Source organism: Nerophis ophidion, linkage group LG08, assembly GCF_033978795.1.
Source record: "Nerophis ophidion isolate RoL-2023_Sa linkage group LG08, RoL_Noph_v1.0, whole genome shotgun sequence".
NCBI lineage: Eukaryota > Metazoa > Chordata > Actinopteri > Syngnathiformes > Syngnathidae > Nerophis > Nerophis ophidion.
Genome location: NC_084618.1, coordinates 42,171,087 through 42,232,034, shown reverse-complemented (window position 1 = coordinate 42,232,034; position 60,948 = coordinate 42,171,087). Strand labels below are relative to the sequence as shown.

The window sequence follows — 60,948 nt, the reverse complement described above, 5'->3', positions numbered from 1 at the left end:
AATATGGTCAGCCTAATAATACAAGGCTTTGTGGCTATATTGTCATCAGATAGAAAGTTATAAATTAGCAAAAGAGAAGGTTAGGTTGGTAGTGAAATATATTTCAGGATTGCACTAGAACACGGAGGATACAAACCTGTACATACATAAAAATAAAATAAAAATAGGGTTAAATAAAGAGTAGGGTTCTATCTCGGTCTACACTTCACATCAAAAGATGGCGGTAATGCGTACTATAAGGTTGCTTGCCAACCGCCATTAAACCAAAGAAGAAGAAGAACAATCATTCGCTGAATAGGCTTGTGTGACGTGTATATGTCACGTGAGGTTCCCAAAAGTGGGTACACAGTTGTTAGCTTCGCCGCAGTGTATGCTGTAAAATGTCGCTGCCGTTACTGTTAACGTGTTTTGAAAGTACTTTAGGGAAACAAAAATGTTAAATACTCTGGTTGTCTCCGTAAATAAGTAGTACGGTCATGGCCAGTGACTGAATACTTCGTCAATGAATCACAGTAAGTTAACTTGTCAGCTAACGACATGCTATGCTAGTCATTCCACCTACATAGTTTGTATCTTATATGTAACCCTCACAGGTGGTGTATCTTACATATAACCCTCACAGGTGGTGTATCTTACAGTGGGGCAAAAAAGTATTTAGTCAGCCACCGATTGTGCAAGTTCTCCCACTTAAGATGATGACAGAGGTCTGTAATTTTCATCATAGGTACACTTCAACTGTGAGAGACAGAATGTGAAAAAAAATCCAGGAATTCACATTGTAGGAATTTTAAATAATTTATTTGTAAATTATGGTGGAAAATAAGTATCTGGTCACTTCAATCAAGGAAGATCTCTGGCTCTCACAGACCTGTAACTTCTTCTTTAAGAAGCTCTTCTGTCCTCCACTCGTTACCTGTATTAATGGAACCTGTTTGAACTTGTTATCTGTATAAAAGACACCTGTCCACAGCCTCAAACAGTCAGACTCCAAACTCCACTATGGCCAAGACCAAAGAGCTGTCAAAGGAAACCAGAAAAGGAATTGTAGACCGGCACCATACTGGGAAGAGTGAATTTACAATAGATAAGTAGCTTGGTGTGTAAAAATCAACTGTGGGAGCAATTATCAGAAAATGGAAGACATACAAGACCACTGATAATCTCCCTCGATCTGGGGCTCCACATAAGATCTCATCCCGTAGGTCAAAATGATCATGAGAACGGTAAGCTAAAATCCCAGAACCACACGGGGGGACCTGGTGAATGACCTGCAGAGAGCTGGGACCAAAGTAACAAAGGTTACCATAAGTAACACACTACGCCGACAGGGAGTCAAATCCTGCAGTGCCAGACGTGTCCCCCTTCTTAAGCCAGTGCATGTCCAGGCCTGTCTGAAGTTTGCCAGAGAGCACATGGATGATACAGCAGAAAATTGGGAGAATGTCATGTGATCAGATGAAACCAAAATAGAACATTTTGGTATAAACTCAACTCGTCGTGTTTGGAGAAAGAAGAATACTGAGTTGCATCCCAAGAACACCACACCTACTGTGAAGCATGGGGATGGAAACATCATGCTTTAAGGCTGTTTTTCTGCTAAGAGGACAGGGCGACTGATCCGTGTTAAGGAAAGAATGAATGGGGCCATGTATCGTGAGATTTTGAGCCAAAACCTCCTTCCATCAGTGAGAGCTTTGAAGATGAAACGTGGCTGGGTCTTCCAGCATGACAATGATCCCGAACACACCGCCCGGGCAACAAAGGAGTTGCTCCGTAAGAATCATTTGAAAGTCCTGGAGTGGCCTAGCCAGTCTCCAGACCTCAACCCCATAGAAAATCTGTGGAGGGAGTTGAAAGTTTGTGTTGCTCGGCGACCGCCCCAAAACATCACTGCTCTCAGGAAAATCTGCATAGAGGAATCGGCAAAAATACCAGCTACTGTGTGTGCAAACCTGGTAAAGACCTATAGTAATTGTTTGACCTCTGTTTTTGCCAACAAAGGTTATATTACAAAGTATTGAGTTGAATTTTTGTTATTGACCAAATACTTATTTTCCCCCATAATTTACAAATAACTTCTTTAAAATTCATACAATGTGAACTCCTGGATTATTTTTTCACATTCTGTCTCTCACATTTAAAGTGTACCTATGATGAAAATTACAGACATCTGTCATCATTTTAAGTGGGAGAACTTGCACAATCGGTGGCTGACTAAATACTTTTTTGCCCCACTGTATATTTACCCTCACATTTTCACACATTTTGGGTCAAGCAAGATTAACAAAATCATTTGACATTTTGCTTTTCTCCTTTCATGTCATTTATCCTGAGCCCAAGTCATAATCTTAAAAGAATTTCAAAATGTATCCATCCATTTTCTACCATTTGTCTCTTTTGGAGTCGCGGGGGATGCTGGAGCCTATCTCAGCTGCATTCAAGCGGAAGGCGGTGTACACCCTGCACATGTCTCCCCCTCATCGCAGGGCCAACACAGATAGACAGACAACATTCACACTCACATTCACACACTAGTGCCAATTCAGTGTTGCCAATCAACCTATCACCAGGTGCATGTTTTTGGAGGTGCGAGGAAGCCGTAGTACCCAGAAGGAACCCACACAGTCACGGGAAGAACATGCAAACTCCACACAGGAAGATCCTCTACTGATCAGAAATACTAACCCAAACATTATATCAATAATTGTTTAATGTGTGGCATATGCTTACAGTTTAAAATGCAATAACACTCAGTGAATAGTAAATCTAGAGTATGCAGTGTTTGGCCAGTCATTATTGTGAAGGGCAATCTTTGACAGGAAGACCAAGCTAATATTATTGTATTTCCTATCTATCACAACATAGGTAAATAAGGTTAATATCAAACAGATCTATTCATTATTTTCTTTTACTAAACAGACTAAATCCTATTTACATAGCAGCATGCCATTTCTATGACAATTTGAACAAAATAAATAAAAACAAGCAAAAACCTCAAAAGGGACAAGCGGTAGAAAATGGATAGATGAAAGAAGAAACAATGATTAAAAAAGTAGATCGAAAATAATACAACTTTTTTTGGCTTGTTCTTTTTACAGCTTTCTACTCGTGGAAGTACAATGCCAGACACAGTGATGCTAGAGTCTGTGGTTGATTACCACACACGCTTTCAGGCTGCTGTGGATGTCATTCATAATCTCCCCAAAAATGGTATGTTTCAAGTAGGTATGCTTTGGGCCTGATCTACTAAAGGTTTGCATGTTTTAAAATACATGCAAACTTGATAGCACACACAAAGCTGACCCACTAAACTGGTGCAGAGTAATGCGTCTCTTTAGTGAGCCAAATTAGCGCAATCTGTTTATCTTGTCTTTATAAAATTACAGAATATATGCTACTGCTGATCATCTGAAAGGCCACAATTAGGGCTGCGAATCTTTGGGTGTCCCACGATTCAATTCAATATTGATTCTTGGGGTCACGATTAGATTCAAAATATATATTTTTTTTTCAATTCAACACGATTCTCGATTCAAAAACAATTTTTTTCCCGATTTAAAAGGATTCTCTATTCATTTAATACATAGGATTTCAGCAGGAATAACCCCCGTCTGCTGACATGCAAGCAGAGTAGTAGATTTTTGTAAAAAGCTATTATAACTGTAAAGGACAATGTTTGATCAACTGATTGCAATGATGTAAATATGTTTTAACTATTAAACAAACTAAAAATATGACTTATTTTATCTTTGTGAAAACATTGGACACAGTGTGTTGTCAAGCTTAGGGGATGCGATGCAAGTGTAAGCCGCTGTGACACTATTGTTTTTTTTATTTTTATTTTTTATAAATGTCTAGTGATAATGTCAATGAGGGATTTTTAATCACTGCTATGCTGAAATTATAACTAATATTGATGCTTTTGTTGATAGTATTCATTTTTGTTTCACTACTTATGTGGGCCTACCGAGGATGATGTAGTGGTTTGTGTTGTGGTTTGTGCAGCCCTTTGAGACACTAGTGATTTAGGGCTATATAAATGAACATTGATTGATTGATTGATACTTTTGGTTTGTTCTGTGTCGTGTTTGTGTCTTCTCTCAATTGCTCTGTTTATTGCAGTTCTGAGTGTTGCTGGGTCAGGGTTGGTTTTGGAATTGGATTGCACTGTTATGGTATTGCTGTGTATTGTTTTGTTGGATTGATAAAAAAAAAATCCCCCAAAAAATCGATTAAAAAAAAAATGAGAATCAATTCTAAATCGCACAACGTGAGAATCGCGATTCAAATTCTAATCGATTTTTTCCAACACCCTTAACCACAATGCTGGGAGGAAAATATATAAATACAACTATTCAACACGTGTAATGTGATTTATCAAGGCTAAAACTGCTTTCTGGGCAGTATTTTGCGTCTTTTATTTGGCAAGTCTGAAAAGTGTGTGCGCAAACTGACACTGGGCTGTCTAAAAGGAGGGGATCATGCTGCAAAGACAATGGACAGCAAATCCTCTGTCCCACATGTGTCAACATATATTGACTGTCTTAAAAATAAGAATATTAACCATGTCGTGTATTCAGAAATATAATTTTCTAGTTTTTTACTGCTTGATGACTTAAGGGGCTGATTAAAACAAATTCCATTGATGCATTTTGGTTAATGACATTTTTTTTACATAGACGTTACATTAACATCTCCTATATGGAAAAAAAAGTCTATCTTTTTTTCTTGTGTCTGGAACATTCCAGGGCACGCTCGCAGACAGTGCCAGCATATACATGAGCGCACCTTCGGCGTCGTAAAAAAGTGAGTTCCATTGTAGATGCTGCAGGACTGCTTCTAAAATGCCCATAAACGTGGTACATGATGGTCTGCTGCATGTTTTAAAACACAGCAAAACCCAACAGGTAGCATGTCTCCATGGCCACAGCAGCGTACCAGTGCGTGCAAAAACCTCATTTATATAAGGCAATCTCCACCAGTAATCACTTGCACATGCATGTGATCTTAGCAGATCACATGCAACATACCCACTAAATAGTACATTTTTAAAGTTTGCTCATGCTGTTTAGCGCGTGGTATTTGGATCTTTGTAGATTAGGCCTTATGTCTGCTTTTACTATCGTAACTTTGATATTTTAGAGCACTGCAGCACTATTTAATGTTTTGCAGATGAATGATTTAATACCCCACAAGAAATAATGAAAATACCCTGATTGGGTATTTCATTATTTCTTTCAATATTTTTTCAATATTTCAGTGTTTTTGGTAGGTTAAAAATTGGAGAGTAATATTTAAACAATCATTCTGTGCAAGCAGGATCCTATCGGCCATCGTATGAGGTGATGCTACGCTTTTACAGTTTATACAAACAGGCTGTGTGTGGACCCTGTGCAATGTCCCGCCCTGGCTTCTGGGATCCAGTAGGCCGCTACAAATGGTTTGTATGAAATGTGTATTGTTCTTTTTCAGAGTCCACACAATTGCTTTTTCATGACAAAATTCTTTAAAATACTTTCATTGTGCAATTCTTTATCATAGTCAAATCTTCTTTATTAGGCATACAATAATTGTGCAACATTAAATGTTTGTATTCAGTGTAAAACAAAACCATATTCAACAAACAAAGCAATAGTCTGCATGGGTTAGAGAGGAAGTTTGTATCTAATACAGGCTTGTTTAAGACTTATTAGATTTCTTGTGGTTTAGACGTGCCTCTAATTGTACTTAGCAAACACTAATGAGTTACTTACTGTATAGGAACGTTACTTACTGTATAGTAAATGTTCCGCCAAGACCCTGACTGTAAATGTGTATCATTTAGGGACGCTTGGAGCCGACTTGGAGACATGAGCACTGCTAATGCCATGGCAGCATATGTGGATGAGCTGAAGAAGGTAGCCCAAGAGGTACATGACATTTCTTCATGTTTGGCAATGCCAGCCCATGTGATATTCAAATGCCCTGCACAGTGTGAGTTTTAGGGGTGTAACGATTTGTTTTAAAAAACATTCAATTCAGAATTTGTGGTTGTCGATATGATTTAGGAAATGTGTATTATTTTTATTGAACGATATGATCCGAAGCGATTTTGGCATGTTGAAATCCATGATGTCCAATATTTAACCAGTTTGATTGTGAAAAATTACTGGATATTGGACACTATAGGAGAAATCTCCTATATTCTTATTTCTTGTAAGGGAATTATGTATACATTAATTATGGATATAAACAAGCTAGTGAACAACAATTAATGGCCAAATATTGTTGTCATCAACATCTTTTTTTAATTAAGTGCAATCAACATTTTAGCTTGAATTACCAAGAGAAAACGCTTTCTGGTCTCATTTTCAATATTCAAAAAATGTTCAATAAAAGTACAGGAACCAACTTTTTAACTGAAGATTTACCTGTTACTTCTGCTTAAGGTTTTCAACATAAAATAATACAATAATAATATCAAAAATAAAGATGAAGTGCAACCAACATTTCTTCAGATGGAATTAATAGGTTTACTTACTACTTATACTGTTGTTTTTTGACCTAGACATAATAAAAATACAAAATAAATTTGTGTAAAAAAATAAGTGCAACCAAAGCTTTTCAGAGCACTGGTTTGAGCTGTTACTACTAATTTTAATAAACAGCTACGATAGCAGAGAAATGCCACATCAAAACATGAAGCCATAACACAACAATACAAAGATGGAACGGAAGTGACAACGAACACGTTTCAGCGACTCATTAACTTCCTGAGACGGAAAGTGGAAAACGGTGTAATGAACGAAGTTGGAATAGTAAAGGAATTTCAATACACTTTGTTCAGGAAGTCAGTCCGACACTGTAACTTGCTCCGCTGTCACTTCCGTCGTGACCGCCACGTCATTTGTAGCTTGAAGTTGTGTTGCAGCTTTATATTATTGTTGTGGTGTATTTATTTGTTGTGGCTTTTGCAATCCTGCTGCAGCTGAAAGTTGTTGTGTCGTAATTAATGAAGTTGTCTTATTGCGTTTACATTTTGTGTGACATTTCTCAGCCACTGTGACTATCCGCCATTCTTGTTTTACAGACAGATAGCAATTACGCTACAGACGGGCAAACAGACTCAATTAACATGTAACGTCTTTGTCATTAAATGTGTTAAACTACATGTAAAGTCTGCTGCGCTTAAATCCAATGTTTTCCTTTTTCTAGTGTCAATAAAATGGACCGATTTACTTTTTAAAACAATTTTGGATCGATGCCTATCTTCCTCAAGGCAAACTTGTCAAGCACAGATTGATGTAGTTGAATCTAATGAAAATAAATCGATACATCAATTAATCGTTACACTCCTAATGAACTTGTTTTCATTGTAATTGGTAGTGTAGATTAAGTATTTTGTTGTCACTACAGGTCATTGACACAATGCCAATGAATGAGAAGACTGCCTCACTCTTTCACCATTTTGAGCCTCTGTACGTGGTTATTGACGACATGCCGCGGCCCCCACAGTCGCTGCTCAGGCTCAGAGAAGGTTAGTTAACTACTTTTAGAAGAAAATCTTTGCATCCGTTCTCTGTAATGTGGTCATTGACATATAGATAAATGTGGAGAGAGTTGGAGACTTTTCAAACACATTTTACAACACTTTTGGTATTTTCATGAATTGGGTAAATCTTCAGAGTGCCTAGTTCTGATCTGTGATGCAAAAAAAAAAACAAAAAAACATCCAGCATTGACAACTAGGAAATAAAAAATAATACATTAAATTAGAAAAACATAAATGTTAAATAAATACCATTTAGTTGGCCTTGACTTACTCCCCGTAATCTTCTCATAAGTTTGATTACTTGATTAAGCTTAACTTCTGCATTAGTCTGCACTTGATGGTCCGTGCACCTCTAATGTACCATATTCAAATCATATTTAAGTTTTTGGTCACACTCAATTTTTATGTTTTGCAACAGTACATTTTCGTTTGAACAGCAGGTGGCAGTAGTGGAAATAGGCTGACTAGGTGGTAGGGCTCTAGATTAATATCTATACATGATTTGGTCATTCAATAGAGCAAAGGATTATTTCAGGGCTGTACATATTACAATATTGGTAGGTGGAGACTATAAGAGTGTTATTTGGAGAGCTAAACATTGTATTCTTTATTTTAATACATTTGAACAATATCTTAGTGTTATGTTTGTAGTATTTTTGAATCTATTATAAATTCACCACAATGTTTTAAAGCTATGGACTACTGTGAACAGATGTTATAAGATTCCAAGGTTGACGATGGAGCAAAAGGCAATGTTGGGTGAATTAAATGAAAACACAGGCAGAGATAATGAGTTCAAATACCATGTATTTAAAGAAAACAAATTGCATAATACATTTAAATGACAAGTTAGGCCAAAATAATATGACTGTTAACTTTAAGGTCAAATGTAAAATGTATAATAAGTTTGTTGACTGTGCTTCCCCAATTAGAACGCTGGTTTAAAGTAAGTAAATCGACTTTTAGTACTGTTTTCACAGGTTCATTGATCAATAGTAATCACACTCAATTACATTTCATAAGCAGCCATACGATAGCATAAAAAAGTAAGAGAAATTCAGTAAAATAGTCGAAAAGTCAGTATTTTGCAGGGCTTTACATATTTTATCGAAATGGGCAACAAAGAAGCAAACTTTAAAATATAGCTAAACATAGAGTAGGAGGCAACTGGACAGAACGTCACATGCAACCCAGCAATTTCTATTTGTTTCACCTCGGGTAAAATCCGGCTTTGGAATGACTGCATGTGTTTTCTGGGAAACAGATACTAACACGGGTACGATCACTATCACCAAAGGTTACTTTTTTAGCAACCATGAGCCAACTTTAAGTGGTCAGAAACACACTACCTTATGAGATGAACATGCACATACATATGTATTTTACGGCAAGCAGAAGCTTACATTCGTAAAAAAAAAAAGTGCGCAAAATGTTTTCAATATTTGTGCTTGTGAGCCTTTTCAGTGATCATTAGGACATATCAATGCTCTGTATTGACCCATATGTCATTTTGACATGTACGATAAATCATTTCTGCTCTTGAAGGCTCACGACAAAGTGAGGGTTTGGTGTTGAACAACGACTCTGAGAACGAGATTTTCTGTGACTCTGTAGATTCTGTGGAGCAACTCAGTAACCTAAAGGTATGAAACACTCACATTATTTGAAGACACAATGACAAAGTTCATAATTAGTTCCGACGTCTGCAGTTTAAAGTATACAGTGTATATTTATTTGTACTATTCCAAGTAAGAGTGAGACATTTTTTTTTTTTACAACAGATACCACTTGTCAAGTCTAACGGGTTTCAGAATGGCCATGAGGTCTTGGAGTCATCCCTTCTTGAAAGCCCAAAACTCGAAAACCAGTATGAGAGCAGACAGGTGGGGGCAGGTCACGGTGGAGAGGGGGGGAAGGATGCAAAGGATCGGGATACAAACAGAAGTCGAGCCTCTGGACAGGAAGGTTCCTACCACAACAGGAGAGAAAGTAAGCTTAACCATTAAATAAATTTGATTCTGTCCACTTTGGCCACATTCGGTAAAATGTATAAATGTCAACTCTGAGGCGATACAATAGTTTTTCCATAATGTAAATTTTATGTACAATGTCAATCCATTCAATCACCACATTTGCTTCCTTTTCCCATTTTTGTTTGATATAGTCAGTGTTCTCAGGCCTAGATAATATTATCCCTTTGTACAGTTTTGAAACAATTTTGTGGCAGGACCCGGATGCCAACAACATTGTAATCACTTGTAACTATTCTTAGTCCCGTCCTCCCATATTGTCTTTAAAATTGTAATTGATTTGTAGGTACCTGTAAAAGTAATCCTTTTCCAGAGCGTGTTTTACCCTCAGAGGTTCAAAGCTCATGGACAAATGGGCTATATATCGTCAGGCCCTTTTGTGAGCCATTTTTTAAATCTAACATTCTTAGTGGGTGTAAAATCCGAATCGTTCGTACCACTTCAGTATCTTCAGAGAGTCCCCTCTATTTTATTTACCTCATGCCATATTTTCTAAAAGTGGTTCGTCATGGAATCGTCAGGTATGCCCAGTTCACTTTTCACTCTGCGCTAGCCCTACCTGCTACATGCACGGCAATGTTCACAGCTTGATTATATTAAGACTGAAATACATTTTAAAAACTGATCACCTATTAATGTGATTTAGCTGAAAAATTAACATCAATAATGAGTTATGATTAAAAAAAAATAAAATAACTCCTGATATACAAAAACAAATTTAAATTTTTCATTTGGGAAAAACTAATTTGTTTTAAAACAGTGATTAGAATTTATTTGTTAGCTTGTTTAATTGTTTGTACAGTTATATCCTTAAATACTAAAATACCCTCTCTCATCTAAAGGTGGTGTTCCACCAAGCAGAAGAAGGCGTGGTGTGACTGGTGGTGCTAGTGGGGATGAGAGAGCGGGAGGAAATGGTTCTGATGATGTTCCAGAGAGTGGGCATGAGACACATCTTCAGCACCAAATCATTCTGGCTTTAAGGAAGCTCAAATATGACATGAGGAGTGTGATGGCAAGGTTGGAGGTGGTGGAGAGGCTCACAACTTCACATGTAAGCATGTTCTGTAAATGTCAAATATTCCTGATAGGCTTTAAGTAGAAAAAAGTTTAAAAGCTGAACTTTCATCATTGGCTTGCTTTCTAAAAGGCTTCTGGCTCAGAGTGGAGACCCTGTCTGCAATGTGCCAGTGTGGCCTCTCCACATCAGGTAAACATCTTTAACTTTTACACTATACAGTAGTACATCAACTAATGAGCTCAATTGGTTTCATGACTGAGCTCCTAACTGAAAACACATATCTAAAGACATCAATATATTCCGCTATCTCCCACTATTTTAGTATGTAAAATGCTTTTTAAGAAGATGCACATTTTTAGATAAGAAATATTGTTTAAAAAACCATACAGTAGAATTTACTAAAAACAACTACTGTAGTTTTATTAAGTAATATAATTAATAATGTAAAGCATACCTTACCTAGCAGACTGAAGAGGATTTCAAAATCCTTTTCGGTCTGTTCTGATCGTCATCTTTTCTCATTAGATTCAACACATACAATGAGCCCAGTTAGGGAAGCGGGAAGGCAGGAGCATTTTGGTTTTTGGGTTGCAGACAGTAATGGTGTTGTACAAGCGGGTATTCTTAGTTATGCTATCTCCCAAAATCGGAGTAGTATGGGAAAAGAGTGAACACCAGTAATATGTAGCGCAGTAGAGCTACAGACTGCCTGGACACCGCATTTGGAGCAGCTTCAGGCGTTAGTATGAAACAGAGCCGTGAGTGGAGGAGCAAGCTTCAACGGAGGATGACGCTGACTTTGGTGGGAAGGCTGTAGAAGCTATAGACTGTTACTAATGGTTTTCAATGGTGGGAAACCAAAGTTACCGTATTTCCTTGAATTGCCGGAGGGCATATAGTATGGGCCTGCCTTGAATTACTGCCGGGTCAAACTCGCTTTGCAAAATAATTAACCCATGCTTTGTGATACCGCCTGGTCAAACTTGTGACGTCACGAGTGACACTTCCCCTGTCATCATTTTGAAAATGGAGGAGGCTGATTTCAATACCGGTAATTTGAAATCGCATAAAGGGAAGAAGTTTAAGAGCTATTCAGTAGGATTTAAGGTCCAAGCTTACATCACACTCAAATTTTTACTGCATGCCTTTGGTAAGTGCCAGAGTGAGAAGAGGTTTTAATACTTTTACCGCATGCCTTTGGTAAGCGCAGGAGTGAGAAGAGGTTTTAAATTAATTAGCGCCCCGGCGGCAATTCAAGGAAATATGGTATTTTCATCTGTAGCTATAAGCTAACGCCAGCAAATAAGACCGGATGTTTTTGGGCGGACCTTATAGGGTTTACTGTAGCATACGCTACGCAAGCTCGACGAGCTAGGGAGGCTCGGTAACTTAAATTTATGCTCGCAACTTAAAGCATAACAAAAAACCGACAGCTCGTATCTCAAAATACTGGTAAGTTGGGGTAGTCGTAAGTTGAGGTGCCACTGTATCATGAGTTTTATTTCCTTGAATGCAATGCAAATAAGTGTTCCTGTATTACCACTACATCAATAAACATTTATCATAAATGTAATCGAGTAACAGTTATAGCTGCATGTCTTGAAGTTGAGTACCTCTTGCAGGAGGGAGAGGAAAAAAGGAGAAAAATGTTAAGATGGCTTGATGCGTCAGAGACTGACCGGATCTAGCAGTTGAAGGTTTAAAGGGTTTAGCTGGGGCCTTAATGAGTTGACAGTCCTAACTCTAAAACATGTATTGTGCTCATTGGGACTTTCATAGCTGCAGAAATGTTTTTGACAACTCTTTTGACTTGGTTTGTCAACTCTTTTGACTTGGTTTGTCAACTGTATGCTCGGCGATAGAGGGGCCTTAGTCTTTTCAGGTTATCCATTTCATTACATAAAGGCACACTCTAATCAAGGCATCAAACCAACACAATGATGATGAGTGAAAACTAAATGTTGAGTTCAAACATAAACAACATGTGGAAAAAGTATTTAATGCAAGTTAGTGGGACTGTGTATATTTTATGAACTGACCAATCTATCATTTTACCTGCAGGAGAAGAAGTGGTGGCCATTTGACCTGTCTTGTCAGACAGTTCTTCTGTTTATGCTGTGGCCTTTTGCTGCTCAAGGTATGATTCATCTACTCAAAAAGATCCAGAGGAGAAGTCAATTGTCTTCATGACGTCAAGAAATTCCCCACGTCACAGAAATCTATTCATGTGGAATGTGTCCTATGACTGAAGAACGTTATTCAGAAGATCTTTCCCAGAGAAAAAATAGTAAAGTTGATGGACTTGGAACTGGATTCTAAAGCTTCATTATGCTACAGTGTAGTCTCTATGCGGGTTGCAGGTCTACAGCTCTATAATCTGGACCTGCAAATACATGCAGAAACAATGCGAAATGACAAAGGAAATGGATACATACACTTTTAACATCACATTTACCCTATTTCAGTGGTTCTTAAACTTTATTCACCAAGTACTATCTTAGAAAACTTGGCTCTTCAAGTACCAATATTAAAATACATTAGCGTATTTGACCTAAATATTGATAAAATCAAGGCATAGGTTTTATTTAAAAAGTATATTTGATATTTTGGGCCACTGTAACATTACACATATTTTGAACAGTAACTGTGTTTTGATATCAGAAAACACGACACTATACTTTAATCAGATGATTATTTGGCGTACCACCAGATCAGTGGTCCCCAACCACTGGGCTCGATTGGTACCGGGCCGCAGAAGAATTTTTTATTAATTTTTTTTTTTTTTTAATTAAAAAAAAAAAATATATATATATATATATATATTTTTTTTTTAAATTAAATCAACATAAAAAAACACAAGATACACTTCCAATTAGTGCACCAACCCCAAAAAACTAAATTTTTCATGACAAAAACCACCCTTTTTCATGACAAAAAAAAAAACAAGAAAAAAATCGTGATTGCATTGGGACGGATTCCGATGTTTTTAGACACATTTACTAGGTTAATTGTGTTGCTAGAGTTTTAGTGAGTTTAATATTACCTGATAGTCGGAAGAGTGTCTCCACGGGTGTGTTGACGCGCAGTGTCTCAGGGGAGTCGACGGCAGCTATGGACGGCACAAGCTCAGCTTTTCTCCGGTAAGAACTGACTTTTTAACCACAATTTTCTCACCGAAACCTGCTGGTTGACATATGGTCAGGATCCATGTTGTCTTGACGGCGCTCTGATCCATAGGAAAGTTTCACCTCCAGGAATTTTAAACAAGGAATCACTGTGTGTTTGTGTGGCTAAAGGCTAAAGCTTCCCAACTCCATCTTTCTACTGTGACTTCTCCAATATTAATTGAAGAAATTGCAAAACATTCAGCAACACAGATGTCCAAAAAACTGTATAATTATGCCATTAAAGCAGACGACATTTAGCTGTGTGTGTGCGCAGCGCTCATACTTAAAACCTGTGACGTCTTGCGTACACGTCATCATTACACGACGTTTCGAAGATGAAACTCCCGGGAAATTTAAAATTTTAATTTAGTAAACTAAAAAGGCCGTATTGGCATGTGTTGCAATGTTAATATTTCATCATTGATATATAAACTATCAGACTGCGTGGTGGGTAGTAGTGGATTTCACTAGGCCTTTAATTTTATTAGCATGATGGACAAGCGGAGAAAATGTAAGGATGGATGGACTGTTTGATGGCTCCAATCATGCCATCTTCTTATATACAGTGTTAATAACATTGGTCAATGACCATGAGTTATCTTTTGAAGTTTAATGAGCATAGCATCAATTTATATGACACAATCCGAACAACAATTCCAGCTCACTATGCAACTAAACCATAACCAACAAAGAGAGTCAACACTCATGGTCCCACATAACACTCAACCATCTCACTGAAATTATCTATTAAAATTCTAAAATTATACCCATTTTTCAATTTGGGTGAATCTACCAGGGGCACATTTTTTGATATCAGAATCTTGGCTTCGTAAGTCTATTACAAATCAAGACACTAACATCAATGGGTATAATGTTTACCACACCAAAAGGCCAACATTAGGTGGAGAGTCATTAAAACAGCTTTTAGAATAGTTAAATTACACTGAATTGCTTATGTCAGGAGATTTAAACTGGGACTGGTTAAATGCAGCTTCTGATTAATTTAAAAGGTTTTCTGATTCTGTTAATCTCACTCAGTTGGTCAACTTTCCCACCAGGCCTAATCCCAAAATTCCAGCTAAATCTACCTTGATTGATTTGATTGGAACTAATATGCCTCATAAGTTTTCGTCCTTGTGTATATCCTGTAATGATTTAGACTTAGACAAAGTTTAATGATCCACAAGGGAAATTGTTCCACACAGTAGCTCAGTTACAAAGGATGAAAAGGATAAGAATGGAAAAGATAATGCATACAAGGGCACAAAAAGAGGGCGAAAATAAAAAGGTATAAAGTGGACTAAAATGTACCATGGTAGTAATATAAAATAACATTTATGTAATATTTACATATTATATTTACTGTATACAATATGTACTGATATTATATAATTTTAGCAGTATATAACAAATCCCAATTACCATATACAATATTAAAGTATATGTAACAGCTGCAGCAAAATAAAAAAAAGGGCAGCTTAAAATAAAGAGTATATCCAGCAGAAAATATACATTATAAACAAAGAGCGGTAGCTAACATAGAATCGGTCAGGTAATAGACAAATATAATCTATTGTTGTATGGCGAGTGATTATACAGCTGGATGGAGTGTGGAATGAAGGAGTTCTGGAATTGCACAGTGGGAACAAAGCTGAAGGATGCTGCTCTGGCAACAAACCACTGCAAAGTACAGGGCACTAGCCACACACAACAGAATGAAAAAAGATGTCCAACAGCTTACTGCACACATTAAAGGACTTAAGCTTAATCAGGAAAAAGAGTCTGCTCATGCCCTTCTTGTATACAGCTTTGCTGTTGTCCTTCCAGTCCAGTCTGCTGTTGAAGTGGACACCCAGGTACTTGTACTGCCCCACTACTGCCACCTCACGGCCCTGGATGTTGATGGGCTCCACAGGGGTCATTTTCTTCTTGAAGTCGATGACCAGTTTCTTGGTCTTGTCCACATTAAGGAGCAGATGATTCGCCTGAGACCACTTCACAAAGTCAGCGATCAGTTTCCTGTACTCCAATTCTTGTCCCTCTCCGATACACCATTCCACAGCAGAGTCGTGAAGTGAATTGTGAAGTGAATTATATTTATATAGCGCTTTTCTCTAGTGACTCAAAGCGCTTTACATAGTGAAACCCAATATCTAAGTTACATTTAAACCAGTGTGGGTGGCACTGGGAGCAGGTGGGTAAAGTGTCTTGCCCAAGGACACAACGGCAGTGACTAGGATGACGGAAGCGAGAATCGAACCTGCAACCATCAAGTTGCTGGCACGGCCGCTCTACCAACCGAGCTATGCCGCCCCGAGTCATCAGATTATTTCTGCAGGGGGCAGGACCTGGAAATATACTGAAAGTCTGAGGTGTACAGGGTGAACAGGAAAGTAGACAGGACAGTCCCCTGTGGAGCACCTACACCACTGACCACAGTATCTGACAGGGAGCTCCCCAGTCGTACAAACTAAGGCCTGTCAGACAAGTAATCAGTGATCCAGGAGACAATGGACTGACACCCCTCCTGAGCAACTTGTCACTCATCAGAATTGGCTGGATGGTGTTAAAGGCACTGGAGAAATCAAAGAACATGATCCTCACAGTGCCCCTCCCACCATCCAGGTGAGAGTGAGCAGGATGCATCAGGTAGATAACAGCATCATCCACCCCAACATGGGGCTGATATGCAAACTGTACAGGGGCCAGGGAAGGAGCCACCAGGGGTCTCAGCTTAGCCAGCACAAGTCTCTCGAGGACCTTCATGACATGAGACATCTGGGCAACCAGTCTGAAGTCATTCAAGGCCGATGGGATCGGCTTCTTGGACTATACAGGATGTTTTCCATAGCACTGGTGTCGTTTTTTAACTTCAGACTCAGGTTGAAGATGAAGTGCAGGATCTCAGTCAGCTGAGGAGCACAAGTTTTTAAAACCCAGGGGTTGACTCGCTCAGGACCTGCTGACTTGGCTGGGTTGACTCTCCAGCTTTCGTCTCACATGGCCATGTGTCAGACACACCGGGCTGGCTTTCTTAGAAAGGGTAGAAGTGGGGAGATGTGAAACAGCAATGGCGGGCAACAGTGAAGGAGTTTGTGGATTGATCGTCAGGGGAGGTGAGGACAGGAGTAGTGAGGGAGGGCCAGTAAGGGCTGCATTGCAAATCCAATGAAAAGCAAAGTCAGCTCCTTGGCTCTATCTACACCGCCATCCATCAGTTTGGCTTTGTTATTGAAGCCTGTGATAGTTCTAATCCCCTTCCACACATCCCAAGTGTTATTCTTCTGGAGTTTTGCCTCTAGGTTCCTTTTGTAGGCGTCTTTTCCTTCTTGCAGCTGAACTTTAAGCTGCCACTGTATCCTCCTCAACTCTTCCCGATCACCAGATCTGAAGGCTAGCTTCTTTTTATTCAGCAGCACCTTTGACTGGCTGGTGATTCAGGGCTTGTTTTTTGGGTAACAGCTGACATATTTTTGTAGGGATGAGGAAGTCCTCACAGAAATTAATGTAGTCTGTGATGCTATCAATGTCTGTCCCGTGTGGCTTACATAACACGTCCCAGTCTGTGGTTTCAAAACAGTCCTGCAGGGCAAGGCATGCTTCCTGGTTCCGCCTCCGCACTGATTTTGTTGAGACAGGCTGTTAAAAGCACTAGATTGTGATCAGACTGTCCCAGGGGGGCAGAGCAGTGGCTCTATATGCATTCTTTGAATTAGCATATAGTAGATCCAGAGTTTTATTGTCCCGTGTTGCGCAGTGCACATATCGGTGGAAAGTGGGTAAGTGAGTCCAAAGTAGCATGCTTAAAGACACTCAAAACGAGAATAAGCAACAGCTGCATGAATGGTGTCACAAGCAGCAGCCTCATCTGCAGAAGAAGGGATTTACATTACTATGAAGATTACAGAAGTATCCATCCATCTTATTCCGCTTACCCGAGGTAGGGTCGCAGGGCAGCAGCCCAAGCAGGGAAACCCAGACTTCCCTCTCCCCAGCCACTTCGTCCAGCTCCTCCCGGGGGATCCCAAGGCGTTCCCAGGCCAGCCGGGAGACATAGTCTTCCCAATGTGTCCTGGGTCTTCCCCGTGGCCTCCTACCGGTTAGACTTGCCCTAATCACCTCCCTCGGGAGGGGTTCTGGTGGCATCCTGACCAGATGCCTGAACCACCTCATCTGGCTCTTCTCGATGTGGAGGAGCTGTGGCTTTACTTTGAGTTCCTCCCGGATGACAAAGCTCATCACCCTATCTCTAAGGGAGAGCCCCGCCACACGGCGGAGGTAACTCATTTCAGCCGTTTGTACCCGTGATCTTATTCTTTCGGTCATGACCCAAAGCTCATGACCATAGTTGAGGATGGGAACGTAGATCGGCCGGTAAATTGAGAGCTTTGCCTTCCGGCTCACCTCCTTCTTCACCACAACAGATCGGTACAACGTCCGCATTACTGAAGACGCCGCACCGATCCGCCTGTCGATCTCACAATCTACTTTTCCCCCACTCATGAACAAGACTCCTAGGTACTTGAACTCCTCCCCTTGGGGCAGGGTCTCCTCCCCAACCCGGAGATGGCACTCCACCCTTTTCCGAGAGAAAACCATGGACTCGGACTTGGAGGTACTGATTCTCATGCCGGTCGCTTCACACTCTGCTGCGAACCGATCCAGTGAGAGCTGAAGATCCCGGCCAGATGAAGCCAGAAGTAAACTCCAAATAATATGGTTGAATCCCAACAGCCAGAAGTTTGATGTGCAGCATACAAACACACTCCTTTCCAGTATGTCCAGGATTACATCTCTCGTTCACCAAGATGGCAATCCCACCACCTTTCTTCTAACCACTCAGGAGTGTCTCTCTATCCTTCATCCGTGTGCCCTTTTTCTGTAGTTTCACGCGAATGTCCAGCCACGCTCCCCATAGTGCTGGAGGCAAGGATAGCGCAAACAGCTCCTCGCGTGTGGAAACAAAGGGCCGGCTGCTCAACTGATCACAGCCAAACACAAAACGATGCAAAAAGGAAAAAAAATAACGAAAACACACAAGAGCGCCCAATAACCATTATTAGTGGTTGATGGAAAAGGTAAATGATTAAAAAAAGGAAGAAAAGTTGAGAAGAATACCAAGAGTAAAGTCAAATGAAGGAAGTCAAAGGAGCTACTGGGATGTGCTGCCAATCTTCCAGGCGCACGTGACATTTGAGTAATCATTGTGTTATTATTTAGAAATACTATGATTCTGAAATGCAAACCTTGTATTGTTTGTATAATGACTTTAAAATTTCAATGAACACACTTTTCATTATGATTTGTCTGTTGTGGACTGGGAACATAAAAATCTAATACAGAATGCAGAGCTAGCTTTGACATTTTTCAAATACATTTTCATGCAAATTATTAATAAACAAGTGTTATAGAAACCCCTGGGTTTCTATAACACTGGCAAAGACAAAGTAACTTTGCCGCTGGTTGGACATAATTTAGACAGCTTTGAAGTCAATGCACTTCCCTTATCAAAAAGGCCAAATCAGAATATTGTTTGTCTGTCACCACTGAAAACCTCAACAACACACAGCAATTTTGGACAGTAATCAAATCTCTGTGAATAAAAACACAGCAACTATGAGTATGAATTGAATTGTTTTAACCAACATTTTTTATCGTCCGGCTCTCTATTTGACCTAAAAATGACAACTATAGGGAATCCTTGTACAAACTCTCCCATGTTTACTGGAGATCCTTTTACTTGTCTTGAAGTGCACAAAGCCCTAAAAACCTTAGACCTCAGAAAGTCCCCCGGACCTGACTTGATTGATCCTTATTTTTTTTAAAGCTGTCAGCTGATTGTATAGCACAGCCACTTTCAATTCTTTTTGATCCGTCGGTTTAAAACAAAGACATTCCATCAGTTTGGAAATCTGCTTTTGTCGGTGATCCAGCAATTCTTTCTAATTATAGGCCAATATCAAATTTATGGATCTTACCAAAATTCTGCAATCTCTTGTTTGTGATCAGTTGAAAGAGTTCCTCTCTTCAAATACAATTATTTGTAAATATCAATCAGGCTTCAGGAAACAGCACAGCACCATCACTGCTACAATGAAGGTTGTAAATGACATCATTGTAGGGCTTGATAAAAAAACAGTACTGTGGCTCACTTTTTAGTGATCTCCCCAAAGTGTTTGACACAATAGACCACACTATTTTAAAACACAGGCTGTTTCTCATGGGACTGTCAGAACATATGGTTTTGGGGCCCCTCTTATTCATCTTATACATCAATGCTCTCAAACCACATTTCTCTGATGCTAATATGCATTTTTTTGCTGACGATACAATTATTTATTGCTCTGGATCATCTAATGAACAGGCTGTTAATTCCCTGCAGAAAGCATTTGTCGCTGTGCAGAATTCACTTATTGATTTAAAACTGGTTCGCAATGCTGACAAGACAATACTTATGCTGTTTTCCAAACACAGGAAGGAGCCTCAAACAACCCCAGGTAGTGTCACTCTTAAAGGGAATGTCGTAGAAGTAGTGCATGAATGTATATACTTGGTGTTTTCATTGATGATTCTCTCACTTCTAAACCTTTACTGATCAACTTGTGAAGAAACTAAAACTTAAATTGGGGTTTTTCTTCTGTAATAAGAATTTTTTTTTTTTGGTGTAAAAAAAAAGCGCTTTGTCTCTGCCACATTTTAATCTGTGCTAGATTATGGTGATATTTTTTATATGAATGCTACTCATTCCTGTCTTCAGATGATGGACTGTTTACCATGCTTCTTTGAGGTTCATCAAAAACTGTAGCCCTGACACACCACTGTGACTTGCACTCTCGGGTGAGATGGCCTTCTCTGTCCACCAGGAGGCAGTGCCATTGGTACACTTTTATTTACAAGGCTCTTCTGGGATTATTGCCCGATTACATTTGTACATTGATTTCACAGAGAAGTACGAACTCTTATGCACTGAGATCTAACGATCAGCTCTTGCTCTCTGTTCCTTTTGATCGCACTGAGTTGTGGAAAAAAAAGAGACTGGAAACTGACTGAATTTTTATCCGTAAATGCTTTTAAAATCTCGGAGCCTCAGTCATCTAATTGTTTTACTTGATCCTGTCATTTTAATGTGTAATGTGAATGTGATTGAATGTGTAACTTTGCTGCCTCTTGGCCAGGACTCCCTCAAAAAAGAGGTTTTTAATCTCAATGGGATTTTTGTTCCTGGTTAAATAAAAAAATGAAATAACATTTTAAATCTACTACAATGTATAATGGGTAATCAGCAAAACACTCTCTTCACACTGCCAAGTTTGGCGCATTATAGCTGCTTGATATTTCTGATTACAAACCTTTATAGGAGTTGTGGCGTTCTTCACTGTTCAGTCTGTTAGCTATAGCTTGCTTAAACCAATGCAATCTAAAGTGTCTCTGTTCATTTCCTGCTGACATTGTGAATCCTATTGTTGTTACGTCACAATCAGCACTCTGCTGTGTAGCAAAATCACCTTTACACATGTGTGTGCATGGCCACTTACCATATTACAGCGTATTGGTGATTACCCTCAAAAAAGAGGGTGTTCTTACATGTTTCCAAACCTTCCTTTCTCAATTTGGTATAAAATATTCTTTGCAGACTTAAATATTGCGAACGCTGATTATGAACAAAAACAGCTATGTAAAATTGATCAGCAAGAACTCATAGGCATGTTGAAAAAGACACAGTTGATATAATTATTTTGAAATTGTAACTACAACTGAAGTGTATTGATTTAGATATCAAATTTATTTAGGTGCTTTATCTTTATTTAGGTGGCGTGGCTCAGTTGGTTGAGCAGTCGTGCCATCTACTTGAGGGTTCCAGGTTCAAGCCCAGCTTCTGCCATCGTGTCCTTGGGCAAAACACTGAGCTAGTGTTGTGTTCCTCGTGTAGCTCGAGCAGAGAGAAGTGTGTGTGCGAGTTTATAGACAGCGTTGGTACTCAGGACCACTGTTAACATTTATTTTACAAAAGTAATTGTTCATAGTTACAGTTAATGGTTACAAAATGTAGCCACTGATTGATATGACTAATAAATGAAATTAGGTACCATGGAATGTATGTAATGTTACTTCTACTTTTACAAAAAAAACACTGTTGCAACAGTAACAAACTTCAGTAGATGCAAAGTTATAACATGAAATGCAACTTTAACCGAGCAAAAATGAGTCTTGATACCAATGTCCGTGAACCAGTCACACAAAGTTGTAGACCTCCATGCTTTTCCAAGTTTCCATCTGTTCTGTTCTGGAGAACAGCATCTTGAGCACAAATAGTTTGAAAACGGGAACTGACTTATAACGTGACAGGATCTGAGCAGAGGATGTCGTTGTTGCTTATGCAGCCCTTTGAGACACTCGTGATTTAGGACTATATAAAAAAACTGATAATCCTTGATATCATTCGACAAATATTTATTTGATAAAGTATAGGGATATATTCCATTGCATAGTTATTTTTTTTTGCTTGTATCTGCCTTTGGCAGGAAGATTCAAGCCTCTTTTGTACACAATCGTTTGCACGCTGCTTGCTGTACAACAGCCATCTTGGCTTGGTCGACCACCACCGCTTTTCACTTCTGGGAAGAGGTCAAGTGTCAGAATACAAGCAAGAGGCAGAAGCAGTCGATGTGGCGTCAGTTGGTATTCCGGGAATAAATCCCTATACATTATCAAAAAAAGATTTGTCGAGTGATATCAAGGATTATAGGTCGGTCGCGTCCCCAGATGCCATTCTACACAACAAAAAATTGGCAACTTGGTAAAACATGGAGGTCTACAACTTCTTTGTGTGTGGCTGGTTCAAGGAAATTAGTACCAAGACTCTCCTGGATAAATATACATTGTTTTTGCTCAGGTAAGGTTGCATTACATGATTTAACTTTGTGTCCAAATACACCATGTTCGTTGCTGTTGTATTTGTATATTTGAAAGACAATGTGCAGTTACAATAAGAAGATGGCTGCACCAGATTTAGCATCACGCTAATTTCCATCTGTAGTCCTTTTATGGCGCATTTAACACCCAAAAATAAAACTAATAAGGTTTAAAAATACAAAACAAAATCAAAATTGCATAAGCAATTTGAAAAACAAGTACAATAGTGTGAACGGCTTCTTCCCGCCATCGTGTGGGTTGCATGGATCATTGAGGAATGACATCGCTGAGCAGGTTTGACTTGCTTTATTTTTCAATATCAGCTTGTTCTTTTTGTCTGTTCGCTTTTCAGCTGCTCCGCTCCGTCCTGCTCGCTCCTCTCTCGCTCCTTGATCGGCTGTGTCCTCGCTGTTGTCTTCGTCGCTCTCTAGGTCTTTCTCCTGGCTCTCCTACTTCTGCCACGATCGCTCCTTCTCCCCTTTTATGCTGCAGGAGAAGATGCAGGGATTGAGAGCAGGTGTGTGATCTACGCACCTGACTCGGATTGCCGCAGTGTCGCTCCAAGCGTGCCCCGCCTTCCCGCTCCGCTGCATGCTCTGCCTCCTGGCCGCCATCTTGGGCAGGACCGCTGTTTGTCCTAAACTGCTGTCGGCTCGTCTGCTCCGTCTCTCCACAAATACATAGAGGGTATGTGAGTTACAAATCATCCATCCATTTTCTACCGGTTAATCCCTTTGGGGTCACGGGGGGGCGCTAGTACCTATCTCAGCTACAATCGGGCGGAAGGCGGGTACACCCTGGACAAGTCGCCACCTAATCGCAAGCGGTCAAGTTACAGTATTTTAGCAGCTTCATTTAAAGTGCAGCAGTTTTTAATCAAAGTCCACATAACACATCATACAGTGCAGTAGCCACCAAACTATGACTGATTAAAAAAATAAATAGATTAAGATCTCACACACACCTCACGCAATAATTGACTGAAAGAGCGCGCACTTGCCACGTGCTCGCCCGACACTTATCATTGGGAAAATGCATTTTTAGACAATATGATCTGCCTGAGCGGCAAGGAGATACAGAGTAACAACCATTAAAAAAAATTAAATTGTGAGGGGGGGGGGTTTGTTGGCAGACCGTATTCGGCCCTTGGGCCATAATTTGGGGACCCTGCATTAGATGGTAAATGGGTTGTACTTGTATTGCGTTTTTCTACCCCTTTTTAAGGAGCCCAAAGCGCTTTGACAGTATTTCCACATTCGCACACACATTCACATACTGACGGTGGGAGCTGCCATGCAAGGCGCTCACCAGGATCCATCAGGAGCAAGGGTGAAATGAAGTGATGGGTTGATGAGGCGTCATGTATCGTTTCGACACATTGCAAAACTGTATTAATACTGTGTCACTAAATACTGACATCTGCTGGACATTAAAAATCCCTACAGGCAACCTATGGACCGACACAACAGACACTGATTTTAATAATATAAATAATAATATAAACCAAGTCATTGTATTTCATTTTGGATTATTTCATATCTTCATTTAAATAAAAATTATTTTTATCTTTTTTAAATACAGTCAATAAATAATGTGAACATGTAACATAACATGGAAATTAACAGAACGTGTTGTGAATGAGTATACTTGTGGACTGGGATTTATTTATTTTTTTTACATGCGCTTTGAATACGCACTGTTTATTGATTGAAGCTTTTATTAGTAGATTGCACAGTACAGTACATATTCCGCACAAATGACCACTAAATGGTAACACCCGAATAAGTTTTTAAACTTGGTTAAATCGGGGTCCACGTTAATCAAGTCATGGTAAAAAGGTAAAGGTTTTGAGCTGGATTTGAACAAGTGCCCTAAGGCAGTGGTCCCCAACCACCAGGCCGCAGAATAATTTTTTATTAAAAAAAAAAAAAATTTATTAAATCAACATAAAAAACAGAATATACACTTACAAATAGTGCACCAACCACAAAAAACTCCCTTTTTTGAATTAAAAAAATATATATATTTAAATTGCAAAAATCATTTAACGTAAAAAAATAAAGAATTAAAATATTTGAACTCACAATTTGTAGGACTTATTTAACGCTGTATAAGCCAGTGGTACCTCTTGTAGTCGGTTGACTCGAGTGGAAATGGCGGGAATTTCCTCATTTCATTGCTAGAGCAGCTGAGCAAGCCTCCTGGGTTGGCCGACATGGTCTCACAAGATAGTTTCTCGCTTTAAAGATCTTTCTCGAAAATATATATCAGCAACCTAATCAACGTTTTGTTCTCCTTTGTGGGTCAACACTTCCAGCTTCCTGCTAAATTGCAATACAATCAGAGTCTCGTTAACATCAGGCTACCTAGAGAGGCTACTGTCAACAACTTGTGATCTGATTGGCTCTCGCAACTGTATGTTGTAAAGTCTGAACCCAAACCAGCACACAGAAGCAGGGGTTGCAGGTACAAAAAGCACTAAGCACTGTCTATTCAAGCGGGCGTTCCCCTTGAATGGCAAATAAAATGTCTTCCCAATCGCGACTTTCAAATCAAAAATCATAAAGTAGGTTCACTTTAACCACTTATTTCCAGTAGCAGCTGGGAATGCTCTTCATGCCCTCATGTGCAGGGCTAGTTTGCCTGCAAAGGAGACATTGTGACAACTCAACCAGTGCCTCCATGGAAATGCCCCCCTGTACCGCAAAGAACTACTCACCCCCAACGTCCTCCAACCTCCATAGACAAAGCTACGAACTATGGCAGACCGGGTTTTCTGCTCCGCTGCTCCCAGTCTGTGGAATGCTCTCCCTGACCACCTGAGGGCACCTCAGACTGTGGATGCTTTTAAAAAAGGCTTTTAAGACATGAATGATGGTTCTAGCTATTGGGCTGTTTTTAGTTTAATATTTTATTTATTTTGATTATCTTTTTATTATTAGTAGTATTTTTTACACTCATGCACTTTGAGGTTGTTTGCTCAACGTAAAGTGTTTTTTTTTTACAAATAAAATCCATCCATCCATCCATTTTCTACCGCTTATTCCCTTTGGGGTCGCGGGGGGCGCTGGCGCCTATCTCAGCTACAATCGGGCGGAAGGCGGGGTACACCCTGGACAAGTCGCCAACTCATCACAGGGCCAAATAAAATCTATTATTATTATTAACTATTGGTCAGATTCCCAAAAACATGGTAAATGTTCGCCGGAGGAGAACAGCGGCGTTTCGCTTACCACCCGATGCAGGAGAGCCAGCGACATACTTCTTCTTCTTCTTCTTCTTTTGTTTTTATGGCGGTTGGCAAGCAACCTTCTGGTGTGCATTACCGCCACCTACTGTAATGGAGTGTGGACCGAGGTAGATCCCTACTCTATATTCTTTTACTTAACCCAGTGTTTTTTAAATATGTGTATATTGCTTTATATCCTATGTTTTCTGAATGCAATCCTAATATATCTCCCACTTCTAACCTAATATTTTCTTTTGCTAACTTATTTTCCAGTATTTCTCTTTCTCTATTATATTTCCTACATTGTATTAAGACATGGTCAACATTTTCTATCTGGTGGCAAAAATCACACAGCCCTGTAGTATGTTTGCCTATCAATTTTAGTGAACTATTTAGATATGTATGCCCTAATCTCATTCTAGTCATAATGTCTTCTTCCTTCCTATTTCTACCCCCTCCTCTCATTACACCTACTTTCCTCTGGACTTTGTAAAACTCTCTACCTTTTGTTTCCTTATTCCAATTATCCTGCCACTTTTTATTGTGTTCTATCTTAATTATGCTCTTCACTTCTTCTTTACTGTGCTTAATCTCCATGTTTACTTCTGTTTTAGTGGTTGCTTGTTTTGCGTATCTATCAGCTAACTCATTTCCCTCAACTCCTACATGAGCAGGAACCCAGAGAAATGTTACCACACCTCCCGCTTTATTTATTCTGTAGATTGCCTGAACTATTTCATAAACTATATCTAGTCTTGTTTCTGATGTTATGTTTTTAATGCTCGTCAATGCACTGCTGGAGTCCGAGCACACGATTACTTTCCTAGCTTTGTTTTCCTCTATCCAGTTAACTGCCATATAAATTGCTACCAATTCCCCCGTAAAAACAGATAGTTTATCACTAATTCTTTTATTCAACACTATATTTCTCTGTGGGATAACTGCAGCAGCTCCTACTTTACTATTTATAGTTTTTGATGCATCTGTGTATATCATAATATTATCAAAAAACATTTCCTCAATCCGTTGTTCTATTTGGTAACTATTTAAATGTCTATTCTTCAGTAACTGCATGTTTACCTTTGGGTTTTCATACATCCACGGTGGTATTGCAGGAATTGGTACTGTAGGGCTCACTTTAATATTGTCAATTTGTGTTTTTTTACATATATCTCCTATTATCCACCCAAAACTATTCATTTTTTTCTTCCCTTTTTCTTGGCAATTTATTAGCACTTGACGGGTTGGATGTCCTTGCTTGGATCCTTTTAAGTTTGCCCAATAAACTGCTGAGAGTTGATCTCTCCTCATGTCCAAAGGTTTTTCATTCATTTCTACTTGTAATGCTGCCACTGGAGTAGATTTAGTAGCTCCACAACATAATCTTAACGCCTGCGACTGGATCCGGTCTATTTTCTCAAGTAGAGTTTTTGAAGCAGATCGATAAATAATGCATCCGTAGTCGATAACAGACCGAATTAAAGTGATATATATTGTTTTCAATGTTAACCTATCAGCCCCCCAATCTTTACCCCTCAAAGCCCTCATTATATTTAACACCTTTTTACTTTTCTCCATTATCTTGCTGATGTGGGTTGACCAGTTAATATTTTTATCAAACCATATTCCTAAATATTTAAAAACTTGTACCTCTTCTATGTTTTCTCCATAGAGTTTTATTTGGAGCTTGTTTTGTATTTTCCTCTTCGTAAAATGTATGACTTTTGTCTTTCCAACAGAGAATCTTAAACCCCAAGCCGTCCCCCAGTCTTGAACATTATTTACCGCTTTTTGAATCTTCTTTTCTATATAATTTGTATTTCTACCTCTCTTCCACATCACTCCATCATCAGCAAACAATGCCACCTCCACTAACCCTTCCACTTCACTAAAAACTTCATTTATCATGATGGAAAATAGTACTGGACTTATTATACTCCCTTGTGGGGTCCCATTTTCCACTTTGTATTCTCTACTATATTCATTTTCTATCTTTACTAATAATGTTCTACTTGTTAAAAAGTCTTTTATCCATCTGTACATTCTTCCTCTAATCCCAATCCTATTTAGTTTCATCAGCAACCCCTGTTTCCACAACATATCATACGCTTTCTCTATGTCAAAAAATACCGCAATTATACTTTCTTTATTTATTTGTCCCTTTCTAATTTCCTCTTCCAGCTGCACTGCTGGGTCATTTGTGCTTCTTGCTTTGCGAAAACCACTTTGGTAGTTTTTTATAATTTCTTTTGACTCTAAATAATATATTAATCTTTCATTAATCATTTTTTCCATTACTTTGCCCAAATTTGAGGTCAATGCAATCGGCCTATAATTTCCTGCCTCTTCCGGATCTTTCCCTGGCTTGCATATTGGAATTATTACAGCTGTTTTCCACTCATCTGGTAATTTTCCTTCTTCATATATCCTATTATATAATTTCAAGACCACTTCTTTGCCGATGCTACCTAAATTTTTGATCATTTGATAACTCACCAGGTCTTTCCCTGCCGTCGTATTTTTAACTTTTTTTAAAATTCGAACCATTTCATCCAAAGAAAATGTCATATCCACAGTGTTGATAAAACTATTATCGTTGTCTTCCTTCATTTCCTCAATATTTACACTAATTGTTTCTTCTCTCTTTTGTTTTTCTACATTTTTCAAATTATCATTACTGTGCACTTTAACAAAGGTTTTTGCTAAAAGTTCTGCTTTTTCTTTATTTCCTACCACACTCCGCATTCCATCTTTCATCACATGATTTTTATGTTCTTTTCTGAGCCCTGACATTCTCTTGATCATTCCCCACACCTGGCTTAAAGGAGTAGTTCTATTTAGTGTTTCACAAAAAGTTCTCCAATGGTGTTTTCTTGTTTTTTTAATAACATACCTTACTCTAGCTTGATGCCTTTTATACTGGATCATGTCTTGGAAATTATGTGTTCTTCTCAATATTCTAAATGCTCTATTCCGTTCTTGTATTGCATCTGTGCACTCTTGTGTCCACCACGGCACTATCTTCCTTCTTCTCCCTATACTATTCCTTGGTATGCTCTGTTCGGCTGCTTCTATTATGCACTTTGTAATATCTGTATTTAATTGTTCAATATCTTGATTTATATCTACTTCCTTTAAAGTTATGTCGGTAATTTCCCTAAATTTCTCCCAGTCACCATGATTATACTTCCATCTTCCTTCTATCCTAGTGCTTTCTGTCCTATGATTTATGTTTATGTGAATGACGATTGGATAGTGATCACTTCCCATTGTGCTGTATTTATTTACTTCCCACTCCACCTTTCCTGCTAACCCTTGTGACACTAGTGTTAAATCTATTGCTGTTTCTTTACCCGTGACGACATCTAACCTTGTTCCCGACCCATCATTCACACACACCAGTTCTTTTTCCTCCAAAAGTGCTTCCAATGTATCCCCATTCCAGTCATCCCTTTCACCCCACATTGTGCTATGTGCATTAAAGTCACCACACCAAATAATATTGCCACTCCAGTGCTCCATTATTGTTTCTAGTTGGTGAATTTCTAATTTCTTGCATGGGTTATAGAAGTTTAGTACTTTGTATCTTTCTTTATTATTCCATACTTCTACTCCTACTATCTCTAGTTCTTGTTTTACTTTTAATATTGAATAATGCATATCTTCCTTAATAAATATGGCACATCCTCCTCCTTGCCCATCATTCCTATCTTTACGTATCGTTATATATCCTTTTATTATAAAGTTTAATTTTGGCTTCAGCCATGTTTCTTGAATACATATTATATGTGGTTTATTTTTCATATTATTAATATATCCCTTTAATTCCTGTCCGTTTGCTATCAGACTTCTGGCATTCCACTGAACAATTAACATGGCGTTGGATTGTGGTAACATGACTCGGTCTCGTCTACTCTCTGTAGCTCACCTTGCACCTGTTCCCAGGATAATTCTTTTAAATTTAAAAACTTTGCTGCTGCTTTGACAATTATTTTGATTTTCTCAGTCTTGTTTCTAGCCTGTTCTGTACAATTTATTACATAAGCCAGGAATACAACTAGTTTATCCATGGAAATTCCTGTATTTGCTGCCTCTTGTTTTTTATTTCTTGAACTATTTTCACTTCTGTCCTGTTCTGCACTTTCTTGATTTCTTATTTTAACTGCCTCTGCATAAGTAATATTTCGTTCAACTCTGATTTGCTGTACTTCTGTTGCCTGTTTTCTTATGATGCAGCCCCCATACGCTGCTGTGTGATTCCCGCCACAATTACAACACTTGACCTGTTCATTTTCTCCACATTGTCCATATTCATGCTCCCCTCCACACCTTCCACATCTCATTTTAGCATGACACACACTAGCTATGTGCCCATAGCGTTGGCACTTGAAACAACGTACTGGGGGTGGCACGTAAGCTCTAACATAGAAGCTTAGATACCCAATCATGATTCTCTCTGGTAGGACCTCCTCTGCAAATTGCACTAGCACAGATTCGCTCTCAGTCTTTTCACCGTTCCTAAATGCCATCAATCTTTTCATCGTAGTGACAGTTCCTCCTTTTATTTCTCTTTTCAGATCATCTAAATTTTCTCCTCTTGGGATTCCTGTCACGACTCCTCTTGCCCCCTTCCGTTCTCCCACTTCGATTTTTTCCTTTATTATTTTGTTGCACAGTTTTTGCAATCGCATTGCTTTGTTCTTTTGCTCTCCATTTTTGCATTTAATCAACAGCCGTCCGTCCCTGAGCACCTTCGCTATCTCCACCTCTCCAATGTCCTTCTTTAATCCCTTAACCAGAGTCATCAAACTAATGTCATTCATATCTTGGTTTGATTTAAATGTATAAATTATCTTATATTCATCCATCATAACCCTTTTCCTCTTATCAACCTCTTCATCGTCTTCATGCACTCTTTTAGTACTCGCCTTTCCTTCACTCCCTCCTCTCCCCTTCTTTCCTCTCTCCACTCTAGTCCTATCCATTTCCATACTATCCTCATACATCCCGTCACTATCCCCTTCCATCTCGATCCAGTCACAGAACAGCTTATGCTCAACCGCCAAAACAGATTTAGATACTCTCGCCGCCGCCAAATTCACTCCAAATGTTTGGTAGTTCCGCGTCTCTCCTCGTCTGTCCCCAGCGACATACTGAGACAGAGCTCTGAACTTAAATAGCCAACATTTGGAGTGCCTGACTCGGAGCAGGTGTGCTCTGAGCAGCTGCTGACAATCATGCTGATTGAGGAGTAAAGTTGGGATGTACCTCCACTCAATGACACTGCCCAGGCTCCTCCTCCTCCTGGTGTGTTGAGCTCTGCCGTCTCTGTGGCTGCTGGCTTTGTGGGAACTTTTACCTGATCGGGGGTTTCCAACCCAGACTCCACAATGTGTTCTCAGATTCATCCACTGATGGACCTGCGTGTGTCTCTGCTGATCTGCATAGCACCGCTGCGACTCAAACCAGTGAGTATTCAATCACAGGATGCGTTAATGTCACTTTCAACGTGAGGCCAGCTAGGAGGCCTTACTGACAACAACTCGTGATCTGATTGGTTATCGCAATTATCTATCAACTCTATGCAGACACTTGCATTGTTTATTCTGAAGGCCCTGGGCAAATTTGGTACAGCATGGCAACATAAGCTGGCTGAATTCTGACTGGATAAAAACTCTAACCTATAAACAACAGCACTGGAAGGAGCCTAATATGACATGAAGAGAATATGAATACTTTTAGATATTTAGGGAACGTAAATAAAAAAATGACATTTATCTTTAATCATCCATCCATCCAATTTCTACCACTTGTCCCGTTTGGGGTCGCCGGCGTGGCGGAGCCTATCTCAGCTGCATTTGGGCGGAATTATCATGATGATTTCTGGTTATTTTAGGCCAGCAAAGAAGGCCTTGCTGGCCCTGACGGCACACCACTGTCCTTAATAGAATAATCCTCTAAAAGATTATGTGACCAAATGCAAATGCATGCTATTTCACAACACTTTTTAAAATAATATTTATTTCTTCATTCATTTGATAAGGAAATCAGAATACAAGTACTGAGAAAACATACACTTTTTTGCCCCACCCCCCACCCCCAGAAAAAAAATCGAAATTACAGAAAAAAAGAGTAAAATAATAACCCCCTCCCCCATTTCAGTCACGGTGGGTACCAATCAGGGTTGTGAATCTTTGGGTGTCCCACGATTCGATTCAATATCGATTCTTAGGGTCACGATTCGATAATATATCGATTTTTTTTTTATTCGATTCGATTCTCGATTCAAAAACGATATTTTTCCGATTCAAAACGATTCTGTATTCATTCAATACATAGGATTTCAGCAGGATCTACCCCAGTCTGCTGACATGATAGCATAGTAGTAGATTATTTTTTTTTTAAAAAGCTTTTATAATTGTAAAGGACAATATTTTATCAACGGACTGCAATAATGTAAATTTGTTTGAACTATTAAATGAACCAAAAATATGACTTATTTTATCTTTGTGAAAACATTGGACACTGTGTTGTCAAGCTTATGAGATGCGATGCAAGTGTAAGCCACTGTGACACTATTGTTCTTTTTTATTATTTTTATAAATGTCTAATGATAATGTCAGTGAGGGATTTTTAATCACTGCTATGCTGAAATTATAACTAATATTGATACTGTTGTTGATAATATATATTTTTGTTTCATTACTTTTGGTTTGTTCTGTGTCGTGTTTGTGTCTTCTCAGTTGCTCTGTTTATTGCAGTTCTGAGTGTTGCTGGGTCAGGTTTGGTTTTGGTATTGGATTGCATTGTTATGGTATTGCTGTGTAGTGGTTTGTTGGATTGATAAAAAAAAAAAATTAAATAAAAAAAATTTAAAATTGATTTTTTACAAAAATGAGAATCGATTCTGAATCGCACAACATAAATGATTCGATTCGTATTCAAATCGATTTTTTCCCACACCCCTAGTAGCAATGTACTGCCTTCCTCTTCACCACAAGCAGATAGAGAATCACACTAACTGATTAAAAAGGGGGGGGGGGGGGGAGTAACAACAAAAATAATAAATCAAACATACAGAGAAGTGTCATTGAATAAAAACAACAACAACAAAGAAACAGAGTTGAGGTTAGTGGAAAGGTTCATAAACTTTGTAACTTCGGTATGACACCTACTGACTAAACCCTCAGCGAGCATTCATAGCTCCTACATCTATGTAAAAATCTACATTGAAAAAATATGTGCAAAATTAAAATAGCTAGGGGAAACAATTCATATCAGATTGCAAAGGTATAATAACATAAGCGAATAGTTGAAGACATTAAAATGATAACACTCATAGAAGTAGCTCTGCTAACCATATTATGTCGAACATCCATCCCTCCGGGTACTCCGGCTTCCTCCCACCTCCAAAGACATGCACCTGGGGATAGGTTGATTGGCAACACTAAATTGGCCCTAGTGTGTGAATGTGAGTGTGAATGTTGTCTGTCTCTCTGTGTTGACCCTGTGATGAGGTGGCGACTTGTCTAAGGTGTACCTCGCCTTCCGCCCGAATGCAGCTTATATAGGCTCCAGCACCCCCTGCGACCCAAAAGGGACAAGCGGTAGAAAATGGATGGATGGATCCAAGTGTCATCAGATTATATGACATTTCAGCAAACATGTATATTCATAACGATAAATGGTAGTCCGCTAAATTTTCTTTACCAATCCTATAAGAAAATTGTAGACGGTGTAATTTACCACATCATCATTCAACTTTTTAAAATGTAAATATTTGTGGTGTGCATGATGCAAACTGACTGCAATGTTTGTCAGTTGATTCTTTATTTCATTTTTTACATCTGGTAGTGTCTTACACAAATTTGCGGCACTGCTGTCACACCATTAGTCCAACCCGGGGAAGCTGTGGCTACGAAAGTAGCTTACTACCACCAGGTGTGAATGGATGATGGGTTCTCACTTCTCTGTGAAGCGCTTTGAGTGTCTAGAAAAGTGCTATATAAATCTAATCCATTATTATTATTACCTTCAACACTACCCCGATCTGTGTGTATACCAGAAGTAATATCACTGAGTGGTGTGTACCTTATGATCCATGGTTAAAGTGGGTTGTTGCTTGTCGCGCTTTAGATTCACACAATTTGTTTCTTTAAACCATTACCACTGGCACTGACTTTTTTTTTTTTTTTTTATTCCTGCGGCTGCTCTTCCTCTGATTCAACAGGCAAATGTTTATTTTCTTTGGTCACACTCGCATTACGGAGGAGTGTGAAAAGATTCAAATATGACAATATTGCTTTAAGAGAAAAGCCATTTGGCCAGCACGAGGCAGAAGTTTCTCAAGTTGCCGCCACAAAGTCAGTTTCTGTTTTTAAAAAGAAGTCAAGACTCATGTTTAAGACTTTAGTCTTCCTTTTTATTGTCATACAAACTTGAACTTTACAGTACAGATAAGAACGAAATGTTGCTGCATTAGCTCATGGTAGTGCAGTATAAAAAGCAATAAGGTGCAGATATAAATAAATATATTACTGTCCAGATATAGTATACATTGCACTTTTGCATATGCATCCAGGTTTATGGATGTATGTTATATTGTCTTTTTATTCCAGCGAGTTAATCAATTTTTGGGGGGAGTTGAGGGGATTATTTTAATGCATTCAAGAGTCTTATGGCCTGAGGGAAGAAGCTGTTACAGAACGTGGAGGTTCTGCTACGAAGGCTGCAGGACCTCTTTCTTGAGTTCAGCATTGAAAACAGTCCTTGGTGGTGGTGGGAGGCGTCTCGGCGGATTTTCTAAGCCCTGGTCAGGCAGCGCCTTTTTGCGATCTGGATAAGAGGAAGAGAAGCCCTGATGCTCTTTTTCGCCGTCCTCACCACTCTCTGCAGAGACTTCCAGTCTGAGGCACTGCAGACTCCAGTCCAGACAGAGATGGAGTTGGTCAGCAGGCTCTCTACAGTGCCTCTGTAGAATGTGGTGAGGGATCTGTGCTCTTTTCATCCAACGCAAAAAGTGCATGCGCTGCTGAGCTCTTTTTACAAGAGCTCCGGTGTGTAGGGACCAAGTCATATTGTCAGTCATCTGCACCTTCAGGAACTTGGTGCTTCTTATCTCCACCGCTGTGCCAATGATGTAGATTTAAGTCATGCATGCAAAGTCTTAAAATATTTTAAAATGCACCAGTTAAATTACAAAAAAAAAAAGTCTGTCTTCAGTCACATATATTGTTACTTTAGTTTTCTTAAAAACAAAAACACATCCCTGAACAGTATTTTATTTATGGTTTGTTTTCTACTTCTACACTAAGTTTCAGTCCCACGAAACGATTTAGAACCTTTTCTATGCACAGGTTGATACATAAGGTGTCAGCATTGCCAATGCAATGTTATTGTATCAATCAATCAATTATTAATGAACGTTTATTTATACAGCCCTAAATCACAAGTGTCTCAAAGCGCTGCACAAGCCACAACAATGATCCCACATCAGGGAAAGAAAAAAACTCGACGCAATGAGAAACCTTGGAGGGGACCGCAGATGTGGGGACACCCCACCGAGGGACGGACGTCGACTGGGTCTGGTTAATAGTGTGAGAGTCCAGTCCACAGTGGGGCCAGCAGGGTGGTGGGATGTAAGATAAAGTCTCAGTGCAATTCAGTTTAAATTATGCCTATATTCTTTATTTTGATTTGGGATTAGGTTGATTGGCAAAACTAAATTGGCCTAGTGTGTGAATGTGAGTGTGAATGTTGTCTGTCCACCTGCGATGAGGTGGCGACTTGTCCAGGGTATACACCGCCTTCCGCCCGATTGCAGCAGAGATAGGCACCAGCGACCCCAAATGGGACAAGCGGTAGAAAGTGGATGGATGGATATCAAAACATTTTTAGCATGCACCAGTTAGGGGTGGGCCGGTCCATAGATTGTTAGAATCATTGTGATGTGCTACTTGAGGATCAGTATAGTTGAGTATATGTTAAAAGTGGATTATTTTTCATTTTCAAAACCAAATCATCCGAAAGTTGACCGGTGTCGTGCGAATTTCTGTATCCTTGAAATATTCTTTATCCCTAACTGAGGGAACAGCTGTGTTTCAGACGCTTTTGAGGAACGGACTTTTTGTTGTGAAATCTATGGACGTGAAGGATGACAAGGACGTTGTCTATCAATATTGCTTTTTTGCAAAACTACTTTCACCAGCCATAAACCACAACAGCAAAAAAAACTTGTTTCAACCCGTTGTGCAGCAAGTCTGACTGCTTGCCGCAATGCCTGGGTGTATTTAAACAGTGCAGCCATTTGCATGTACTGTAGGCCAGACCAAACAAGAGTTCCCAATCAGCTGGCCAATACTTACTTTAAACTTTTTTTTAAATGTAATTTTAAAGCAAATTACTAATAACTGCATCACTAACATTTACAGTAATTTACTCTTACTGCAGAGCGGTGCTTTTAGAGTTAATTTCAGTAAAGTTACATAATACTGTTACTTCAGTTTTAGTTTTGTACAATACAATAAATGCTGTAGCTTCACAATCGTGATTTCATTGTTAATTACACTTTAACAGCACACTACACGTGTGCAATGAAGTCTCCATACTCCCTTAAGACACAAATCTGATAAATGTACAGTAATTTGTTGTGATTTTCAGGACTAGAACAGTATTCTATTCTGTGAAACAAGTTCATTGCTGTAAAATATGAGGGTGTCAGTCATTCGTCAGTAGATTTTGATTACAGGATTTTAGTGTGAAAAAAAATCTATTTAAATCCATCCATCCATCTTCTTCCGCTTATCCGAGGTCGGGTCGCGGGGGCAACAGCATAAGCAGGGAAACCCAGACTTCCCTCTCCCCAGCCACTTCGTCTAGCTCTTCCCGGGGGATCCCGAGGCGTTCCCAGGCCAGCCGGGAGACATAGTCTTCCCAACGTGTCCTGGGTCTTCCCCGTGGCCTCCTACCGGTTGGACGTGCCCTAAACACCTCCCTAGGGAGGCGTTCGGGTGGTATTCTGATCAGATGCCCGAACCACCTCATCTGGCTCCTCTCGATGTGAAGGAGCAGCGGCTCTACTTTGAGTTCCTCCCGGATGGCAGAGCTTCTCACCCTATCTCTAAGGGAGAGCCCCGCCACACGGCGGAGGAAACTTATTTTGGCCGCTTGTACCCGTGACCTTATCCTTTCGGTCATGACCCAAAGCTCATGACCATAGGTGAGGATAGGAACGTAGATCGACCGGTAAATTGAGAGCTTTGCCTTCCGGCTCAGCTCCGTCTTCACCACAACGGATCGGTACAACGTCCGCATTACTGAAGACGCCGCACCGATCCGCCTGTCGATCTCACAATCCACTCTTCCCCCACTCGTGAACAAGACTCCTAGGTACTTGAACTCCTCCACTTGGGGCAGTCTCCTCCCCAACCCGGAGATGGCATTCCACCCTTTTCCGGGCGAGAACCATGGACTCGGACTTGGAGGTGCTGATTCTCATTCCGGTCGCTTCACACTCGGCTGCGAACCGATCCAGTGAGAGCTGAAGATCCCGGTCAGATGAAGCCATCAGGACCACATCATCTGCAAAAAGCAGAGACCTAATCCTGCGGTCACCAAACCGGAACCCCTCAACGCCTTGACTGCGCCTAGAAATTCTGTCCATAAAAGTTATGAACAGAATCGGTGACAAAGGACAGCCTTGGCGGAGTCCAACCCTCACTGGAAATGTGCTCGACTTACTGCCGGCAATGCGGACCAAGCTCTGGCACTGATCGTACAGGGAGCGGACCGCCACAATAAGACAGTCCGATACCCCATACTCTGAGCACTCCCCACAGGACTTCCCGAGGGACACGGTCGAATGCCTTCTCCAAGTCCACGAAGCACATGTAGACTGGTTGGGCAAACTCCCATGCACCCTCAAGAACCCTGCCGAGAGTATAGAGCTGGTCCACAGTTCCACGACCAGGACGAAAACCACTGTTCCTCCTGAATCCGAGGTTCGACTATCCGGCGTAGCCTCTTCTCCAGTACACCTGAATAAACCTTACCGGGAAGGCTGAGGAGTGTGATCCCACGATAGTTGGAACACACCCTCCGGTCCCCCTTCTTAAAGAGAGGGACCACCACCCCGGTCTGCCAATCCAGAGGTACCACCCCCGATGTCCACGCGATGCTGCAGAGTCTTGTCAACCAAGACAACCCCACAGCATCCAGAGCCTTAAGGAACTCCGGGCGGACCTCATCCACCCCTGGGGCCTTACCACCAAGGAGCTTTTTAACTACCTCAGCCCCAGAAATAGGAGTCCACCACAGATTCCCCAGGCTATTTAAATCCTAGTAATTTTTTAATTTTTTTTTACAGGGTAAAATGCTGCAATACTTGTGCAACAGTTGGACTGCTGCCAAAGACAACTAATGAAAATCCTAGCTGCTCTTTTGAAGGTACTATTAAGTGCTTTGATGACACAGCATCAAGAGCAACTGGAGGTCCAGTATATTGCTCAAGGATACTAGGACATAGGGTACTGGTGATCAAACCTGCATCTCTCAGGTTGGGAGAATCACTACCACATAGCCATGCTCCTCTCAAGGATAATAGAATGAGGTCAGATGGTGCTGAAAACATGAATAACTTCAAAAGGTAACAAATGAACTGTTTGATATTGCTGCGAAGGATGCTTTGGAATCTGACTAAAGCAAATGTCTACAGATGCAGCGGGATCATCTTTAGATAGTACTTTGATTACTTCAGGAGTTCCCTCAGAAAAATAAAAAATATTTTTAATAGTATTTATAGCAGCAACATGTGATCTGTCGAACTTGCAGACAAGAAAAAAGTAGAAATTGAAGCGCGAGGACAAAGCAATGAAGAATGAAAAAGCTCACCTTTTCTCTATGCAAATTATAATTTGACTCTGCGGCAGTTGTGTTGACGGTCTGACTCTGGATAGCAAGCAATTTTACCACAAGAGTCATTACAAAAGCCCAATTATTCAACAAAAATGACAAGCAAATATTTTGTCATTGTGTCATGTTTATTTCAAATCCATTGTAGGTGTACACAAGGCAGAACAAACAGATCAACAGATTTGAATGACATTTCAAGTACAGTATACGTTGGACAGAACTGACATTGTCCTTTGAGGAATGTTTAGGAGAATGAGCCTAAGTACACAATGGATTCAAGATCGGAAAGCAATTGATCAAAACTACCTTTCTCTTTTCTATTGTTTGATAAAGAGGCAAAAACACTCTCTGTCCCTACTAAGTGTGCAAATGTTTGCACAACAGCACTCAGTAGAGCCAGCTGAAGGCACAGCTAGTGTAGCTACTCAATTCGTCTGCTTTGAACCACAGGCCAATCTCCTTTTTAGCACTTTCCACAGAGTCACTGCCATGGATGATGTTTCTGTTGACAAAAAGAAACATTAAGCAAACAAAGCCAGGTAAATAAAATCTGCTTATTTGCCCTTTCCCACAACCTTTGGCAAAAGCTCAATCAATGGAGTAGAGGTATAATATATATGCAGGGTTAGTCATGACTTTATAAGAACTTTATTTATTGCATGAATTTTGGTGAGAAACTATTTAAGACCCATGTAAAAAAACGTTATCACATTCTGACGTATGAAAGAAGTTACAACTAAAACTGGTTTTAAACCAGTGATGCGGGTATACATAAGTCTGGGCTGATATTGAATAAGTCCATCCATCCATCCCTCACATTCACACACTAGGGCCAATTTAGTGTTGCCAATCAACCTACCCCCAGGTGCATGTCTTTGGAAGTGGTAAGTCAATTGAAATTTTTTTTTAAAAATGTATGAAAATTAAAGTAGGTACGTTTACCAGCGTCGATAAATGGCTTCAAGAGTAGTCACACTTTTGTACCATAGCAGTATTACTCGCTGGAATGTGTGGTAAGGCGGGGCCACTGGCCTTCTAGCATCACACACCCCAACTACTTAGTATGTAGCAGCTCACATGGACAAAATGATCACAAACCAAATGCCACCGCACAAATGTGGGAATATTTCAGTTTATTTTATTTATTTGTATTTGAATAAAATTCTGCACAAAAATTGTATTCAAGTGTAAAATTCTGCACTTGAATAAAAATCTGACAAAATCAATAAAATAGGTTCTAAGTGGGAGACCCTCAAATATACACAACCAAAACAATAAACAAAATGGCTAAATAAAGTTATTGTGAACAAAATGATCAAGTTATTTATAGCGGTATAGCTCAATGTGCTTAAAAAGTTATACACACTAAAATCTTTTAACAAAGTTTTTTTTTTAATAACTAAAATAAATAGCCACATAATATACTTTTTTGGCAGAGGAAAATAGGAAATATTGTTCTGGCTTCATAAGAGCAATATTGTTTTTGTATTTTAATATGTTTATCTGCTTACATTTTAAATTATAAAAAGTGATCAGTAGTTTCATTTCCAGTTTTAATGGAACATCACGTGAGTTCAATTCCTGTTGAACAGAGTCAGTGTCCATCTGTTTCAACTTGTTGAGTTTATCGATCATTTTGTGCAAAATCAGCACATCCTTTATGTTTAATGTGAATACTGTAGTTCAGTTGTTTAGACAATGTGTTTCTAAAAGTTTAGATGGGGGAATAATGTTTCGTAATGGGGAAAGAAGTTAATGTTTGTTGTCTACAAATTAGTTTGTAAGCTAGCAAGCAAGAAAGCATCATCAAAGTGCAGTTATGAATGACGGTTTTTCGATCATATTCATTTAATATTTACCTGTCAGGAGTTTAACAGTGGTTATTATTAATACTCTCTGCTAATTTGTAGTTTAAACACTTGCACCCGCAAAAACCGATGCAAATGAATGACCGCCTTAGCAGACTGTCTTGTTCGCCAAACACTGATGCTCACGGGCCAACAGCATCGCTTTGCCACACAAAGAGTAGAAGACACTAATGAAAGACAAGACAATTCACTCCCTTCCTTTCACTCAGCTTTAGCACAAATGCACACAGCTGCTGAAACCGATGAATAGCATGAATTCTCTAGAAGCGTACACATAGCGATTCATCGACACTGGAAAACTTACCGACTTAGGTTTAATTTATCGTCGGTTAATTGACTTACCGAATATTGGCCTAGACCTACAGCACCTGCATCTTCCGAGACAAAAATTGGTGATATGACAAGAGGCTTCACTCTGTTCATTTAATTTTACTATTAAGCGATGGAGAGAGAACCCTCGTTCCCCGTTTGAAAGAGAGAAGCGATGAAAACACAAACATCGCAATTTATCGATCAATGCAAGTTAAAAAGTTCATTTTTATTCATAGTTTGATTAATTAACAAACCATCTGCCCAGGCCTATTAAAAGCTGGCACTTACTTGCTGACATCAATGCAGAAGTCTCCTCTGATGGTTCCAGGTTTAGAGTCAGCAGGGTTGGTTTCACCAAGCATCACCCTGCCAGTCTTGACAACACCTTTGCCTTCCCACACCTGACAATTTTAAATGGGAGGACAACAGATTAAACATTCAAACTTTTACCAGGCTTTTTGTAATCAAAACGTTACCATGGCAACTACTGGACCGGAACTCATGTAATTAATGAGTGTTGGGAAGAATGGTCGGTCTTTCAGGTCGATGTAGTGGTTCATAAGAAGATCCTCAGTTGCCTGCAGCATGAACATGTAGAAAGAGTACATTAGTTTTTGCAGCCCACTGACATTTACATTATGGCCCATTTTACAATACATTTGGCAAATGAAAAACTTTAAAAAGCTGAAATACAATGCTTTAGGCCACTTTTGAGATACAGTGGAACCCCGATTTGCAAACTTTTTGGTTTACAAACCTTTACCCCACGTCAAATACAACTCTGTGTGCTAACCATGTCTTGACGTACGAATCGGCTTGTGGCTCCTTTAGTTCAAGGATTGTATCAGCGAAGGGGGCTTTGTTCCGCAGCAAGTCTTTAAAATGTGATGAGACCTTAGAGCAGCGGTCAGCAACCCGGGGCTCCGGAGCCGCATGCGGCTCTTTGATCACCCTGATGTTGCTCAACTGCATAATCGCCGACCATCCGATTGTTTCGAGAGGTTTCCGGATTTTGGTGCCTCTCCTGGAAATCACCCAGGGTTAACATTCTACCATTTTCACAGAGACTTCAGTATTGCGGGCGTGCCGTGATGGCAATGCTTTTAAAGTCCTTTAAAACATGCCGTCGCGCCCGCTTTTACACCATGCTATCTGCGTGCCGGTCGGTCACAGGCAATACGCTACTTCTGTTAACACACCTAAGTGACTGCAAGGCATACTTGGTCAACAGCCATACAGGTTACACTGAGGGTTGTGATATAAACAACTTTAACTTTAACTCCACCCCCTTCAACCGACGCACGAAGGGGGCAGGCGGGGTTTGGTGCTAGCGGGGGTGTATAATGTAGACAGGAAATTTAGGATGCATGTGATTCTGGGTATTTGTTCTGTTGTGTTTATGTTGTGTTACAGTGCGGATGTTCTCCCGAAATGTGTTTGTCATTCTTGTTTCGTGTGGGTTCACAGAGTGGCGCATATTAGTAAGAGTGTTAAAGTCATTTAAATGGGCACTCTCAGTGTGACCTGTATGGCTGTTGAACAAGTATGCCTTGCAGTAGTGTACGTGTGTCTGCGGAAGCCACATACAACACGTACTGTAACTGGGCTGGCAAGCTGTTTGAACATGTTGTAGAGGCCGTTAAAGGCAGCGCCATCATAGCACGCCCTTATTATTGTTGTTCGGGTGAAAATCAGCAGATGTTCGCAAGAAGAGTTGCTTTGAGAATTCGGGAGCCTCCCGGAAAATTTGGGAGGCTTGGCAAGTGTAATGCTGTATTCATATTAAACTCGCGGGCGGCACTAACATTAAATTTTCTTAGTAAGGTGTGGGCCGCGTGTCCGAGACCCCTGGTTTATACATAGCACAAAGCAGAAAAAAAAAAACTGTATGCAATGTTATTTAATTTTAAATTTCAAAAGAGTTTTGTGGGTCCCATTGTTTTCTTTATTTTGTGAAATGGGTCAAAATGGCTATTTGAGTGGTAAATGTTGCCGACCCCTGCCTTAGAGGTATGCCACAGCAGACCTTTATTACAAAGGAGAAGGAACTACCGGGAGACAAGCCGTTGAAGGATCGCCTCACACAACTAGTTTGTGCTAACGCTAGCAGTGACTACTGCTCTTATCACTTGGAAACTTCCAGAGTGTTCAACAACGCCAAATATTTGCAGACACATGGTAAATGTGTTAACAGTTATCCTGGCTGTAACATTGTGTTTGGATAAAAAAAAAGGTTGTTTAACCATTAGCCCTTATGTTTTGTTACTTTGACACAGTATAGTTTTATGAAAAGAGGGACTTTTGTAGAGTCTAGAAACAATTATTCATGTTTACCTAAATTCTCAAGGAACATGGCTTTAGATTACAAACATTTTGGTCTACAAACCATGTTCAAAAACAAAAAGCTTGGAAATCGAGGTTTTATTGTAGTTTCTTACACACCTTTGTGATGGACAATTTGATTTATGGGTTACGATAAGATTTAATAAAAAAAACATTCAATACAAAGAACAAATTAATACAGTATACATACAGTATTCTATGGTTAATTGATATAAACAATCTTTTTACAAGCGTTTGTTGGAGAAATAAGTCACTACGTAATGCTGTAACATGAGGTTTTTTATAAATGTATTAATTTACTGCTGACATACAATACATTTTTTGAAGCGCTTTTCTAAAAACTCAGAAATTTAATTCTAGAAAGAATACAAAAAAAACCCCAATGCATACAGAAATAACAGTCATTCCCTTTAAAACAAAAATCTAGGCGGTCAAAGTCGATATATTCAAGTTTTTAAAATGTATGAAAATTGATTATTTTCTCCTTCTCCTTCCGTAGCTTCCATCGTCCCTTTCCTTCCTACAACACACAAAGCTAAACATGGCTAATGCTAACACCAACGAGAGCGAGACATTTATTACAAAGAAAGGTGTCAGTGTTTTTGCGGCAACAGACGTGAAAAAAGTGACTGCACCCTGCAAAGTTTGTTTCGAAAATGCCAGCAGCACAACAGGCAGAGTGCTAGAAATATATTTTTTCACGAGGTAAACAAGACACAACAAGCAAAATACGGACTAAAAATCTCCTTACTATGGTGGAGTCATTTAAAGCAGGTACAGTACGTATGAAGAGAAAGAAGCCTAATGCGTAGGCCGATTAACATTTTGTCAACATAATTATTCTATTCAAGCAGAAGTATTGCTGCTCAAGGTAAGCTCTTAATTTAATTATTTGAAATTTTTATCCCACCCCCGTGACCCTAAGAGAAACAAGCGGTAGAAATGGATGGATGGAAACTTACTCCATAAAAAGTACAATTTATTGCTAGTATAAAAAGCACACTTTACAAATTAGAATTTTGCAGTATCATTTCAAACTACTTGTTTTTGTTTAAATAAAAAGGAAAAAAAAAAATCTGAATTATCTTTGTATTCAATAGGTTCTTCAAAACAATATCTGGGATTTAATTTTCAGGCCATATCACTCAGGCCTACATTAACCCGGATTGGTTTTTAACCTCTTTACAAAACATATCTAAATGCTCCCCACACCAAATATACTAGTATGGGAATCTAAATTAACTGGTAAAATTGCCAAAATTAAAGTTTCACTCATATGAAGATAAATGGCACATATTTGCAAAAACTAAGAACATTGCTTTGTGAGAATTCAAGACAGCAATAACAGTGTTAACAAAAATATGTTCCCACCTACGAGTTATCTAATTTAATACATCTCAATTGAGTAAAAAGTAGATGAAATAGTTTGACATTTTAGCATTGAGCGCTTTAGAAAGTAGCAAATAGAAACGTCCTTGAAAAGGTTTGCAAATGAACAGTTTAAGCTGACTGGCTCTGACTCGATTATCCAAGATGCTCGTGTCAAGAATAGACTCTGCTGCTAATCAGCTCACATGTTTTCTGTCACTATCCGCAGTCAAGTATGCAAATACTAGACTAAAAAAGGGAACTATTGCCAGGTTTCACTACAGAGGTAACAAGTCAAGTTATCAGAACATAAAAGACATCTATATTTTCAAAAATAACACCAATATACAACAGAGGATTGACTTACTTGAACCATTTTCATGCCAATCAATTTGAAACCTTTCTTTTCAAATCTAGAAATGACCTCTCCAATGATGCCTCTCTGCACACCATCAGGCTTGATGGCAATAAAGGTGCGCTCCTGTGGCTCTGCCATGATTCTGAAACAAAGAAAAAAAATCAATATCATTCATAACAAAGGAGACAAGTCAGTCCTCACATCTGCTTGCATTTAGCACAACCAACTGTTTGGCCGCCCGCAGACGGCCCGGATCCCATTGTGTGGACATAGACGTCAAAGCAGCAGTGCGACCGATCACCTTCACTTTAACTCAGAGACTAAAAGCCTGTCTTTATCCGCACTTTCCCTTTGCTGCACCAACACAGTTAAATCATGTGACTAACTTGCTGACTCATCTGCAACCAATAGTCATTCACGGTTTGTAGTTTACAGTTATTAAGACCCTTCAGGAGTTTGCAATGTTGCGATTATACAAATTCAACCATTCCAACACAACTAAAAAAAACAAGGCAACTGCTATGGCAATTTTGGGTTAACAACCCTATAAAAGCTGACATTTCAAACAAGGCTCTGCAGAAAATTCTGGGGAGACTGGTACATTGAGGTTAAGGCAGTTGAGGTTCAATATGCAACTAAAGGAAAAATATGATAAGATTTGTAAAATCACAAGCGGTTGCAATGTTATTGAAAAAAATAAGTGCTATAACAGTCTGTAAGAGTCCTAAGAGACTTCCTGGTTTGGTTCTTCATTGTACCATCTCAGGCAAATGCTCTCATTTTTCCAAATGTCATAATTCATCACACCATCAATGCCTACTCCCAGATAAACGCTCTGTCTCCAGCTTTGAGTACGCTCACCCTTACTGAACAATGTACATCACCAAATCACAAATGTATGAAAAAAGATGAGAATGTTATGTAATAACGTCCATCCTTCAGTTTAAGTGTAATATTTCAGACTTATAAATCATTCCAGTGAAAATGGCTTTAAAAGCAGCTTGTTCAACACTTGCATACTTTCAAAAATAGTCAAAACATTCAATTGTCAGCATTTAACAAAAAAAAAAAAAAAAAAAATGGCATCTGTATACAGAAATTCCAGATATAGAATAGAACTCTATGACCATTCTACGATCGGAATAAAACTGGACTCTCTGGTGACGGTGGCAGAGAAGAGAACTGAGGGGAAAGACTACTGAGCCTCATGGATGATGCGAGTCACCCTCTGCATACCGTTATCAGTATGCCAGAGGAGCCTGTTCTGTGAAAGACTGCTTCATCCCAAGTGCAGCAGGACTAATAGACTAGAATACAACTCCTTTGTCCCACACGCCGTTAGACTGTGCAACTCCTCTCTGGGGGGAGGGGGGTTACTAGGATGACAGGGAACGTAAAACAACAATACTGAAATAAACTGCAACAAAAAACAGTGCAATAAACAGCAGTGTTACCATTTTTCTACTGATTAATATCTATTGTTATATTCTTATTTAACTGTTATATTTTCTATTTAATTTCCATTTATACCTCCATTATTTACTTTTTCAAATTATATCTCAATTCTGTACACTTCTGCTGGAATTTTATATTTTCTGAGGGAACTCTCCTGAAGGAACCAATAAAATAATATATTCTACATTTGCAACACATATACAACGATATTCATCAGGTGTCCAAATATTTATCATCGTGAGAGGAAAGGAAATGCATGTATTGAAGGACTTGGATGCATTTTCCCCCCCCCCATTACTACCTTCCTCCACCAGAGTGCAGCTGGGATAATATTTATGAAAATAAAGGGGAGATGTATGCACACCCATTCATTTTAAAAAAGTACCCTGATGCTGGAGCCTATCCCAGCTGCACTCCAATATACTGTAAATCAGGGGTCGGCAACCTTTACCACTCAAAGAGCCATTTTGACCTGTTTCACAAAATAAAGAAGACAATGGGAGCCGCAACCATTCTCGTGAATATCTGCTGATGGTCACGCGTATAACAATAATATGGGCGTGCTATGAAGCCACTGCCTTCGGCGCCTTCTACAACATGTGCACACAGCCTGCCAGCCCAGCATCATGTTGTATGTAGCTTCTGCAGATACACGTACACGACTGCAAGGCATACTTGTTCAACAGCCATACAGGTTATACTGAAGGTTGTGATATAAACTTTAACACTCTTACTAATATGCGCCACACTGTGAACCCACACCAAACAAGAATGACAAACACATTTCCGGGAGAACATCCGCACTGTAACACATAAACGTAACATAACAATTACCCAGAATCCCCTGCATCAGTGACTTCCAGGCTATATTATACGCCCCGCTAGCAGCAAACCCCGCCCCCCCCTCTCCTTGCGTAGGTTGAGGTGGGCGGGGTTGAGGGCGCGGGGTGTATAATATAGCCTGGAAGAGTCATGGATGCAGGGGTTTCTGGGTAATTGTTATGTTGCGTTTATGATGTGTTACAGTGTGGATGTTCTCCTGAAATGTGTTTGTCATTCTTGTTTGGTGTGGGTTCACAGTGAGGCGCATATTAGTAAGAGTGTTAAAGTTGTTTATATCACAACCTTCAGTGTAACCTGTATGGCTGTTGACCAAGTACACCTTGCAATCTCGTACGTGTGACGATAAAAGCAGCAAAATGTATGCGTCCAGCCGGCACGCAGATAGCGTGGTGTAAAGGCGGGCGCGATGACATGTCGTAGAGGACGGTAAACGTAAAGCCATCACGGCACGCCCTCAATATTGTAGTCCCAGTGAAAATCGGAAAATGATGTCCGGAAGAGGCACCAAGATCCGATTGTTTCGGGGGGGTTGGCGACAATGCAGCTGAGCCACATCCGAGTGGCCAAAGAGGCGCATAAGGCTCCGGAGCCGCGGGTTGCCGACCTTTGCTGTAAATCAATCAAATACTGAGATGACTCCTCAAACTTGGCACTGACCAGATTGGGTGCCCAACCCTATGTGTGATTAAGTGCGTACATGTGGTGTGAAACCATTAACTTTACTAACCATTGATAGGCGCCAGCGCCCCCCGCGACCAAAAAAGGGAATAAGCGGTAGAAGACGGATGGATGGATGTTTCACATTTTCCGACTTTGAGTCACATTGCATAGGAACCGAGCCAACCGAAAAAAAAAAGGCCTTACAGAACATTATTGCCTCCTTATCTGCACTGGACAAAAATGCCATAAAACAAACTTAAACATCATAAGGGGGCATTATATTTTCCACCCTTTAATTGGAAACATACATGAATATTAATACACACATACATACAGTCCATATATATTATATGGGCTTAAACAAAAGACACGTATACGTACAGCTCTAAACGATAGTTAGAGTTAATATAATACAGACTTCAATATGAATTGAAAGATTGTTCTTAAACAAGCCAGGGGGCTAAAATGTAAGTTTCTTCCGACAAAAAGTTATTCTACCTTATAATGGTGATGTGTTGCGGCTTGACGTGTAAGCTGGTCCGGCTGCGGAAAGAGAAGGCCTGCACTCGCGCTACGGCTCTTTATCTGCGGGCAGACTACGGAAGTGTCAAGAACGACGCGCCCCAAATGATGACTCATTTCCGGATGTCTGGTTTCCGCCCTGAATTTGACCGCCGGCATTATGAAAATGGTCTCAAATAGATTACTTTTGTCAGTACGCGTACTGCACTATTTGTTTTAATATGATTTACAATCCTAGTATTTAGACTTTTTTTTCCTGTTCATGACTTTTCACTGCTGAGTTGCTCCTCAATTAGTCCCTCCTCTTCCGAAACATAACCAAAATGGCGCATATTGAGGGCGCGTGAAGGGCGGACTCTGCTTCAGCGCGCTATGAGACATGCATACCTGGCTGCCATCTTGGTGGGGGCCAAGTTACAATTGAAAGACAATGCAAGTATATCAAAAATGAATCATAACCTTCTCATTTCCATTCCACTATTCATGCAATCTTCTGACATCAAAACAATTTTTTTTTTACATTTGAAAAATAGAATAGATCACATTTATTGTCATCATACATTGGGGCATGACAAAAAATTGCAGGTGGAGGTGGTTACTCTATTAGGTGCAGTTAAAATACAACACAGACAATAAATGGGGCGGCATGGCGTAGTGGGTGGATCGGCTATGCCAAAAACTTGAGGGTTGCAGGTTCGCTTCCCGCCTATTGACATCCAAATCGCTGCCGTTGTGTCCTTGGGCAGGACACTTCACCCTTGCCCCCGGTGCCGTTCACACTGGTGAATGAATGATGAATGAATGATTGGTGGTGGTCGGAGGGGCCGTAGGCGCAAACTGGCAGCCACGCTTCCGTCAGTCTACCCCAGGGCAGCTGTGGCTACTGATGTAGCTTACCACCACCAGGTGTGAATGAATAATGGTTTCCCACTTCTCTGTGAGCGCTTTCAGTATCTAACAATAGAAAAGCGCGATATAAATCCAATCCATTATTATTATTATTAAATAACATGTTAAAATAAGTAGATAAATACCAGTGTGAACAACAGTACAACCGTGAAAAAAATTGTAAGCTCTTGGGAAAGATTATGTTTCCTAATGGGTAAAACTGATTTTAACACTTTTTGTCCTGCTCTTGTGTGACCGAAATATTTTTTCCTGATATAAACATATATACATACATATATAACGACATATGTATTATACATATATGTATATATATATATATATATATATATATATACACACACACATATATATATACTTACACACATATATATATACAGTACATATGTACATATATACACACATATATCTATATATATACATATATATACACACACACATATATATATATATATATATATATATATATATATATATATATACACACATATACCATTGTAATTCAAGCATACACACACAAATTAGAGTTCTGTATAATTTTGTATTCTCATTTTTATTATCTCTAATTTTTATTCTAATTTTATTAATACTTTATCTATACATATATACATTTTATTCTTACTCACTGTGTGTGTATTTTTCCTGTATTGTTTAATTGCTTTTGTGTTGCAACATTTCTAAGGTGAGGGAAAAATTCAAACTAATGATGTCACTGTCAAAGCACCAGGTAATGGCACCACCTTAAGGAATGTTTAAAATTAATCAAGGTTTACAATGAAAACAAAATGAAAGTAAAGCCAATATAATTTTTTTCCACATCTTACCAGTGATTGTTTCCTTGTTTTAACCCCCCAGTCCCCAACCTTCCCAAAACAGGTACAAAAAATATATAGGCCAGTCTTTTGAATGTTTATCCAATGTAAAGTAGATCATGTTTAAAATCTTTAAATTATTTATTGCCATTTTTAATGGTGGGCACTGTGGTAAAAATAGCTCCTCTCATCGTCCATGACAGCTGACAGTGGAGTCTCACTGATCTTCTGGGTGGTTTTCACCATCTGGCGTAGAGCTTTGCACAGTAGTTTGCAGTATTGCAGTTTCCGCCCCAGGCTGCAATGCGGTTGGCCAGGATACTTATTATTGCACAGTGGCATTAGTAAGCAGTATTCTGACTAAGTGGGGGCGCTGGACTTAAAAGGCAGAGCTGTGTGTAGAGAGAGTACGGACAACTCAGGTTCAGACCATCTTCAAATGCTTGGTCAAACGGCCCTGATGGGACTATAGGGCGCCATGTTGGACACCAGTTTGGAGCCGCCTCTAAGCGACCCTGCACTTCCTCATTAGACCTTTTTTTTCAATTGAAGAGTTTTTTTGCCTTGAAGAAAATTATGTTAAGCAATGCTGAGCCTGGAGGTGCCAATAAATGACACCAGTAACGTGTGTGACGTAAGCAAACATACATACTCATGGGAAACGTGGTATGTCACACTCTCGGTAACAGTGAATTAGTACACTTTACCTGACGTAGCTTTGATTCAAAATTGGACCTTTTCTGCATGTGTCACCAATAATCCAAACTAAACTAATAAATAATGTTAGTTCAGTATTAATCTATAGTAATGATAAAATCAAGAAGCCATGCAGACTCTTTACAACAAAAACAATGAATAATATTTTAAAAAAGTGAAAGCATTAAGCACAGGCATAGTGAAGTGATTAAAAACAATAGATCGGAGTAAGCCACCACAGTTAACATACTTCAAACAAAAGTCATGATTTATCTGTATTTTTTTATTTTTGATTGATTGAAACTTTTATTAGTAGATTGGACAGTACAGTACATATTCCGTACAATTGACCACTGAATGGTAACACCCGAATAAGTTTTTCAACTTTTTTAAGTCGGGGTCCACGTTAATCAAACTCACGGTAAGGGTCCAACGCCAATGAGGATTATGGCCAAATGAGGTTAATATTTTTTTTTCCTGGTCATTCTGTGTAATTTTATTTTTTTTTGCATTTATTGCACCGTCAGGAGCGTGTTAGAGTCCAGTGATTCTGAAACGGTGCTCTATCTAGTGGTACGCCAAAGAATCACTTGATTAAAGTTTCATTTTCCTATATTCAAACACAGTGTTACTATTCAAACTGCATGTGATGTTATAGTCGCAAACATATAAAATATACTTGTTAAATAAGACTTCTCCCTATTTCTATTGGATACTTAGGCCCACTACACTACTGTATTTAATGTTGGTCATTATGGTGATACTAGGAGAGCCAAGTGTTTTCTGAGGTGGTACCTGCTGAAAAAAGTTTGAGAACCACTGTGTTAGACAGCCTGCTGGTCGCTAAACACTGCATTAATGTATACAACGAAGTGCATCAAATACAGCTGCAAAATTATATTTTGACAAAAAAACAACCTGTTTTATTGTAGGTTTATGAGCTGAAGTATGTTTGGAACTAAATTTAGCCCTATTATTTTAGTTTATTCTTTCAGGAAAACAACGTCAGAACTACTGCAATTGCATGCTTTATTTTCTTTATGCACGGCTCTGAGCAGGCACAAGCAGCGTTTTTTTTTCAAACACCTTAATTTTTTAACAACATGGCATTTGTAATAACAGGAAGCCAGTGTTTGTGTTATTTTTCTCAGATGCAAAAAACATGTTTTACTGCTTCAAATGAAATGGAATGAAATCGAGGGCAGCACGGTGGAACAGGGGTTTGTGCATGTACCTCACAATACGAATGTCCTGGCTTCGATCCCCGGGCTTGAGATATTTCTGTGTGGATTTTTCATGTTCTCCCCGTGACTGCGTTAGTTCCCTTCGGGTACTCCGGCTTCCTCCCACCTCCAAAGACATGCAGCTGAGATAGGCTCCAGCACCCCCTGCGACCCAGAAAGGGACAAGCGGTACAAAATATGTCAAAATCTATCTCCTTTTCCTTGACTATAAGCTCTCTTGTCCCAAGACTAAGCTCCAGTAGATTTCTTGATGTATTTAAGCGTGCTGTTTCTGTTCTCTCACACTTTCGATGTAGTTCCTTTGTTATATTTTGTCCTCTCTCCTATTGAGTGCTCTTTTTATCATTATTTGTATTTATTTTTCTGCTGTGCGTGTGAGGTCATACCAATCGTGAGAGAAATAAATGAATTAATGAGTGCTGTGCCAATATGGGTGATTATTAGGGGTGTAACGGTACGTGTATTTGTATTGAACCGTTTCGGTACGGGGGTTTCAGTTCCGTGCGGAGGTGTACCGAACGAGTTTCCACACGTACATATGAAGTAGCCACCTAAGCTAAGTCTTAACAAGCTGCTCTGCTTTCTGCCTCTATCTCCTACACAGCACCCAGCAATTTCCCACCCACACAACCATCTGATTGGTTACAACCAATCAGCAGTGCGTATTCAGAGCGCATGTAGTCAGTGCTTCAGCGTCGAGCAGGTAGGTATTTAGCAGGTGAGCATAAGGCTGCGTACTCTCCCCAAATGATAATAAACATTTCCCAGTCTACTACTAACATCACTATGAGCCCGTTGACGTTCTAGAAACAAACTGCAGCTCAGCTCACTCGCAGTCCTGGCTTGAGGGGAAGGCTAATTATCTTTTAGCGTAACGTTAGCTCATTTTGCGGTGTGTGTGTGTGTGTGTGTGGGGGGGGGGGGGGGGGGGTGTTACGGATAGTGTTGATTGGGCTGTGTTGAAGCAGCAAAAAAGGACAGGTTGTTAAATGAAGAGTCATAGTTGATATAATAATGTAAGTGCATTATAAAGCCTACATGAACTCCATGGTGTTCAGGGATGAATAGTTTCTCCTATTGCTATTGTACAATTTTTTTTTTAGCTATAGTTACATTGTTATTTAGTAATGTAGCAGCCTAGTTTGAATGGCAGGGTCCCTGCTATCACATGTTGATACAAATATAACATTTACATAATAAAAATAAACTACAGGCTTCCCAAATGCTGTAATAAATTAAGCATGATGAGTTGACTTGAAACTGTTTAATGTTGCACTTTTTATATGTAGAAGAAAAGTTTTGTCATTTTATTTCATCCAAGCAACAACTTGAGGCAGTTTATTGTGGATTAACGTGGGCAGAATTATTATAGTGTTCCCAATGTTAAAAGGATCAAGCCATTGTTTACAAATTTGGTAAATAAATAACCAAAAAATGTATATTTTGTTTTCTTCCTGTACCAAAAATGAACCGAACCATGACCTCTAAACCGAGGTACGTACCAAAACCGAAATTTTTGTGTACCGTTACACCCCTAGTGATTATATATTCAAAAACAAATACTTCTCCACACTTGATTTTGAGACAAAATTAATGTGATGATACCAAGGACATTTTCATGGCGGAATGATAGTACAGCTTCAGATGCAACTACAGAAAGGAAAGGAACACTCCAAATATTTTATTTATTTTACTAAAACAAATGAGACCGAACAGTATTTGATAATTACTTTTTTTTAAATACTTTTTGGTCCTATTTATAACATCAAAATATAATTATCATACTGCTTTTATGAAAGTAAATTACTCCCTTCTTTTTCTTGTTATTCTAATGTGCAAGCTGTAATAACACTGATTAGAGCATATGAATTTAGGTAAAACAATAAATAAAAAATCCAAAGGTATGCATGCCTCACCTGGTGTAAAGATTATAACTGTGCATCTATCTATCTGTAACTGTAAGAAAATCATCCAGCGAGGCTTCAATGCCAGCTAGAGTACAGCCCAGGCCGGGATGAAGAATGCGTACATCAGCAGGCTGGCTTAAGGGAGGAAGCGGACGCCACAAAAAACTGGATGCCACATAAAGGGCTCGGTGGACCGCAATAGTTGAGTAAATCGCCATTTTCAATGGCAGACCATTAATTAACTCACTGTCAGGAAAACGATGGCTCCCAAGTACCCCATGTCAGCAAACGCCATCGCATCACATTTCCTGAAAACAGCCTATTCCGTAATGCAGATAAGAAGTTTAAACTGTGCAAGGTATTTTCCCTATTTAGGTAGGGCAGCCAGTGTGGATGCAGGCTTTAAACTGAGGCCAGACATCTGCAAACTCTGGCAAGGCAAAACCTTTTTTGTTTGTGATGCACTGAGGTACATTTCATATGTGCCTTTATACAAAAAAAAAATGTTTAAATTTTATTTCAGGTAAATCTTGTATTTTACAGACTAAAAACAATGTTAATAAAGGTATTCTTGTAGTAAGTTGGATTTATGCTTCTTATTTATATTCATATTACTGTCTTAGTTTTTTTGTTTTCTTGGATGTTAAAAACGATACAATGTTATGCCATGAAGTACATACAACATTTTTAAAGACAAACGATGCTATATAGTTCATAGTCGCGATGGAGAGTTTGTGTGTGTTTAAAGAGAGACTGGCCAACTAAACGAGAGGCATCATGACTGCTACTAAGGACATGTGCGGCTGCAATTTCTGTCCTTTTGACGTTAGTTTTTCTGACTAAATAAACCAAAATAATATGTCTAAATATAGTTGTAAACATACTCCAGGTCCTATATTTACAATAAAACATGCTTAAATTTTGACGCACTCTGCTGCTACATTCCTGCAGTGTTTCGTGACCAGCAAGCACTCAACACTCACCCAAAGGCGCAAGATGTGGAAAAAAATATACACAGAACAACCAAAAAAAGGACTTTTTATCTTAATTTTGGCAAAATCTTATCTTCGTTAGCTTTGGTCCAAAAGAAATTGTCAATTTTAACTGATTTTTTTTTTTTTAACATGTTAAGTGATTAAGTGTATGTGACGGGTCTCCAGCTGTCCTCGTGTGGGTTGCAGTGCTGATCGATACAGGACGCATCGTAACAGGTTTGACTCTGATTTATTCTTTCACTAAACACGTCAACTTCTCGCCAGTCCATCGCACCACTTCGTAGCGCGCTGGCTCTTCCTGCTCGTCGCGGCGCACCTTTCGGTGTCCGGTGGCTGCGTCTGCTGCGGGGGCTCATCTTGCTCGGGGTCGATCTCGTCGCTTTCGTGGTGTTCGTTGTCGGGTGGTTCTTCTCTTACTTCTGCCACAATTGCTCCTCCCTCTCCCCTTTTATGCTGTAGCAGAAGATGCAGGGATTGAGCACAGGTGTGTTGTGTACGCACCTGACTCTGATTGCTGTAGTGTCGCTCCAGCCGTGCCCCGTCTCTCCGCTCTGCTGCATGCTCCGCCTCCTGGCCGCCATCTTGGGCAGGACCACCGTTTGCCCTGGCCTACTGTCGGGCTCGTCGGCTCCGCCTCTCCACAGTGTACTTTTGCAGTTATTTACTCATATTTCTGCACACAACTTCAGATATGGTAACACTAGTGAGCAGTAGAGAATATGCAGTGATTTTAAGTTCCAGAACATATTTTGCTTTATTCAATCAAGCAATCATCCATCCATCCAGTTTTTTACCGTTTGTCCCTTACAGTGTCGTGGGGGGTGCTGGAGCCTATCTCAGCTGCGTTCGGACGGTAGGCGAGGAACACCCTGGACTCATCCCCACCTCATCGCAGAATCAATCAATCAAAGTTTACTTTTTTGGCCCTTCATCACAAATGTCTCAAAAAGCTGCACAAGCCACAACGACATCTTCGACTCAGATTTCACATCAGGTCAAGAAAAAACCCTACCCAATGGGAACAACGAGAAACTTTGGAAACGACAGCAGGGAACCCGAGGATTCCGTCTCTTAAGTGAGCAGAATAAGGCGTGCATTACATTTTGCTCTCTGTCTTCATCCATCCATTGTCTACTGCTTGTCCTTCTTGGGGATGCGGGGATGACTGGAGCCTGTCCCATCTGCATTCGGGCGGGAGGCGGGGTACACCTGGGACAAGTCTCCACTTCATCGCAGGGCCAACACAGATAAACAACATTTACACTCACATTCACACACGTGGGACCATTTTGTGTTGACAATCAGCCTATCCCCAGGTGCATATCTTTGGAAGTGGGAGGAAGCCGGAGTACCCGGAGGGAACCCACGCAGTCACAAGGAGATCCTGCGGGTATTCCGGCTTCCTCCCACTTCCAAAGACATGCACCTAGGGATAGGTTGATTGGCAACACTAAATTGGCCCTAGTGTGTGAATGTGAGTGTGAATGTTGTCTATCTGTGTTGGCCCTGCGGTGAGGTTGTGACTTGTCCAGGGTGTAGCCCGCCTTCCGCCCGATTGCAGCATAGATAGGCTCCAGCACCCCATGCGACCTCAAAAGGGACAAGCGGTAAAAAATAGATGGATGGATGGATTTAAATTCTGAAGAAATAGCGACTGTTGAGGCATCCTAATTGACACGCTTATGTGCTTACATGTTACGTACATTGCGTAAGTTTAACAAGATTAGAACCCTTTCAAATATTTTACACATTATTTATCCATACATGCAGTATATTACTTTAATTTATTTTCATGAAAAAAAACATTCATTTTTAAGGTGGTAGTTATTTAGGTATGTGAGTTGAAAAATAAAGCTGATATAGATCCACGTTGATGTCCGTGTGGCCTCTACCTAACAGCCATAAAAAGATTAGAACCCTCCCAAATATTTTACACTATATATATATATATATATATATATATATATGTATGCATATATATATATATATATATATATGCATATATATATATATATATATATATATATATATATATATATATATATATATATATATATATATATATATATATATATATATATATATGTCAGGTTCAAACACTGATGACATCTATTAAAAAAGACAAGAAGCAAGGAATTAAACATAGACATAATTCAATTCGGCTCAATTGAGGAGAAACATGTAAACACTGTACCCTTGTACAGTGTCGTCCCACACTCTGACGAAAGATTGTACGCTTCCTCTTTTATTTGGGCTTTCCCTGATTACATGGCAACAACTGTTTGTAAAGGAGAGGGTCATAATCAGCCATCGCCTTTGGTTACAAAACAATTCAAAGAAAAGGTTGTAAAACAGTTCAAAGAAAAGGTGCCGGGAGCTCGCGTCAGGTCCTGCTTTCTCTCCGCTTTGTAGATCTTGGGTCAAGAGAAAATCTTCCTGCGGATTACAATACAAGAAATAAACCTACACTTTCATGTCGCTTCCCATCGTACACAGTGGAGTTTTACAAGCCTTCTGCTTGGTAGGATCAAAGACAGCTTTTGTCCTCTCGCAGGGCGAGCTGAACTCAATATAACACAAAGTTTTGTGATAACTTAGTTACAATTATTCTGACAATATTTATCCATACATACAGTATATTACTTTAATTTATTTTCCCAAAAAAAATACTTATTTTTAAAGTTTGCCCACTTTATTTTGTAGTAGTTGTAGCAACACTACTTACGGAATCAGCTCCGACTTTCCAGTTAAATGGAACTCAACATTAGACTGCCATCATGGCATTATGTGCGTTGGTTCCCATAGGAACCAACGCACGGGCATCGATCGCGAGGATGTCCCACGCTAACGTACGTGGATATCCTGAAAAAAGATGCGGGAGCTCCACGGAATCGGAATGATTGGAGACTCCGATCGAAGCTCGTCTGAGAACGACTGAGAGAGGTTATGGTTGAAGCTGCAAAACTACCAAACAAACGAAAAGTTTTGCCTGAGGAGACAAAAATAAAAAAGGGGAGCTTACCCGGATAAACATTGCACCGGCTTTCAATCGCTGGCGTGAGCTCCAACGAGGAAATATTTTGGACCCAATACTGCCTTGACTCTGTTGCTTTCTCCAAAAATAGCCACCTTTGCAGTTCCACATTGACACGGCCAGCCAAACAAACTCAAAAGTAGTGCATAAAGAAAAAACAATGACTGCAAACTGCAAATATAACGTATAAGTACAATATGTAGGTTTCTACTGTGGGAATATCAGTCATACTGAATCATTGTGGCATTATCATGTCGGTTTGTATGTAGGTGACAGTAGTTTCTGACGATTTACGAGGCTATACCCTGGTCCTCATTGAAAATGTGGTCTTCTTTCAGGCAAAACATTACCGCTTTGGTCCATTGGCGCCACTAAAAGCAACCAAAACTGAAATTTCTTAAGATTTTGTTACAGATGGTGTTAGACTTAACGGTCTAACACCATCGTATTTTGCTGATTGTATTGCACCCTTGGTTCTGTCCAAAAATCTGCGTTCCAAGAACACTATTATTGATTCCCAGAAACCCGAAAATAGTCTGTAGGCTCCAGAGCGTTTTCTATTCGGGCTCCAGTACTCTATAATGCACTACCGGCAACAGTCTGAGATGCTACCTCAGGAGAAAAATTTAGGTCCCATCTTAAAACTCACCTACAGTATGTACTACAGCCTTTAAATAGACCCCTGTTTAAACCAGGTGACCTGCCGCTTTTCTGCTCTTACCCCCCCTCTCGTGCATGGAGAGGTTGCCAGATGGCCACGGATAATTTTAGTCTGAAGCTGTTCCTATGCATCGGTAGGTGACGTCTCGGTGTTGTTGACCTTTCTACATGGGAGAAGTCTATGAATGTTCTCATTCATCCAGGTTTAAGTCATCTCAAGGCATTCGATTGATCGCAACTGAACTGTTTGGTATGTCTTAAGGAGACGTTCCCCCGCTCATAACAGAGTAGGCTTCATCAGTTAGTGCTCATTGGTCAGATCTGATCTAGATTTGACCAATCTTAAGTTTATGAGCACAAACTGATGAAGCCTACATGGAAGAAGACCTACAACAACTATCTGCTAGATTCCCCATGGAATGGACTCTCACAATGTAATGTCATCATTGTAATAATTCAATAACTGTACCCACTTGGTACCCATTGCAGTAGGTTACCAAGAAGGGGGGCCCCCACAATTGGTGCCTCTTTATAATGTGTCTTTTTTTTTTTTTTTTTTCCAATTTTGGACTTTTGGAAATGTTCCTTACCAAGATGTGGGTTCAGATCAGGGGATGTTTTTGTGGTTTGTGAAGCCTTTTGAGGGGACTTGTGATTAGAAGCTATACAAAACAAGTTAGATAGATGGATTGATTTACTCAAAATTAGTAAATTGGAGGTATCTTTTTTTGCATTTTAATTCTTCATATAAATGTATTTCAAGTGATAATGTTTGTTAAGTTCCCCCCACTAATTCTGCCACTAGTTTTTATCCTGTCTCATCACTCGTTTGTCTGTCAGTATGGGCTGTGACCTAGTTGCACATTTGCCATTTGCATGTGTGTGTTTTAAGGCTACGCAATGTCGATAATCAGAAAACGTGTAGAAAAGGACAAAGTATCTTATTTTAGGGAGAAAAAAGCAAGCCCCAATAAGCAAACACTCGTCCAAAAATACCCCCAAAAAAGTGCAACCTGGGACTAGCAAACTTTGCAAGCGACTTTAGAAAAAAAGGTCTTCTATAATACAGACCTGGGCAAATTAAGGCCCGGGGGCCACATGCGGCACGTTAAACTTTTCAATCTGGCCCGCCAGAAATTCCCAAATATTTTTTTTAGATCTTGAAGATGGAAAGTGTAGCTGCCATTATGATGTGCAGTGATATTTTCTAATGACCGTAAGTCTTGAACTATGCAAAGTATTTCAATGGTTGGAATCTGTGCTTTTCAATGGTATGCTAGTTACTATGGTAATCTAATTAGTTACGATGGTAATCTAAATCACAGCAACTCAGACGTGGCACCAAGCAGTGTGGGTGGGGAGCCTTTCCACAGAGTGTTCCCAGAGCGGCCTGAAATACAAGTGTCAGGGACAGACGCGGAAGGAGTATTTTACAACAAAGTTCTACAAGAAAACTGATATTATATCAGATTGTAGGTGTTTTTTTTTACTCTTTGCGTTCATATTGCGCCGTGTTTGTTGCATTTTTGTTGTGTTTCGCTTGATTGTAAATAATGTGGATGGAGAGGGGGGGTGACGTTCATACGTTGTCAATATTCAGTGTTTTATCGGTCATAGTTGTATTGTAAATCCCACGTTCTTTATATTCGTGTATATTCTGTGTGTCTCATTCAGTAAAACGTGTAAAATTCCATTCTGTTTCCTGAGGCGGTCTGTCATAACGTTCTTAGCATTCAATCAGACATTATTGTGAGGTTTTGTATCAGTGTTCCTAAAAATAGGACCCAAACACACACATATTGTACAGCAGGTTATCACAGTTTGTGTGTGTTTGTGTGTGTGTGTGTGTGTGTGTGTGTGTATTTATATTTACAAACCCTGTTTCCATATGAGTTGGGAAATTGTGTTGGATGTAGATATAAACAGAATACAATGATTTGCAAATCATTTTCAACCCATATTCACTTGAATATGCTACAGAAACAACATATTTGGTGTTAAAACTGATAAACATTTTTTTTGTTGTAAATAATCATTAACTTTAGAATTTGATGCCAGCAACACGTGACAAAGAAGTTGGGAAAGGTGGCAATAAATACTGATAAAGTTGAAGAATACTCATCAAACACTAATTTGGAACATCCCACAGGTGTGCAGGCTAATTG

At 39.6% G+C, this 60,948-nt stretch overlaps 2 protein-coding genes across 5 annotated transcripts; one reads left to right on the top strand and one right to left on the bottom strand.

The window, feature by feature from the left end:
* The first annotated feature begins 297 nt into the window (after positions 1-297).
* Positions 298-12,890, top strand: acbd4 (acyl-CoA binding domain containing 4). 3 transcript variants are annotated; one of them, XM_061908608.1, is made up of 11 exons: positions 298-512; positions 623-704; positions 3,099-3,210; positions 5,320-5,440; positions 5,825-5,909; positions 7,396-7,516; positions 9,077-9,174; positions 9,313-9,520; positions 10,404-10,615; positions 10,712-10,771; positions 12,644-12,890. In XM_061908608.1, the coding sequence occupies exons 2-11, from the start codon at positions 693-695 to the stop codon at positions 12,770-12,772; spliced, it is 1,158 nt and encodes a 385-aa protein (XP_061764592.1). In that variant the 5' UTR covers positions 298-512; positions 623-692; the 3' UTR covers positions 12,773-12,890. The 3 variants fall into 3 exon arrangements, with proteins under 3 accessions (XP_061764592.1, XP_061764593.1, XP_061764594.1); XM_061908609.1 differs by lacking the exon at positions 623-704 and having other exon boundaries at positions 299-512; XM_061908610.1 differs by lacking the exons at positions 298-512; positions 623-704 and having other exon boundaries at positions 3,099-3,221.
* A 26,019-nt stretch (positions 12,891-38,909) lies between these two features.
* LOC133557803 (nucleoside diphosphate kinase A-like) lies at positions 38,910-48,660 on the bottom strand. Of its 2 annotated transcripts, none has more exons than XM_061908607.1 (5): positions 48,506-48,660; positions 45,059-45,191; positions 41,457-41,558; positions 41,269-41,381; positions 38,910-39,302 (listed from the first exon to the last, which is right to left on the bottom strand). In XM_061908607.1, the coding sequence occupies exons 2-5, from the start codon at positions 45,185-45,187 to the stop codon at positions 39,188-39,190; spliced, it is 459 nt and encodes a 152-aa protein (XP_061764591.1). In that variant the 5' UTR covers positions 45,188-45,191; positions 48,506-48,660; the 3' UTR covers positions 38,910-39,187. The 2 variants fall into 2 exon arrangements, with proteins under 2 accessions (XP_061764591.1, XP_061764590.1); XM_061908606.1 differs by lacking the exon at positions 48,506-48,660 and adding an exon at positions 45,251-45,274.
* Between the last annotated feature and the right edge of the window lie 12,288 nt (positions 48,661-60,948).

Excerpts from the sequence above, each read along its gene's own strand:
- acbd4 (XM_061908608.1), top strand. Across the intron at positions 3,211-5,319 it reads TCATAATCTCCCCAAAAATG|GATCCTATCGGCCATCGTAT; the intron begins GTATGTTTCAAG and ends CTGTGCAAGCAG. Across the intron at positions 5,441-5,824 it reads CCAGTAGGCCGCTACAAATG|GGACGCTTGGAGCCGACTTG; the intron begins GTTTGTATGAAA and ends TGTATCATTTAG.
- LOC133557803 (XM_061908607.1), bottom strand. The coding sequence starts at position 45,187 with ATGGCAGAGCCACAGGAGCGCACCTTTATTGCCATCAAGCCTGATGGT. Across the intron at positions 41,382-41,456 it reads CCGGTCCAGTAGTTGCCATG|GTGTGGGAAGGCAAAGGTGT; the intron begins GTAACGTTTTGA and ends TAAAATTGTCAG. Across the intron at positions 39,303-41,268 it reads TTCTGCATTGATGTCAGCAA|AAACATCATCCATGGCAGTG; the intron begins GTAAGTGCCAGC and ends TTTTGTCAACAG.